This window comes from Anoplopoma fimbria, chromosome 16, assembly GCF_027596085.1.
Source record: "Anoplopoma fimbria isolate UVic2021 breed Golden Eagle Sablefish chromosome 16, Afim_UVic_2022, whole genome shotgun sequence".
NCBI classification, from domain to species: Eukaryota; Metazoa; Chordata; class Actinopteri; order Perciformes; family Anoplopomatidae; genus Anoplopoma; species Anoplopoma fimbria.
Window position 1 is genome coordinate 911,350 of NC_072464.1, and position 63,610 is coordinate 974,959.

The 63,610-nt window shown below is 40.1% G+C and overlaps 1 protein-coding gene across 1 annotated transcript; it reads right to left on the reverse strand.

The window, feature by feature from the left end:
- Nucleotides 1-8,715: 8,715 nt before the first annotated feature.
- Nucleotides 8,716-35,662, reverse strand: znf385b (zinc finger protein 385B). Its single transcript, XM_054615637.1, has 8 exons — nt 35,618-35,662; nt 16,211-16,347; nt 15,595-15,705; nt 11,875-11,924; nt 11,233-11,612; nt 10,627-10,811; nt 9,819-9,901; nt 8,716-9,019 (listed from the first exon to the last, which is right to left on the reverse strand). Exons 2-8 carry the CDS (start codon nt 16,280-16,282, stop codon nt 8,716-8,718), a joined length of 1,185 nt encoding a protein of 394 aa, XP_054471612.1. The 5' UTR covers nt 16,283-16,347; nt 35,618-35,662.
- Between the last annotated feature and the right edge of the window lie 27,948 nt (nt 35,663-63,610).

Below are 63,610 nucleotides of genomic sequence, written 5' to 3' on the forward strand. Positions count from 1 at the left end.
TCTCCTCCTCCTGGCCTCTCCTCCTCTTTTCTCCTCTGTGCTCATAGCTCAACTACTTGTTGCAACTTCTCATGTTGGGAAAAAATCTGCACTTCATATCGGAAATAGAGAGAGAGAGAGAGAGAGAGAGAGAGAGAGAGAGAGAGCAGGGCAGGGAGAAACATTGTGTCCCTTACACATGTTTTATATCCAGCCATGTTACCCGAAAGGAGAATCTGTCTTTGTTTTTTTACACCAATGAATGGCAAATAGACACAACACAAGTGATAGAGTACTCTATTCGCAAAAGATAACTGAGACTTTTGTGAGTTTTTAAGGCACTACTGACCTTTCAGTGTCATTTATAAATGCTTTGTAAAGCATAGATACTCCTCACTTTAGATAAGGTCACATAAAATACCTAACAAACAACTTGTAAATGCTTTCTAACTACCTGAATTAACCATGAATTGCAGTATTAATACTATTAACACCGCACTTAATAATTAGTGCGCGTATAAAATCATCGCAAGAACGACACAGGACAGGTAAAATAGGTGGGCGTCAGTTCTGTCGCACTTACATGTTGCACTTACATGTCGAATAGTTTTGCAGCGGGGTGTGTAGTCTTATATACTTATATATATATATACTTACTCATATGCTTAAAAAGTTTTTCTTTTATATTGTAATTTGCTGATTCTTACTTTCTATTTTATTCAATGTTTGCATATTACAGCACCTTGTAACTCTGTTTTTTAAAGGCGCTTCATTAAAAAAGTTTACTTATTTACTATATGGTTTAATTCTGTATTAAAATATCACAGCTGCAAATACCAATAGATAGTATCAGGGGGTTATAAGAGATTTATTTTTCATTCAGGGAATTTTGTGCACATTAATTAGATTTAAGGAATAGTATTGACGATTATTAAAATACTCAGATAAATATTGTTTGAATCCATTTCATGACCCCTGACTGTTTAAAAGGACTCAGTTCTTTTGGAATATTAATTAAAGAGAGATACATTTTTTGAAAGTTGTATTAAGGATCAATTACATCTTGTGAGTACAAGATCATTATAAGAATATTATAAGGCTGTTGACTTTGCTTAAAGTACTAAATATAAAATTCTCCGTTGATATTTCTGAACTTTTATGTTCCTGCTGTCAGCTGGGAAATACATGTAGATTTAAGGCCAAAGCAGACAGTGTGCTTCTCCTCTGTGACCCTGCTTAAAACACACAAATTGGGAGTTATAGATAATGTAGTGTAAAGTCAAGTTATATGTGGTCTGTCCCAAGAAAATACCAATCACAAACATGTTTTCAGATTTCCTGCTTCCAGCTGACTGCACACAACGATCGTATTGTTATGATTTACAGGCACATTACAGGTGCAAGATGGCTGAGGCCAGACCTGAAGTCCTCGTCAACTTTTAACTGGCCCGATCATTTATTTCCACAGGGCAGGAGATACTGGATTTTCTTTAAATGATACAACCAGTGTAACCAGTCCAGTCGTCTATCTCTAAGCCCTCCTTCATGTCCGATGACCTCAGTAATACCAGTTTGTTCAGGTACATCAAGACTGACTCAGAGTTTTTTTCTTTCTTTCTTTCTGCATTCAAAGACGTTTGGTGCTGAAAACTGCCACTTTAAAATTCATTTTGAGTTTCTTGGAGGCTGTACCTAAAAAAAACATTCAATGTGGTGTTTTGAAATAAGATCAAGACCAAAAACAACAACACAGGCACTATTACGGGCACAAATGATCCTCTGACTCTTCTTACCAGAAGAGGGCGGAGGATGTGAGCGATCAGTTTCCCATTAGGACTCACTGTTTTGTCAATCCAAGGCTAGGTGTGCAACATGCTTTCAACGTGACTCTGCTGTGAAAAAGTTACTGTGTATATGTCAGGGAGTTACTACTTTCTATTGAGGAGGAAAAGGTCAGAATCTGTAGTTTCTAGTTTCTTGGCTATTTTTGCCCCAGCTCTTTCCTCACATTAACCCTCCACACTGTCCATGTTTAAGAGTCAAACCAGCTAGAGAAGCAGTTTTCCTACTAATGTCATTCATCGACATGTGCCTTCACATTGTAGGAGAAAATTTGATATCTTTAAGTTGTATTGACTGTATTATTTTATATCGCCTTTGTATTCCTGCTCTTTCTGTCTGTTCACTCTCTGAACTGACAATGAATACATATCTAGTGTGCTGATTGATCCAAGGTCCTTTGTCCTTCCTGATAAATTAACACTTGTTTAACTGTTGTTTCCTGTAACCTTGTATATAATCTTGACCAGAACCTTGTAGCCAGAACCTTGTAGAATTCCACAACTTTGTTGTGGAGTTTTGTCTCCACTGTGCAGTGAATAAAGCTCATCTGAACCAGCCACAAAATGGGACCTGAAGGAAACTTTTCTTCGACAACGTTGATGTTGGTTAACTGCCCTCATGGATATGAGATAAGAATCATACTAGTAAGGAAGAAGCAGTCAGATCACTTAAAATTAGCAATTAAGTCCAGCATTCAAAACTTTACTTCAGTAAAACTATATAAGTATTAGCAAAAGTAAAAGTCCTCATTATGCAGAATGGTCCATTTCAGAATAAAGTATTATATCACTGGATTATAATTTGTGATGTATTAAAGGTGCAGTGGATTTAGGGAAATCTAGTGGTGATGTTTCAGATTGCAAACAACTGAAACTCCTTCCGTGTGCCAATTGAGTGGAAGAACTAAGGTGGCGGCCGAGAAAAATATGAAAACGTAAATGTCCCCTTCTAGAGCCAGTGTTAGGTTTATCCTTTCTGGGCTTCAGTAGAAACCTGGCAGAGGCTGTGTGAAGAGGAGCTGCTCTGTATGTAGATATGAACAACTCATACCATGGTAACAATACACAACGATTCAGCTGTATTCAGGTGATTATACGCTAAAGAAAACCTCTTTATTAATATCATATTCCATTTCTGCCAATAGATCAAAATCAAATTAGCAAATAGCTTTACATAAAAAGAATGCAGGACTCATGTACGTTCAGCATTGTTTTTAATGAAAACAAATAAAACAAAGTAACATTAATAAAATGATGAGGAGAGAGAAGTTACATAAGCTCAACCTGACAAGTTGCATTGCATATTTGCATTATAATCATCATAAAAAAACAAGCTCAGAGAATAAATACTGTACATAAAGAAGTGGATGGAGGTTCCATAAAGCAGGAAGTCACGTTTTAGCACGTATGAGTAGTTTTGAAAGCTGCTGATCTGAGCTAGATTCCAAAAGAAATATCAGTCTATTTTAAACTCTGAACGTTTTCTGGTTCTATTGCCAACATCTTTATGATTCAATTTGTTCAGCAATTCAACTGTTTGCATTCAAAATAATCTCTGAAAGGTTTAAATGGTGAAGATGGGTTGAACTGAATCTTTGACTTTTCTTTTTATTGCTTTGAGTCTCCGAAAAAATTAACCTGAAATGTCACCAGGGTTCAGTCTTATATTGATATAAATTCTGAAAAGTTTGAACTGAATAGATATTATTCGTTTTAAATATCTTTAATGAAAAGTGTCAAAAGGCAAAAAAAATTGATTTACTTTTTAAACTTTCAAAGATAAAATTGACTAACCACTGGCGCAAATAACTTTCCAACTTAAAATGTATCAGATGCGTTAAAAACAACTCCTGTATGGTTCAGAGTGGAGTCTGTAGCAGTTTGGGTGAACTGCTCCTTTAAACACTTCAATTATTCACTGTTTGCACATCCTCTTGGGTTAATATATAATGATCTTTGGAAGTAAAGAGATTCAATCGGATGTTTCATTCCAAACACGGAGAGAACACACACACGCAGTAGCTTTTCCATGACTTTAGGGACATTACATTGACTTACATTAATTTCCTGGAGGTTTACCCTAACCATAACCACTACTAGCCTAATCTGTACCCAAAGGTTAACCTTAAACTAAACCCTTCAAATATAATCATTTACGCTATGGGTGGCATGTTGTCCCCAAAAGGAAGACGAGTCCCCACAATGTGTCTGTGTGATCACATTTATGTCCCCTCAAGACAGGTAAAACATGCCCTCTCACACACACACACACACACACACACACACACACACACACACACACACACACACACACACACACACACACACACACACACACACACACACACACACACACACACACACACACACACACGCCCAATCTCAGTTTCCGGCACAAACATTACGACAGTTTGAACAAAAATGAAAAGTTTATATCATGTCAACTAGAAAACAAATCAAACAGTGCAACCCTGTTTGTTTTATTCCAGTATAACAACTCTAGTAACAAGATTCTGACCAGTATCAAGTCTTGGACCAGTATCAAGACTCGGACCAGTAACAAGTCTCTGACCGGTATCAAGTCTCGGACGAGTATCAAGTCTCGGACCAGTACCAAGACTCGGAGCAGTAACAAGTCTCGGACCAGTATCAAGACTCTGACCAGTGTCACGACTCTTAGGCCTCAGTATTGCTGGTAAGGAAGCTGAGCGAATAGAAAAGCAGCAGCTGATCTGTACATTATTGCATCATGATGACATCATCGGACAGAGGAGGAAGTTTAGTTCAGAGGTTCATTTTACAAGATTCATCACGGTTGATGTGACACTTAGTCCTCTTTTTACAGTTTGCATGTTGATGAGATTGATGAGAGTAAATGCACCACGAGACCCAAATACTGCATAGATATGTAACATACACAAACACACAAACATTGTCCTTAAACCTGTTTGTTCATCATTGGAAGACTGAGATGCTTCAAGTTGTTCAGGAGGAGGCAGGGAGACAGACAGTAAAACATGGACCATTTGAAACCATAGAAAATAACCGCCACTCAAACAGTATATTTCTGGTTGTATTATTAATAACTTTCTTTTCTTCCCTTGTACGTGGTTCATTAGCATTAATAAATACATGAAAATTTGAAAAGGTGCTATCAAATGTATCTTACTTATACATATGTTTTTGTATTTACAAAAAACAGCAGCTGTGGAATGGCTGACATATTATGTATTTGAAGTGCTTCCTTTTATGTTAAGTTCTTATGCAACACTCACATGCCCACATACACCCCGTCTTTCAATGAAAGGTCTTCCTTTTTCTATGGTTTCTCCTGGTTCTGAGAAGCCCTTTCACGACCGTCAACCAAGCATGGAAAAATGCAACTGAAAGATATGTGCTAGTGATGTTATTTGTTAACTAACTCCAATCCAACAGTGGAAAGCTGTCAGTGCCCCCTACAGGCTGCAGTGGTCATTACACCCAGAGTATATAATCTCAACTCAAAGGTCCACTCAAGTTTTTTTTTCTGAGCTTCCAGCCATGTCTACACTTCTTTAGCGACAGGAACTAGCTCAGGCTTCATGGCATGTTACATGATGTGGATGATTAAAATCTCCAAACTTAAGAACAAAACGGACAATACCAAAACCTAAACTAAACACATGATTAGGATGTTAGAGAAAGTAACTGCTTTATAGAGGAGAAAAAAAAGGAAGTGTAAGGAAATGTAGGCTAATCAAGATAACGAAACTGGCAGCAAAGACGTCATAATACAATTTTTTTTAAGTGTGGCTGTTGGCCGCAAACTGCATTTGAACTTGAGTATTTAGTTCATGCTGGAGAGGCTGTCTGAACAGACCAGTAAAGACAAAATACTAAAGAAGGCCATCTGCCTTTCCTCCTGACATTTCTAGGTCTATTATCCAATTCTGTCCAGTCGGATTCATATTGTTTTTCATTATTTTGTGTCAGTTAATGCTGTTTCATTTGGTTATAACTGTATAATACATGTACCTGGACAATTATATCTAGCTCTCCCTTTCTTCATTAACTTACGATTTAAACATTATCTTATTTGAGATAATATTCATAATTTTTTATTTTTGCTCATGACATCTCAGGGCAGGAGCAGCCACTTTGTCTCAATATTGGAGCCATACAAGCTGACAAAGTACACACAATTAAAGCCACTTAAAGGTGACATATCCTTTCTTTGAGAAACCCATTTACAACCCTCAAACTTTTCAAATTTAAAGACAGCTGGGGTCAGTGATCAGGCATCCGAGCCCTTCTAAGTCTGTAAGTGTCTGTTAGGCGGCATGCTTTTACCCCCATACAGTAGTTAGTCATTTTCTCTGCTCAGATGTCAACAGTTATAGAGTAGTTTTTAACCTATATGAATATTTATATTGAGATGGGGTGTAAACAATGCAGTTGAAAGCTCAGAATAAAGCTAGTAAGCGGATGATTATTTTGTCCCATGCAAACATGTTAATTATTAGCTGTTCTTCGAGCCTTACTAGGAGCAGAGCTATAAGGATGATGTGTATCCTGAGGGTGGCACTAGAGGAAAGGTACTGAGGCCAAATGTCTCTGGACCAAAGAGTTGGTTGGATGGACAGATCATGCTGTTGTTTGAAAGTCGTGACAAAGCTTTGGGTTAATATTTACAACATACACTGTAAAGTAACTTATCAGAGCTCAGAAAAAAACAACGGGAGAAATGTTTATATTTTCTCTTTCCTCAGGGAGAGTGATTAGCTTCATTAAGAAAAGCGTTTCTTTGTTGTTGCAGGTGAAATGTTCTAGTGATTTGTTAAAAGTCTTAAAGAGTTCCTCAAGTTCAGTAAAAGTCCATGCTCAGATGCTTTAAACCCCGGAAAAGTTCTGGTCAGATTTAGTAACAGCAGGAAGGTTGAGACTTAAGCTGACAGATCAAAGGCCTTTTTCACTGTAAAACCAGGAAGTAGCCGGATCCAGAGCGCAGAGTGGGTCTGTAACACGCCGGCAGTGGAGACGACAGCAGGTACAGGCAGTAGTGTGGACATCAGATATAAGGGGGAGGCGTCCATGTTTACTTCAACACAAACTCTGGTTCCAAACATACAGCATAGTTGAGTCTACGGGAGGCGGAAACAAACTGTCCTGAATTAACAATCCTCATGTGGCTTTCTGTTAAGGCTTGTTTAGGGGTTTGGGGGAGTTTTGAAAAAAAGGAGCGGACCTGTTCAAGCAGATTTTCACCTGGATTTTGTGTTGCCATAGATCCAAAACAGAAAGTTTATCTTATGCCTCTTATCACTGCTCCAGTAAAGGATCATTCTTATTTATTCCACCTTGGTATGGCTGTAGCCACCGCTGAGGACAGGGGATGTCCTTGGTTATATTTAGAGGATTTTGAGGAGGGGTACATGCCATAAATTACACACATAATACACATTTAAAGTATTAAAAGGGTATTTTTTTAATTCTAAATATATTTAAATTTAATTGAACTAGATTTTTATTTAAAAAAAGATAAATAAGAATCCACCTGAATTACATAGCTGGCTGGCAGTGTATAGAAACAACATGGAGACCCCAACAACTGAACTATATTCTTCAGTTTGTGGAACATTTGCTCAAAACTAATTTAGCTATTTCATAAAAATACTGAGTTGTTTTTTTTAAGCCGTTTTGAAAGATTAATGTCTTTAGTAGGAACCAGTGGGCAAAACACATTGTAGATTTCCTTTTATGGTCGTCGGAAGTGTGTGTGGGGGGGGATTTGAAAACGCCCCTGGTGTGATCCCATCCCACGATGGGCTCTGAATTATCTCTCTTTCAACCTCGCAGTTGGTTTTCTTAACATGCGGTATGTTAGGAACAAATTGAACATTAGCGCAGGGTCGACAGAAGGAGGACATCTGTGGCATCACAGTACAGTGTTTATGACTTGAAGACATCTGCAGTAGTATTTGTTCATGGTTAGCTCCTCCAGCAAGAGGAATACAAGAGATTTTTCTCCTCCGAGCTCTGAGGACCCGACCCGAACAGAGCTGAACCAGAGTTCACACTTTCTTCTCTTTGTCTTCTTCTTTGTGTCTGGTCTCAACTCATGCTGTATCTTTAGCCTGTAAATCAGAGCATTTTGTCCAGGAGCAGGTTTCAGGGATCGTTGAGATATTTTTTTAATACTTCTTGTAAATTCTGGTTCCTCACAAATCCTGGTTCTGATTCCTGTTATCTCAATCAAATCAAAATGAAAACAAGCCCCAGCTTTATTTTCAGTAGTATTCGGCTGCCACAAAGAGTCATTTGTCAAACATGACAAGGTACTTAGGCTTTCTTTTTAGGTCAAACGAAAAAGCAGGAAAAATATAAATATTCTCTATGTTTCCATGCACAAGTTGAATGTTTCACTTATTTTTCTTTGAGTTGGATGTGTTGTAAGAGCTGAATCTGGAGCATCAAAATGACTAAAGAGGATGACAAAAGAGCTGCACACTGTTTTTCCTTTCTGCTAAGGACAACTTATTGCGTTCTAGAAATTTCAGGGCAGTTCTGTAATTTTTCCAGGACTTTTACATGACTGTCTTGAAAAAATCCCTGGTTTTCTAGGATATGTGGGAACCTTTTAGTCTGTGTTCTGTTCTGGTTTGGATAAATGTCAGTCCCGAGAGGAGATCCAGACAGGTAAAGGTTCTGTCCTCTCAGGTCTTCTTTTGAAGGCTCAGTCAGGTGAGAAGGTTGCAGGTTTGAATCCCTGCAGACATGATGGCAGAGCTCCAACAAACTGGAGCTCAGATGTGAAAGGTCGCCGGGTGTCGACTCCCCATCGCCGGGTGTCGACTCCCCATCGCCGGGTGTCGACTCCCCATCGCCGGGTGTCGACTCCCCATCGCCGACGCTGCCATCAGTAGGGTGTGAAGAGGATCGATCCTTGGCTCGTTCTCATTGGTCCAGGAGCCGGGCGCAGGAAGGAGGTGGTGAAGAGGGACGAGGAGGTTGGAGGGCGATGATGGAGAGAGATGGTTGGGGTGAGGGGTGAAGAGGTGGGAGTGAGGAGGGGGGAGGAGGAGAGAGGGGTGGGAGGAAGTGAGATGGTTGAAGTGAGGGAGGAGGGCGGAGGAGCAAAGGGAGTAGAGAGGAAGGATGGAGAGAGGGAGGGCTTCACCAACTCCTTCGGGAGGCAAAGAGAAGAAACAAGGGAAGGAGAGGAGATAATGAAAGGAAAACAGCAGAGGAGAGGAGATAAAGGGAGGAGAGGAAACCAGGAAAAGAGAGGCAACAAGGAGAGGAGAAAAGTGAAGATAAGGAGAGGTAACCAGGAGAGACAACAAGGAGAGGAGAGAAGTGGAGTAGCAACATATAGAGGAGAGGAGAGGAGACAAGGAAAGTTGAGGAGATAAGGAGGGCAGAGGAAACAAGGAGAGGAGATGAGGGGAGAATAGGAGACCAGGAGAGGAGAGGAGAGGAGAGGCAACAGAAGAGGATACAAGAAGAGTTGAGGAGATAAGTAGAGCAGAGGAAACAAGGTGAGAAGATGAGATGAGATCAGGAGAGAAAAGAAGGAAAGGAGAAGAGAGGAGAGGAGAGGAGACCAGTAAAGGACAGAAAAGCATCAGAGACAAGAAGATGAGATAATAAAAGTAGAGGAGAGGGAATAAGGAGTGGAGACAAAAGGGGAGGGAACAAGAAAAAGAAACAAAGATGTGAGAGGAGAAGTAGGAAAGGAAATAAAGAGGGGGCAAGAAAAGGAGAACACCAAAGAAAAACAAGGAAAGGAGAGATTTTATTTTAAATGGAATAATAAAAAAGCAACCAGGAGCAAATAATAATGTCTTTTGAAATAATTTCTTAGAGTCCAGTAATGATTTATAGCAGCATTTATCAATTTTATTGATACATTCATTGATCTGCACTTTACTTAATTATGGTTCATGCCAATAAAAGCAAATTTGAATTTGAATTGGAGAAAGAGAGTGTGATGGAGAAACACTTACAGTGAGTGAGCTTCGCTGCTGTTTATTATAAGGACTGTATTTGGGTTTGCTGGGTTTTCCTGCCACTCTGTCCTTGTGCCTCCTGCTGGAGATGTGCTGAAACACAACAAACATGGATATTCTTCTGGGGTTCTCACCATAACTTATATCACATTGGTAAACTATGGCTGTGTCCAAAAATCCCTTCCTGCCATGTAGCGCATTATATTTACTGTGCAACCTTTTAATTGAGTGTCCACATTTTGAGTTTGTAAATGTATTCACAATATAAGTGCTCTCAAACATCTGACAATGGTAGCTCCAAAATAGAGTAGTGTCGATGAAGAAGCATGTAGCCTACTTAATGTTAACAATCCCATAATGGATTTTATAGATGCAAAAACAACAGTCAACACTGCAAAAGGACAATGACGATTTACAAAACTCCCAATGTATTTCTTCCTATAGTATTGAGTATCTGTTATAAAGGGAGTAGGTAACAATAGAGTGATGTCAGACTCAGGTTATTACTCATGCCTTTTTTCACAGCAGACATTCTGACTTGAAATAGTAGGAAAGCACAGGTGCTATGAGCAATAAAGGACCCTAAAAACTGATGTAGCTAAATTGGATTCAGCCACCATCAAACTGATTATTTACACCTGGGCTTTTCCTGCTGTTACATGTCAAAAAGTATTCTGTGAAAAAGGCATACATTATTCTATATTTCAATGTTTGTTTGTTTTCTACCTAAACTACAGAGAATGTTTGTAGATCTGGAGAGGAAGACTGAAATATTTGCTTTAATGTGAGTATACTTTGTGTGCCTGGTGTGTTTCTACCTGTTTGAGTTGGATCTCGGAGTTGACATGGACATCGCAGATCTGGCAATGGAAGGTTTTGTTCTGCAGGCCGGAGCCCTTCAGTGCAATGCCGCTAACGATCTTCAGCTTGGCTCCGGCTCGAGGGTAGGCCTTGATTGGACCAGCGCCACTCCGGGCCTCAAGCATCGTCTTGTGCTTTGAACCTGCAAACAGGACACACGGAAACCAAACTTCTATTAAACAGGAAACACGATGACAATCACAAAACCCTGTGTACTTTAAATTTTTGCTGTTCATTTTTCAAATCATCCATCAGTTTTAAGATAGATTTGTTGCCTTCCAGCCCACTAAACTGCAGAGACATGAAACTTGCTATATTGACCATCAAGTGTTGATGCATTCAAGGACGGTCCAAAAGAGATATGACAGAAGAAAAAAAATATATATATATATATATATGGCAAAGGTGAAAAATAGAGTCCATAAAAAGAAAACAGACTTGCCAATGCCAATGAATCATGACGATTATAAAGCCGTTGATGTAATTGTCACTTAAGCTTCTACTGAAGAGATAATAAATGGCGGCACATGAAACTTTCCACACATCCTTTCCCTCCTCCTCACCTGCATTATGAGCCTCCAGCTGAGAAAGAGAGTTGACGGCGACTTTACACAGAGAGCAGTAGAGCAGCTTCTTTGCCTTCTCCTCCTCTGACTCATTTACAACTGAGATAGGAGCATCCTGGGAGGAGGCCTGAGAAGGAGGAGGAGGAGGAAGAGAAGGGGATGAAGAGGAGATGACAGGAGCTGGAGGAGGGGAAAGCAGAGAGGCTTTGGAAGAAGGGGGGGAGGAGGAGGAGGTGGAGAAAAGGCCCGGGGCGGGGAGAGCGGTGGGGGGACTGGAGGGAGGAGGCTCGCTGCCCGGTCTGCTAGAGGAGGGGGAGGCGGAGGAGGAAGGGGAGGAGGGGAGGAGGAAAGGTTTGAGAGGAAAGGAGTCAGTGAGGCTCGATAAGAGATCTGGAGGAAGGAAAGGTCAGAGGAAGGAGGAGAGAAGGAAAGAGAGGAGGAAGAAATTAAAACACCTTGCGATATACAATAAGTACTCAAAATTAATAGTGTTCAGATCTATGTCATTAAAATCAACCTGTGTGCTGATTGGTGCTGCTTTTAGCTGAGACAGGAGGGGCAGGGCAAACAGGACTTGTGATGCTCCCGTTGGTCTCTCCAGTGATCGACAGCTTAGCCTTGGTCTTGTTCTCCTGAGACTTGAGTTTCTTGGCGTGACGACTGCCTCTGTAGTGGGCTTCTGCCTGAGACTGAAGCAAGACACATAAAAGAGACAGAAATGTTTTATTTTTATGTTTAGGCATTTTTCTGACATTTACAGAACTACTGATGTCACTTCTTGTACAGCCACTCTTCCCCTAGCTTCGGAGACTCTGTACAATCTTGCTTGATTTCACCAGTCTTTTTGAAAATAGCAATATGATTCAGGGATTTACTGTCCAGAAAAGAGTACTATATTTAGCATTGTGCACTATAACTTTGTTGGACTAATATATCTTAAGTATCAAAAAATATATAGCAGAGCCAGATATCATAGCATTGTGCACTATAACTTTGTTGGACTAATATATCTTAAGGAGATTGTCTTTTTTAATTCCACGCTTTCCTCTTCCTTTTGAATTCCTGGCTCCTACATTACCCACAATGCAACTCAACCATCACAGTTTGGTGGAGATTTGCGTGCCATATGCTAGCAGCTGCTAATGTGGCTTTGAGATGAGATAAGGAGCGGGCTACAGAGGTCTGGTAACCTCACTTCTTTCTAACTCCATAACTCCCTATTAATGTTTTCAATCTTGCAGTCAGACTAAGAGACGCTCGTACTGATGCTGGCAATTTATCAGTTTTTGAGCACCTCCTTCCGGAGCCACAAAAGGCTTTTATCACATGTGCACTAGTAGCCGACTCCCCAACAACTGTAAAGAGATTGAATGTGTTAATTGGTGGAGTTTCTCTTTAAGGACTCCAAAAGTTAAATCCCCATCATCTTCCGACATGACTTACCAATGTTGAACAATATTTTTTAGCATACAAAAGAAAACTACAAATCCAATTTGCAGAGTGGGTATTATAGGTAATTATAGTCAATATAAGAGATTACCTCCTGCACTCGTGTTGTGGTAGCTTTCCAACTGTAATGTCTGCTGTCTAAACAAGATTAAGAGCTAGCAGCTCTGTGAGATGTGCAGTGGTGCTTTGAACTAAATGTGAAATGTCCTCATGCTAATATACTCGCAATGCTAACATGCAAATGTTAAGTGGTTAATATTAACCAGGTTTACCATGTTAATTTAGATAGCATCCTAACATTTGCGAATTTACAGTTGCTGATAAGAATGTTATTAGTTCTTAAGTATTAAATCTGCAAATTTTGCGAGACTAATAAATTATTATCTTATCTTATCTTATCTTATCTTATCTTATATCACAAACACTACATAAATGACCTGTTTGAAATAATCTTTGTGCATTAACATATGTTTTTCCCATAAACTGTATTGATGAAGTGGACATTGCTACCGTGACTTTGCCCAAAATGTTCCAATTAACTTTCATGAACTGAAAACACTTGTAAGATTTAAAGTTCTGAGACCAACACACAAACAACTCCCAGACCGGAAAACTCTTTGGTAGCGACGTAGTGAATAACAAGGTAGCCATGCCCTAAAGCATACCCTGCTTTACGGTCTATTTAACTATAAATGAAACCATCAGACTTCTTCTTGCAACCAGAGGAGTTTCCCCCTGATGGCCATTAGAAAGAATGCAAGTCACTTTCTAATTGGCTTCACTTTTCAGACACAGAGGTTGCTGCCTAATTTTTCATTATCAAGATAAGACATACAAATACAGATAGCCTGCTAAAACTAGGTGGAGATGTCTGCGAGCGTCTGTGTTGGGATATAAATGGACTTGAAATGTGGAGCCAGATAAACATGATATCTCTACACTGTACAAAACATCATCAGTCATGTTAAGTGTAACCACGCATTGTAACAATCCCAGAGTGGCAGTGGCAGTACACTGAAACTAACCTCCAGGTTAACAGTGTCCTCATGTGACTGTCTGGAACCTCTATGATTCAGTTCTTTATTAGACCGAGTTAATGCTGCCCTTTTCCCGATCTCCTTGTCTCCTCTCCTCAACAGTGATTCCTGTTTTCATGTTCACTCATGAATAATCTCAACACCTCATAAATAAGTCATGTTTGACTGGCGTGACACCAACGATGCAGTTTGTACCTCTCAGCAGTCATTATATGAATGACATTTAAACTGCACTGTAATAATAAAGACAGCAGGGGTTACATCTGCTGATACACAACTGCTGTTTTGCAGGAACGCCTGACAGGATGATCCAGTACAAAAGAACAAAGGAGCCTCAGCTGCATCATGCACACAAAAAGGTTAGTCATTTCCTCAGGAAATCTCTTTAAAGGAACAGTCCAACATTAACTCCAGTCAGTTAATCTGTGTGCATTTAGACAAGGAGGGCCATTAGCCTAGCTTAGCAGAAACTGGTTGCAAGAGGAAACTTTTAGCCTTTAGCTCTGACAAAAGTGAATTAAGTGAGAAAATACCATGTCAATTTTGGTAATTTAGCAAACATTTACAGCTAGCTACACTAATATTAGCTAGAAAGCTTAATAATAATTTGAGAGCCCTGCTATTTGTTATATTAATTTCTTCTGTTATTAAGGTATAGTTTCAGCTTCAGTCAAAAATGCATATGGCATATTTTAAGCAACACTAATTGGTTTATACAAAGAACGTTACTAGTTTATTCTATTTGTCAGGATGGATGTTTACTCCTGGGAACCCTGATTCCTGGGATTAAACCCCAGTGTCCAGGTTTTATTTAAAGCTTAGCAAAAAGACTAGAAGCTGGTGGGAATGGTTAGCCTCTTGCTCCTTTAAAAGTGAAAACATTTGAAAATCCACTGAAAATGTAAATTTTATCATTTTAACACTCTATGAGATCCTGGTGGGACTATCACACATTATCTCTGGCTACTTGCACAATAATATTAAAAATAAACAATAAGGTTAACAAAACGTAAGATAGAAAGCTAATGTTAATTTTAGAGCACTCTATGTTCAACACTGTTTTCATGAGTAGATAAGGTTATCAGCTTGATATTTGAGCTTGCTAGCATACAAACAGTCGTAGGGAAGCCTATGGAATAATTCAATGTTTTTTGAAATCATCTTTCTATCTCTCTTTTACTAATTTGGACGAGAAGATCAGTTTCATCTCTTAGTGTCCAGTGTGAGATCCAGCATATTTAGCCTAGCTTAGCACAACTCCATTAATATAAAACAAATTCACCTTAGAACAACTTCAAAGATGTTTGATTTACTTGTAGTACGTTGTTTCATGAGCAGGTGTAGAAATAGAAATGTAGAAAGGGGACATTATAGTTTTAGCAGCAGTTAGCGTTTTTTATTTTAGCTATAATCATTTATTTGTTGACCAACAACCACTGGGCGCAGTGACTTCATCTCAAAACTCCTGTCCATATTGTGAAGCCAGGTTTGAGCAACAGCTTGTAAATCCGATACCTTTAAATTAGTCGTTTGAGGGTGTATTTTTTTGTTTAGCTCGCTTCCAGTCTTTGTGCTAAGCTAGGCTAAACAGGTCTTGGATGGACAGAACATTAATGAAGAACCTGATGTTATCTTCTGACTCTGGGGAATACAGAAACTTAGAGGATTTCCAGAAATGTCAAGACTAGTCCTTGTGTGAAGTGTGCTTCAGACATTTAGATAGCCGCATGACCAGAGTGAAGATGTGGAGTTGCAGACATGACAGGAAGATGATCATAGAAGCATACAGTAACAAAAATAACTGGAAGAGTGTGATTAATCACATTTAGTAAACAGGTTAACCACACATAGAAAAACAAACATAAACACTTACATCAGAGTTAAACCTCAGCTGGCAGACGTTGCATGAGATGACCTGTTTCTTCTTTGGTACCAAACTAACGCCAAACGTGTGGTTGATGACGGCCTTCTGCACCGGGTCCATCTGCAGGAGTTACACACAGAGGTCAGAGGTTAGCAGCCTGCTTGGCTGAACAGTGATGACAGAGTGATGCTGACAAAGTGACAGGTCTCTTTATCACAATCAGTCTGTACCGCCTTCAGCTACAGCACCCTGTCACTGTTACTGTCCCTCACACACACACACACACACACACACACACACACACACACACACACACACACACACACACACACTCACACTCACACTCACTCACTCACTCACTCACTCACTCACTCACTCACTCACTCACTCACTCACTCACACAAACAGACACACATCCCTGTACTTCAATCTCTGTGAGGACACTCATTCTTTGATGCATTCCCCAGCACCTTGCCCTAACGTCACAAACAAATGCCTTACCCTTACTGTTACCCTAACTTAAACAGAATTCTAACTTGAACCTTAAAACCAAGTCTGAGCCCTCAAACAGGCCTTTGCCAAAATGGGTCTAAAACTGAAACAGAACACACACACAATTTCATACCGTGTTGAAGTTTGGAAAAAGACCCACTGGCGACGTCGTCTCGACAGGAAACGTCAGAAATGGTTTCATCATCACAGAGGGACCAGTGGCACCAATTAGCCCTGGCAAAGCCCCACCCACTGCACCACACCCACTTCCTGAAAACAGACAGAGAGAGTCTTCGTTATTGACTTCCAATAACTGATGACACTATTATTGAATTATATGCCATTTAGTTCCTGGGGCATCACTGGAGGGGATTGGTGGTCCATTTAACGTTCAAAATGGCTAAATACATAGATGTACACAAAACATATTTATTACTGAAAGTTCTTACAGAGAGAGCCTTCTGTAAATATTAAAAAACACTTTGTGATCTTACAGATGTGTACTCTCTGGTCTAAATAGCACGATTTTTGCACAGGGCGAATCCAATATCTGAATATAGCATTCTACAGACTACAGCATTCCGTTCAAGCCTTCTTCGTTAATGGAAGGTACAGGTTATTTGGCTCGGTCTGCGGTAATATTGCATTTAAATGTAGGTTTTGCTTGAAGAAAACATTTTATCATTCCAGACAAGCTGGAGACACCTGTGAAATTCTGAAAATACCTTTAAAGACAAAACCCGTTCTGGACAATAAGTAAGACATTCAGATTTTACTATTTAAAATAAGGTATGAGTAGGAAATCACAAACAAGGCTAAATACATTTAGGCTCTGATTTTAGAAAAAGAATAACTAATTAATTACCTTTTCAAGGCAAGACAAGGCCATTCAAAGTGCTTTGCATAAAACATCAAAAGACAAAGTGCAAAAGAAACACTAAAATTAAATAAGGTCATTTAAATACAATTGAAAACAATAAAAAAGAATAAATGAAAACTTTAAAATAGAATAAGGCAGGTGTAATACAAGAATAAATGTTTCAGTGCAGTGTAAGAAAATATTTTATAGAGGGCAGCGGCAAACACAAGTCTTCAGCTGATTTAAAAGAATTCAGGGTTATACCTGACCTACTCTTTTCTCGTACATAAAACTTAACTGCTATTCCGTGCTAAAGACCTCATAACTGGACTGATGTGATCCACTTTCTTGTTTTTAAGGACTCAAGCAGCAGCGTTCTGAATCAGCAACCGTCTAATCCATTTTTAAGGAGACTAATGTAACATTAGTCAAGTCTACTGAATATAAATGCATGGACAAGTTTTTCCAAATCCTGCTGAGACATAAGTCCCTTAATCCTTGATATATTATTTTCAAGGTGATAGCAGGCCAACTTTGTGATTGTCTTAATGTGGCTGTTGAAACTCAGGTCTGAGCCATGATTTCAGGCTTGGTCTGTTTTAAGTTCAGCACTGACTTCTAAACAGTGCTCCTTTACTCCAAAAAAAGGAGCCAACTACCTCAGTTTCGTCTTTGTTTAACTGAAAAAAAAATCAGACGCATCCAGTTTTTTAGTTCAATGCACTTACTCAGTGCTTGTAGTGGACCATAGTCCCCTGGTGTTATGCAAATTTGTGTGTCATCTGCAAATTTATGGTAACTTATTTTGTTGTTTTCCATAAGCTGAGATAGTAGAAACTTATGTAGATGTTAAACAAAAGAGGCCCCAGAGTGGAGCCTTGGGGAACTCTGCATGTCATATTTGTCCACTCAGATATGTGATCATGTCTAGACACAAAGTAGCCCAGTTTTCCAGTCGGCCTAGTAATATGTTGATAAAATGTTGGATCAGTAACCATTTGTGATAACGTAAGGAGGTCAGTAAATGTACCTTTCTTGGCAAAGAAAAATAAATGATAGAAATACATCTCACACTGATATTTTTGTAATTTCAACCTGGAGACATGAGCAGCTGATTTGCTTTACGCTAACAACATTGGGAACATATTGAGCTGCAGCTGCTGGGGGCTGAGTGGGGCATTACAAAACGAGAGCAAGAAGGTGAATGTTTGGCTCATATAATGAGTCCATGTGCTCATTTGCCACAGGGCCAGTGAGAGTTCATTTACATTTAAAGAGGCAGAGGGTAGCTAAGAACATTACAATACACATTAAAGAGTCGTACACATGATTTTTGTAACATTCTTGTGTGCAGTGCTCCTTTTCAGGAAAGATAGTGCTGCCTCTGAGGTGTGAAACCAAATTTAACATGAGGAGGTGTTACATACACTCTATACATACACAGTTTACACAAATACAAAAAGTAGATGTGATTTTTCTTCTATCTGTGTATGTTTATAGTCACAGCTTGCAGAAGCCCTGCAGTGAATTATTTCATAACAACATAGTGTGGGAGGAAACACTAAGAGATACCGAATCAGCCCTGACAGAGGAGGAGGAGGAGGGGGAGGAGGAGGAGGAAGGAGAGGATAAAGAGGAGAAGTTACTGGTTTTGTCCATCTGTTCTATCCCATCTTAAATACACTATAAACCCATCCAACCAATTCTTTATTATTAATACATAATAAAGTCACCCCATTCTGTATGTCCCTTTCTAAATGCTTCCAATCCTAACCCAATCTTAATGCCTTATAAATAGGGATGGTATCTCAAGGATTGGTATAGGGGCCGATCAAAGCATTGTTTGATTGATCGGTATCGGGCTATATTGATCCAATGAATTTTACATCATCTTTCACAGAGGTTTTAACTCTCCACCTCTCCGCTGTCTGTCTCTACTCCACTCCCCTGAGCTCTTTGTGAGTGTAAGAGCAGCTAAACATTCATCATGTTATTTACCTAATTTATGTGCACTTGTTTCATTTCAGCTCAGTGTTAGACTCTTGCGTTTTGCTGTCATCTATGGTGCATTGTGGTTCTCCAAGCACAGCACAGACAGTGGTGGAGGGTGGACCAAAGACAAGCTCACAACGCTACTGTAAATGCATCAAAGGCAGCAAGAGCAAAAAGCCAATAAGAGTAATTTATTAATGAAATCCGCGCTAAGGATGTGCTGACGACGAGAATAAAATCTAAATGGAATACAGTTCATTCAAGTAACCCACCTGTTACCCACTCTAAATTACTTATAACCCATGCTAACCCAATCTTAATGCCTCATAACCCATGCATACCCAATCTAAATGCCGTATAACCCATCGTAACCCACTCTGAATGTACTTTAAGCCATACTAAATGGGAGTGTTACCCATTCTAACCCATTACAAATGCCTTATAAACCCATTATTATCCTTTATAAAGGCACTATAATCCATTGTGACATGTGTTGAATCCAGTTCTAACCCTTAAAAGTTGATCTGAATATACTGGATTGAGGGGTTTGGTCAGACCAGGCCAGGCCAGGTCAGCTGTGGGTGTGTTTTCCAACTGACATATTAAGATATCTGTGGATTAGCAGTGTGCTGTGATGCTGCTGTGTGAGTTTATCCTCATATAGCAGAGCTGTGAGTCATTGTCTGTATTTATCACTATAGCTCATTATTAAGTTACGGTTAAGTCAGAACAGCATGACACAACACATTGCTTCAATCAAATGCATGTAGCCCGACACAAAACAGCTCATGTCACAGTCACTGTGCTGTTATTAGATGGGAGATCATTTATGATTGTAAATACATATAAGTGTCTATTTAAAGACGGTGTACTGTGTCATCTTGATGGACCTGCCAAAATAAAAGCGTCACCTTCACTAATGCATTCACAATTAAGATGTAATGCTGGTAAACTTAATTAGATCTCTCGTCATTACTAAAATGCTTTTGCATTCTTTTCTGCGTTATTTGATAGTGAGAGACAGGCAGGAGGAGAGAGGGGATGACATGCAGCAAAGGGCCCTGAGGTGGACTCCAACCAAAGCCGCTGAGGTATACATTTTTATTATACCAGTACTGAGTAGTAGTTTCCAATGTCAGTTTGATTGACAGTTTGTATCATATCATGTGAGTACAAAACAGTACAGAACATGAATTCACTGAGTACTACCTACCAATATGAGTGCTCTGTCAGCATTAGTATATAGGGTGTGCCTAACAGTATATAGGGTCTCAGAAGGGGTTAGACTATGTGAACCTTTAGGTGTCTGTGGGTTTGGGGAGTTTGGGAGTATGTAGATTCTCAATAACTAAACCTTACAAATTATTTGTCAATTAGGTATGCTCCTCTCATGCTGGCAGAGGAGGTGGAGGTGACAAAAGACTAACTGTTACTACAGTTAGTCTTTTGTCACCTCCACCTCCTTTTGTCACCAACACCAAACCAGATGACATATTTTCATTCTTATCATATTGTGAGTACTTCCTCCATGTAAAGCATTGCATTGTAGGACAGAGGAACAGCTGCAACCTCCTGAAAGACGAACTGAAACAACCTCAATCATTATACCTTAAAAAAACTCCTGAAGGACTAGTCACACAAAACAAGATCTGATTCAACCCCATCAAGGACTACTGAATCCATTGCAAGACCGCCTGGAACATCCAGGAGAACCACTGCAGCTCGCTTGAGTAACCTGGGCCCTTTATCAAGAAAGACATCATCATGACTGTTGGGGCCCCCCAAATTTTGTCATTGGAAATGTGTGATGGGAAGAGGTTTCTGACCCAATCCCATTGAACAATAGTGACGCCTTTACAACCTCCTCAAGCAGCATTGAAACCAACCGAAGGACCATTTGATCAATCGTAAAAATCTTAGAAGGATATTTTAGGACATTCTAACTCAAATAACACAATAACCAACTTAATCACTGCAACCACCTCAGGATCCCCTCAAAGACCATCGGAGAGCAGTAGTCAGCAGTGGTGAATTCTTGGAACACTGGAACTACCTCAAGGGCCATTTTAACTTTCTTAAGGACCCATAGAATCTCCTCAAACACAACTTTAACCACCTCAAGGACCCCTAGAACACCCTGAAGTGACTATTGAAGCTTTCAGGACTCTGTTAGCCTTTACAAACATAACAAAAATCTGACCTTTTTATTTGGTGTCAGTTTTTAAGTGTCCATTAACACCATACTCAAATATCCCGTGATTGATATCCTGTGCTTAAATTTGTCATTTTTACAATGCGAATGAACGACATACTGAAAGAAGAGTCGTACTAAGAGTGCAGTCGGATATGTTTTCCTGTATGATCACTATGAATTGGAAATATGTGTTGGTATGTGCCTGGGTGATGAATGGTGTGGTGACAGGGTCATTTTAATTCTGTCCTCCTGTCCTCTGAGATCTGGTTACAACACACACACACACACACACACACACACACACACACACACACACACACACACACACACACACACACACACACACACACACACACACACACACACACACACACACCAGCACACACACATAGACCCTTCTGTCTTACAGTAAGTTGCTGATCTAAGAAGCTGCTATAAATACTGCTACACATCTGCTACTGCTTTTGCGTGGAGACGGCCTAAACCAAACAAAGTAACGACCAAGACAGTTTTAATTCAGGCAGTTAGCGATTGGTCAGAAGATTTGTGAAACGTGGCACCACATGTACACTGACTAACATTCTCAGTTTAGAGAGGTTTGAAACTGGAACTGATTTTAAAACTGGAACTGAGCAGTTTAGTCTGATACTAAGAAAAATAAATACTGCAAAAGTCAGGATTATACATAATTTCATTCAATAAAGAGCATCTGATGGGGGAAACAAGTTGTCAAAGCTGGCAAGCCACTTAACTCGCTAACAGGACAATTATTTGACACAATTTATTGTTCAACTTCTGTCTCCAACTGTCCATAAACTATCCCACTTTTGTGGAGCTGTTTAAAATACAGAGGAGGTCAGGGGGCTTGCACACCAGTACTTATCCTCGCTAATGCAGCGTGGGAATGCCAATAACTGCAGCTGTTCCATTGCATTGTTTATTTTGCTGCAGAATTTCACCATTTTAAGTGCATTTCTGAAACTATAAGTGTGTTTCCTGGTACAGTGTGTTCTGGCGTCAGCAGCTGATGAGATTACATGGTCTATGAATTCATAGTAAACCCTTCTGAATTCCTAGTGTCCAGTTTCCTGCAGGTCAGTCCAGTTATATCTGCTGTGGTAAGATTTATGATTGTGGCTGCAGTCAGGGCTATCTCTGGCATTCACACCTCACACACACAGACACGTTTACACACATGCACACACACACACACACACACATTATCATATGATGAAGATGTAAGAAGGAAAATCTTACACAGTGCTCGGCTGTATGGTCAGCTACAGACTGAGGCTCAATGTAACCGATCTGACCTGCAGAGCTCCGTGTCATCTGTCACAAACCACCCCCATAATTTAGCCAATGGCTGTGGTTGCTAGGAAGTGTGTCTGATATTTAATTACTCACATCCCCCCGCTGGTTTATGAATCCAAATGGGACAAACGTCACATTTATTTCCAGGAACTGGCACACCTAACATCCCTGGTGTTTCCAAGGCTAGAAAACTTATTTGCAGTGATCGAGGGTGCTGAGAGCTGCACTGATGAGCCAATATTCATCACAGCAGTTTTAAAAAAAATCCCCTACAGTCATATTTAAGAAATTTATAAAAAAGGTAAGTAGAGAGGGATAAACTTAGAAGCAAACCCCTTTTCTGTTTTGTATTAAAAACTGCACACCTCCAGCAATGAATAGACTAAGACACTGTGGTGCATTTAAATAATAGCGATACTTTTGTAGTCCAACTATATAAAATGACATCTACCTTTGAAAATAAAGTACAACAGCTGAACATTTTTCAATTTAACAGCTTAATATGTGTGAACGTAATACAGCATGGTGCTGTTGCGCGGACTGAACCTACTGTGAAAGGAAATGTAAATACGGAACGACGTCTGTCACAATGAGCTGCATGCTGGTTTGAGCTAGGAAATAATTAAGGAAAGGCAAGAAAAAGAAAACTTATTTTGGGTCACTAACACATGTAATTCAAGGCGTTATTACAATAAAACTTGTGTTTCAACTGCACTACGTACGTATTGTGTGTGTGTGTGTGTTAGAGAGGGGGGGGGCTCTGTGAAACTGTAATGCTCTAAATACATTAAAGCAGATATCAAAGTGTCTCAGTCATACGGGTTTATTTCTGAATGACAGAGATACTTTGATATCCTGCAGCAGTCATGTAGTCGTTAATCAACATGGCTCTTTTGTTGTTGTACAGACTACAGCGGATTCACTTTTAATCCATGAAAAGATTTTTGATCATTAGTAAGCCCAGGTGACAGAGCTGACCTTTGAGGGAATTATGTTCCTGAAAAACCGAAACAGAGGAACATATAGCTTATTCGCTGTGCACCATTCAGTTTGATGTAAATTGCTCCACTGAAGAGGAATGATTATGAAACAGGAGTCCATGCAACAAATACTTCCCTTGAATTTATTGTCCCCCTAGCTAATAAGCTAATTAGCTTGCTAATTTATAGTTGATTGATATTTAGAAAGCAATAACTCAAAAACTTCACCTATGAGTATAAATACCTATTGGTAAAAATACATAATGCATTAAAAAAAACAAAAAAGGATCAGGAGCAAAATCTACAGAAAGAGGACTCATTACTCTGTCAGTTTTATATTATTATGCATTTCATTTTTGGATAACTATCACTAATGCAAAAAGTATAAGCCAAATGTTAATGTGGTGTGATGGATGATAAATACATTTATTTGCGTAAAAAGTACAATGTTTTTAGTGGGGTAAAAATAACTGTTGGTCTACTATCAGTATTATTACACTGTTGGTATAAGTACATCAACCTGTTTTAAATAAAGAGCACCTGTCTAAAAACTGACTGTGTCTCGAGTATTCGGTGTGTTTCTGAAATAAGACATGAAACCTGATTGCTTTGAAACAGACTGTTCTTATTCTCACTACACTGATGAGATTAGGACACAATTATAAACTATCAAGACTTGAGAATTCAAGTCTAGATTTATTTCCTAAAAACAAAACAAAATCATCATAAATTAAAGGATGATCATATTTTATAAATGCAGTGGAGAGTGCAGAATTTAGGTTTAAAGCATGACGACAATGCATTATAAAAAAGTGCTATGATATATATATATATACAGCGGGTAGTATTGAACACGTCACCATTTTTCTCAGTAAATATATTTCTAAAGGTGCTATTGACATGACATTTTCACCAGATGTTGGTAACAACCCAAGTAATCCATACATACAAAGAAAACCAAACAAATAAATTCAGAAATTAAGTTATGTGTAATAAAATGGAATTACACAGGGAAAAAGTATTGAACACGCTTACTGAAATGTATTTAATACTTGGTACAGAAGCCTTTGTTGGTAATGACAGCTTCAAGACGCCTCCTGTATGGAGAAACTAGTGGCATGCATTGCTCAGGTGTGATTTTGGCCCATTCTTCCACACAAACAGTCTTCAGATCTTGAAGGTTCCGTGGGCCTCTTCTATGAACTCTGATCTTTAGTTCTTTCCATAGATTTTCTATTGGATTCAAGTCAGGTGATTGGCTGGGCCATTCTAGCAGCTTTATTTTCTTTCTCTGAAACCAATGGAGAGTTTCCTTGGCTGTGTGTTTGGGATCATTGTCTTGCTGAAATGTCCACCCTCGTTTCATCTTCATCATCCTGCTAGATGGCAGCAGATTTTTATCAAGAATGTCTCGGTACATTTTTCCATTCATCCTTCCTTCAATTATATGAAGTTTGCCAGTGCCATATGCTGAAAAACAGCCCCACACCATGATGTTCCACCTCCAACTTCACTGTTGGTCTGGTGTTTTTGGGGTGATGTGCAGTGCCATTTGATATCCAAACATGGTGTGTATTATGGCATCCAAAGAGTTCAATGTTGGTCTCATCTGACCAGACTATATTCTCCCAGTATTTCACAGGCATGTGAAATGTTGTGCAGCAAACTTTAAACGAGCTTCAACATGCTTTTTCTTCAGCAATGGAGTCTTGCGTGGTGAGCGTGCATACAGGCCACGGCGGTTGATGCATTACTTATTGTTTTCTTTGAAATAATTGTACCTGCTAATTCCAGGTCTTTCTGAAGCTCTCCACTAGTGGTCCTTGGCTCTTGGACAACTCTTCTGATAATTATTTTCACTCCTCTGTCAGAAATCTTGCGAGGAGCACCTGGTCGTGGCCGGTTTATGGTGAATGATGTTCTTTCCATTTCCGGATTATGGCCCCAACAGTGGTCACCGGAACATTCAGAAGTTTAGAAATCCTTCTGTAACCAATGCCATCAGTATGTTCTGCAACAATAAGGTTGTGAAGGTCTTGAGAGAGCTCTTTGCTTTTACCCATCATGAGATGTTTCTTGTGTGACACCTTGGTAATGAGACACCTTTTTATAGGCCATCAGTTGGGACTGAACCAGCTGATATTCATTTGCACTGACAAGGGGCAGGACTGCTTTCTAATTACTGATAGATTTCAGCTGGTGTCTTGGCTTTCCATGACTTTTTGCACCTCCCTTTCTTCATGTGTTCAATACTTTTTCCCTGTGTCATTCCATTTTATTACACAAAACTTAATTTCTGAACTTATTTGTTTGGTTTTCTTTGTATGTATGGATTACTTGGGTTGTAACCGACATCTGGTGAAAATGTCATGTCAATAGCACCTTTAGAAATATATTTACTGAGAAAGACGGTGACGTGTTCAATACTTATTTTACCCGCTGTAACATATATATATATCAGTATTATTTGCTTTTTCTGCAAGAAATTGATCCAAGTACTTTGAGAAGATCATAAAAACAAAAATACAAAAAATGTATCTAACATCCATACAAACAATAAATCTGGCATTTTTTCCAACTTAATTTTTCAAACACAGAATGCTTGAATCTCGTCCACCTCTTGTTTTCAAATAACTAATTTCCGAGATTGGTGAATAAAAAGTGTGAATGGTGAACTAGAGACGAGTTGTACGACGTGGTATTTTCTGTGGTATAAGTGTCAGTATATCATTATTACAGCTTCATTATCTCCTCAGCCAAGTGAGCAGAGATAAGAGAAACATCTGGTGCTGTTAATCAGACTGTGAAGTGATGTGAACGGCTGCAGTTAAAGTGAAACCGACAGCAGCGAGAGACATTTCTGACACGGACAGCAGGAAGTGATGAAGGCTGAGGCTGAGGAAGAGGAGGACGGCGCCCAAGATGATGGCATTTATTTAAAGTAAAGGTTCCTACCTGTATCAGACGTCTTTATTTCTTTATCTAGATCCAGATTAGCTTTTTCCGACCCTTTCTGACTGTATGTATTCTACTGTACTCTGCTGTCCTCGGTCTGTTTATGTTAATCTGTTCTCGTCTTCCCTTGCACACCCACAACCCAAAGTGTGTATGTGTGAGAGAGAGAGGGAGGGAGAGAGAGAAAGAGAGAGAGAGAGAGAGAGAGAGAGAGAGAGAGAGAGAGAGAGAGAAAAAGTGTATCAGGTGACTGGACTAAGAGTGGCATGTGTCATCGCTATCTGAACCCCCAAACCCTGAGCGTCAGGTGTGTGTGTGTGTTACTTCTTCTTAATCCTCTGCTGCCATTTCTTCCACAGAGAAGAAACTCTATCCTTGGGGAAAAGTGAGCAAGAGAGAGAGAGAGAGAGAGTGTGTGTGAAGAACAGAGGGGGAAAAAGAGAGAAAAGAGAGAGACATACACTGAAAGAGAGAGTTTGTGTGAGTGTTGTTGCAGTTGTTGTTGGTTCCCACCCTCTCCTGTTACACAGAGCACAAGTGTGTGTGTGAGAGAGGGAGAATTTGACTCCCAAAACCAGCTGGTTCACAATCAATACAACACACACTACAATAAATAACAAAGTGTGATATCAGCTGTTTTAGTTGTTCACTGTAACTGACTCCAGCCAACACATTTAGACGTGCAGTGAAGGGGTCAGCTATTTCAAAAGAACGCCTTCTCGGACTCCGTCTGAAGCCCCCTCCCCTCTCCACACCTTTCTTTAAAAAATTACTCCTTAAATTTTTAAAAAAAAGTCACATATTGATTATTCGACCAAGAGTTGCAGCTCTAATGATTAGTGCACTATCACAACAATGCGTTGATTCTATTGTTTTATTGTCGCTTGGGCATCTTACTGTCCTATGTTTGTAATGCACACTGTCCTTACAGAGTGCTGTAGTGCTAACAGTTTAGGGACAGGATCCCTCACTGGCTTCCCACTGCAGCTGAAATCACTGCAGCTGGAGATGAAGCCTGGAAGAACACTTGGTATTAATACACCAGTGATCCTACTGGGAGGAGAACCTGTCCCACTACCTTCATCTGCATCTTAAACATTCCTCATCCGCGGAGAGGTAGAGCGACATTGACTAAAAGTGCTCTTCTGCTGACGGCAGCATTAGGCATCACACTGCATTATTATTATGCAGAGAATCACACACATTAGCATAACAAGCCTGCATGTGTGTGTGTTTAAGTAGGTCACGTACAGATCCTTCTTCATCTGAAATAACACACACACACACAAAGACATGCACTAACGCATGCATCAGACCAGTCAGGAACATGAAAGCAGACAGGACAGCTCCAGTCTGAAACTCAGTAAGAATGAAAACCGCGGAATCATCTGATTAGAACCTCACTAACATTGTATATTAAAGTGTTGGACAGAACAAACAAAATACTGATCATTTAGCTATTGTGATTTAGCCTTAACAATAGTGGAGATAAAAATGCAGATAAAATTAGAAATTTGACCTGTGGATTATAGAATATCTCTCGCTCTAGATCGATTTTGTACTCCAATAACAAACTAAGTCCCAAGTCGAGATGGGAAAAAAAATTATTATAAATTTTGGGTAAATTAACACTTTTTGCAGATTGAAAAACATGGCTGATCCTCATTGAATCGCTCAGTTCTATTCAATCCAGTAGAAAATGTCCTTGGGCAGAAAGTCAAAAAAGCAACCGGGACATTTATTGAGAAAATTCTGCCACGATTGCCAGAATGTAGCTCAGGTGTCCCTGATTGTTACCATGGAAACATTGGACATCAGGTGTCCCTCATTGTCATAGGAAGCTTTAATTTTAGTTGATTTCAGAGAAAAACAGAAAACATTTAAAAGAAACAGTGAGGGATGATTAAGCTCCGGTGTGTGTGTGTGTGTGTGTGTGTGTGTGTGTGTGTGTGTGTGTGTGTGTGTGTGTGTGTGTGTGTGTGTGTGTGTGTGTGTGTGTGTGTGTGTGTGTGTGTGTGTGCGTGTTTGCATGTTTAATAGAGACACACAGAGGCACACTGTGTTGTGATTATGAGCAGCAGTGTGTGGGTAATCACAGCAGTCACGCTAACTATAATGAGAGGAATGTCAGACAGACAGTCAGTCAGACAGGAAGTAGTCACAGTTTTAGCGAACCAATCTTATCTTTACTCATTTTTCCTCTAATCAAATAAAGTTTCTTCCAAGAATCTTTCAAAAGTGTAAACAAGATCCATAAAGTCATTCAGCTAATGACATTCCTGGAAAACATCAGATTTCTATAATAGAGTGTGCATAAGAAGATCATCATCATCATTGAAGAGTGAGCAAATAAAGCAAGAGAAGCTGCAGAGTGTGTTGTAGGGTTTGTAGCAGTAGAGACTATCCACAGCAGCTTCATCTCCATCTGCACTCTATTGAGGTGGAAAAGTTGGAATACCGACAAAGAGAAAACAATAGCTGATGGAAACAGATTTTGGATACCAATCGTTGGTCTGTTGGTCAGTCCAACGCTTTGGTCCAGACCCCTCAAATATGTCAACAACTCTCGGATGGTGGTTGCGACAGAGACATTTGTGGTCCTCAAAGGATGAATCCTTCTGAATGTGTTGATCTTCTGACTTTTCATAGCACCACCAAAGTTCACATTTGTGTTGTTTTGTGAAATATCTCTACAACTATTGGCTGGATTGCCATTCAAAATTGGTCAGGCTGGTCTCATCCAGAATTAGTGGCTATCCCTATATATATATAGCAAAGTAATGAGTTGTTAATTGTAGATATCCCATGAAAATATTTCAGATGTTATCCAATTAATCATCAATAAGGATCGTATAAAGACAGCAAAGGCCCACACATTGGTGGATTGGTCTGATAAACACAGATCAGTCGCCAAGGAGACCACTGTTCAACTCCCCGTGTGAAATGGGAGGTCAACATTGATTTATTTGATCCGTGACGGCACTTCTGAAATGTATTTAAACTCAGGCAATAATATTATGATCTATTCCTTTACAGCGTCATTTATTTTTCTTTCTTGCTTTGATTTTTATTGTGTTCCCCTTGTGTTCCCCTAAAGATGTATTTTAATAAATTTGGTGATCCTTTAACTTTTTCATCTCATGTCACCAGCTGTTCAAATATTTGGTTTATGACCAAATGCCTGCAAAGATAAAACCTATTTTGTGTTTACTGCTGATTAGTAAATGTATGCATGCTAACATGCTAAAACATTAGTAAACATTGGTTAATATACCTGCTTAGCATCAACATCTTAGCATTGTCAATGAGAGCATGAAAAAAGGCAGCAATGTTTATGTTATCCGAAAGTTCTTTGATTACAATGATATTCTATCCTATTATCATATCTATTACAAATATCTAGTCTAGTAACATCCTCCTTTGTAGTTTTGCAGCTTCCATCATCCTTCATCTCATCTCCTCTTCATCAATAGCCCGGCTTTTACACCACAACCATGAGAAAACCCTGTTTAGGAATATTTGAGCTCCAAGCATAAGCAGATCAATAGTAATGCACTGATTGGTTGATCATATTAACTCTCAGAGCACTACAGCAAAGTACAAAATTGCGCCAAGAAAATGTGATGAGGAAATAATCATCATCAAAACAATTAAAATCCAGTTTTGATGAACAGATTATAAAGATTATGTCTGTCAGAAGATGACCGTTTTAACTTCTTGAGCAGAGAGACTGCAACCTCAGTTGAAGTTTCGAGTCCAGGTCAAGACCTACGGGTCATGTAATCCTCACCAACCCCCAGAGAACAAACCTCACACATTACAGGGTAAAAACAAAAAGACACAAACATTTAAATCCAAATGACTAAATGTGGAGCCCTGACACAAATAGAAAGAAGAATGATTTCCTACCTCGACTCAGGAAACTACTCCACATCATCGACAGGGAGACAGCTGTATCACCTCCTCCTCCTCCTCCTCCTTCTCCCTCTACTCTCTATCATCTGCTCCCCCGATAACAAAAGCAAAGAACTGAAAACCCAAACGAACAGCAGTGAATCGCCACCTGACTGTCTGTCTGTAAGTCTGTCTGTCTGTCTGTCTTTCTGTGTGAACGCAGAGGGACACTTGTGTGGCTCGAGGAGCGCGACCGACACGCTGCAAGGAAGAGACAGAGTGTACAGTGCATTTGAATCACGGAGGTGATGATATTCAGGGTGAGCGGGGATGACAGCCATTCTGTCTCAGTGGAAATCCCTCTTTCACTGTCTCTCTCTCTCTCTCTCTCTCTCTCTCTCTGCGCTGCTCGCTCGGTCGCACGCTCTCAGCCAGGTCAAGGCATTGTGAGAGGAGGAGAGGAGAGGAGGATACGAGTTATTTAGTTATTCATTGACAAGAACAAAATACAGAATGAAAACAGAAAAGAATGAAAAAACTAACAAATAACGTAATTAAAGAATCAATAGAGAACTAAAGGGAGAATGACCAACTAAATTAAAAGAGGAAAAAATAGAAGCAGAAGCAGAAGTTAACTGCCAAATGTACGATTAAAAAGCAAGAAAAATGAAACGACAAATAAACAGGACTGGAAGAGCAAACAACAGTCATCCTCCATCAGTACTCCAACCGGTTTTACTGGTACCACTGGTATTGCCAGTGCCTACTTGCCCTTGAATAGTTTTATCAATGCCTTTACAAGACCTTGACTTGTTCTATCAGTCGTCTACTAGTTTCACTAGTCTTACCAGTTTTCTAGTAGACCTTGGCCTCATACTACCAATCCATTTACCAGTCCAAGTAGTTGTCTTCTAGTCTTCTATCAATCAAATCAGTCCTCTAGTATTGTTTAGTCCTTCCAATGCCTTTACTAGATTGAGTCCTATCAGTTATCTTCTACACTTTGAATAATTCTACCAGTTGTCTATTTAACCTTGACTAGTCCTAGTCTCCAGTACTAATCCATTAACTAGATCCATTGGTATCAGTTTTTGACAAAACCTTGATTAATCCCTCTAATGTCTTCACTAGACTTTGACCTGTCCTACCAGTTCTCTGCTAGTTCTGCTAGCTCTCATTGACACATTTTGTATTACAAGTTGTGAGCTGGTGGTCACAGATAAATGAGCAGATTTGAACCTGTGATGTTGCGCCCACATGGGTCATGTGGGTCATGTGGGCCCAACATCACAGGTTCAAATCTGGTCATAAACCTCCATGCAGCCCCCACCTCCCTTCTTCCCCCTCCTGAGCCTATTGTCAGCAGTGCACAGCACTATGAGTGTGTGGATCTGTCAGCAGTGTCTATTCATAAACAGCTGAATACATCAACGCAAAACCACACATCAACACCTGCTCAGTCTCTCCATCTCTCGCACACACAAACACACACACAACAATATGTTTCTATTAATAACGTCTATTTCTCAAAACAGTGGATTGCACCCTCTGGGTTGGGAGTGAGTCACTGCCCCAAGCGAGGGAGTTCAAGTATCTCGGGATCTTATTCACGAGTGAGGGTAAAATGGAGCGGGAGATGGACAGGCGGTTCGGTGCAGCGTCAGCAGTGATGCGGGCGTTGTACCGGACCGTTTTGGTGAAGAAGGAGCTGAGCCGTAAGGCAAAGCTCTCGATTTACCAGTCCATCTACGTTCCAACCCTCACCTATGGTCATGAGCTTTGGGTAGTGACCGAAAGAATGAGATCGCGAATACAAGCGGCCGAAATGAGCTTCCTTCGTAGGGTGGCTGGGCTCAGCCTTAGAGATAGGGTGAGGAGCTCAGACATCCGGAGGGAGCTCGGAGTAGAGCCGCTGCTCCTTCGTGTCGAAAGGGGCCAGCTGAGGTGGTTCGGGCATCTGATCAGGATGCCTCCTGCTGATTTAGAGGTTTTCCAGGCACGTCCAACTGGTAAGAGGCCCCGGGGTAGACCCAGAACACGCTGGAGAGATTATATATCTCGTCTGGCCTGGGAACGCCTCGGGGTTCCCCAGGAGGAGCTGGAAAGTGTTGCTGGGGAGAAGGACGTCTGGAGGACCCTCCTTAGCTTGCTGCCCCCGCGACCCGGCCCCGGATAAGCGGAAGGAAATGGATGGATGGAATATTTCTCATTATGTATGAGATCATCAGCCGGACAGCATGCTGACCTCTACTAGCCCAGGAAAGCTAATTAGAGCTAGCATGCACAAACAAACACACACACACACACACACACACACACACACACACACACACACACACACACACACACACACACACACACTTCCAGATGAAAAGCAAAGACAGGCAAAGCACATTTGAGTTGTTGTCTTCAGTACCCAGCAGCAACTCTGCTCACCAAATACAGAAAACTAAGAGAAGAGAGGAGCTTTTATTTTGTTAATGGTATTAGTCTCATGTGACTTGATCTTTTTATTTGTACTGATGCGGATCATGGGAATTCACTTCTTTCATTAGTGACTGGATGTGTGTTTGAGTGTGTGTCTGAATGTTTGAGTAAGAGTGCATATGCTGTCGCCTAGTGGTCACTAGCTGCCACTGAGGAGAAAACACTATGAGTGTGATCGGTGAAGCACTATATAAAGCAGATCCCCACTATTTAGTATGAGTAGTAATGGTTCTCTCAGCTCCTTAGTCTGGGAAAAACATGATTTTCATTCAAGTGCTTGTTTTTTTTAATTAAGTAATTTAAAAAACATGAATTATGTAGTTGCAAATGTGTGTTTTCACTTTTGTACATTATGTAAGTGGCCTGTAGCAGTGGTGGATATTAACTAGATATGTTTACTTAAGCACTTATTTGTACTTCACTTTGTACATCTATTCCTATTCTGCCACCAGCAGTTGGTTTCAGATGAACATTCTGTTGCTAGTAGTCTTGTTGGTACATCATTTTTTGATACTCCTTTTTTACAGCTGTTATGTACATGTTGATTTTTTTAAACTTCCAATGGCACGCCTTGTGTGTAAACTTTATTGAAAGTGTTTTTTTGAATTGCGGCATACTGTAGATTTGCACCTACACACATAGTGTAGAAGAACTCCACTACATATCAGAGGAAAATATTATACTTTTTACTACTACATTTTCCATTACTAGTTAATTTACTACATTTATCAGACGGCTGTAGTGACTACTTTAAGATTTTATACACAATCAATTCATAAATGATGATGCATTGTTGTAAATTTAACTAAGGAACAGTTTATAAAGTAGTTAAAATTAGCTCCACCTTTATCGGTTAGAGCATGAAAGTGCCGCTAACACATGAAAGTATATGCAATAAGTCAGTAATATAATATATAACAAAATAACATTGACGGGACAATCGTACCCAATGAGTCCTTTTAGTTTGGATACTGTAAGTACATTTCTATGTTTGCTGGAGTATTTCTACACTGTTGTACTGATACATTATTAAGTAAAGTATCTGAGTACTCTTCCATATCTGGTAATATTGATATAAATACTACCAGTTTGTGCAAGTACTATTGTTCATGTAAGAAAAAGAAGAGAAAAAAAAGGAAATTGGAAACAGAACTTGACTTCACACAATTATAAAGACTATATTGAAAAACAGATTCCAGCAGTTTTGTAAGAACGACTGTAACCATGTTTGTATTGGCTGTGATGTCATCTGACCTAACTGCTGATAGGCTGCTAAGCCAGCCAGGTCACTGTCTCACACACATACACAGCCTGGCCTGGAGGAGCTGAGTTCAGGCCAAAGAGCTTTTCATGGTCGAGCGAGCATCACGTAATGGACAGAGAGAGGGGGAGAAAGAGTGGGGGAGAGAGAGCGAGAGAGAACGAGAGAAATATATAACCATTCAAGCTGAGTGGTGTGTGTGTGTGTGTGTGTGTGTGTGTGTGTGTGTGTGTGTGTGTGTGTGTGTGTGTGTGTGTGTGTGTGTGTGCGTGTGTGTGTGTGTGTGTGCATGTGTGTCCAGTAGAGAGAGATTTAATCTTTAATCAGTGTTATTGAAGCCTGTACACTGATATGGACACATAGTATGTAATTACAGCTGCTGCACACACACCTGTATATGTGTGTGTGTGAGATTGTGTATCGGTTTCCTGTCTCTCCTGACATCATCCTACCCATGTACTGTAATTAGTGTGTGTGTGTGTGTGTGTGTGTGTGTGTGTGTGTGTGTGTGTGTGTGTGTGTGTGTGTGTGTGTGTGTGTGTGTGTTTGTTTTTTGAGGATTTTGGAACTTATCTATCTTTTTTTACTATAATAAGAGATGTAGTCTGTTTCTAATCCAACCTGGAAGTCAGTTCCACTCAGGTCTAAAAGGACAGAAAAGATCACAAAAACAAGGACAACACACTGGAACACTGTATTTTAAGGTGATTCCCATAAAGGTGTCATCATGGCAGATTGTTGTGGAAATAAACACATTAGCACCAAAGATAATGTAATGATAAGAATCTGATGTCTTTGAGAAATGTCAGTGTGGTTGCAGAGCAGTGCTATGTCCCAGTTTAATGACCCGCTGCTGTCTGCTCCACTTTTACTGCTTTGCATCTCATAGCACATGCCCACTCTGTTGACCAGCCTGACTTTAAATACTGTGTCTGAACTGCTGGAGACGCTCTGAACTGTTCCACTTACAGCTGATCACAAAACCGAAGAGAGTCAAGCAATGTAAAAAACTTCAACTGAAATTTCAGCAGCAGAGGGCGCTAGAAGCACTTGACTTTTAAGGTCATTTTTAAACATCTCTGAGTATCACTTCATCCTCCAAACACAATAGATATAGATTTACGCATCAACTTTGAGATAAACAGTCCTTTTTAGCTACCATGGATATTTTGAACTTTAGCCACAGTTTACCAACATGACTAACAGGTGTTTGGATGGAGCTAGCAGTACCCTTACAGAGATACAACTGCAGTGATGATCTGAGTTAATGCAGGGTCAGTTAATTCTACCAGGGGTCAATCTGAGAACCAACACACACACCAGCGCCGCTCTCTGACCTCTCTCAGATGGCAGCAGCTGTCGATGATGAATGAGCCAAATTCACTCTCACTCAGCAGACAGACAACTCAGACTACTCGTTTGCTCTCATGCAGGTACACAATTTAATGCATGTCAGCTGTAGTCTTTGTGGTGTGTTCAAGTGCAACTTTTAACAGAAGACAGGGGGGCAACACAACATATTTGATGAATCAGTCATTGTCAGGGCAGTACACCAGTAGTGGTAGTAGTAGTAGTAGTAGAGGCAGTAGTAGCACTGGTCCTACCTGCAGTTGTGCTGGATGGAGCGCTGAGGCCTGGACTGAGGCCTGGGGTTGGAGTTAGTCCTGTAGGCTGGGAGCTGAGCCCTGTGGCCTGGGGAAGAGACCTAGACTGAGCCCCTGCTGGAATCAAAGACATCAAGAAACATTATATCATACAAGGAGCGGACAATATTAAACTACTGCTGCTACTACTGTAAATACTACTGCTGATGCTGCCACTGCTGCTGCTACTGATAGTACTGCTCCTGCTTATACCACTGTTGCAGCTACTGCTACTACTACTATTGCTATTACTACTCCTACTGGTGATTCTGCTACTACTTCTGCACCCAACTTGCTACTACTACCGCAGCTACAGCTATTGTGCTACTACTACAGCTACTAAACTGCATCTATCAAAACTACTACCGCTGCTTAGCACCATGTGAGATTGTCAGGTTCAGGTCGGTTTCGAAATGGTTTGGTTATTTGCAAAATTGAATTTATTACTCGTTTATCCCACCTTGCAAATCAGCTGTATCTTTGTGTCTCCTATGTTGTAAGAAGATAGGCATTGCCCAGTGGGAAGAGGGAGTGAGGTGTAGTGTAGCTCCTGTTTTAGCCAAGCAAGCTAATGATGAGCAATGGTTGAAATAAACTAAAAAATACTACTTCAGGTCTTGGGTCGAGTTAAGTTCTCAAATCTGACAGCCGCAGTCAGCAGTTAATTTAATAATGTTTATTATTGCCTCAAATGCTGATTGTTTAATACTACTCATGCATATACTTCTACTACTACATCACATGAGCGTTGTGGTTGTAGTGTACCTGCTGCCTGTTGTCCTGTCTCTCTAGCCTGAAGCTGTCTCACTCTCCGGAGGTGAGACCTGCCATTGTAGTGCAGCTGGGCCTGAGCAGCAGAAGGCAGCTGCAGGTTACACACCTCACACAGTGAGTAGGCACCGCCCTGACCTGGGAGAAAACAACATGAAGAGTCAGACTGTAGGAGAAAACAACAAGGATGTCAGACTGTAAGAAAAAACTACAACGATGAGTCAGACTGTTGGAGAACTACAAGGATGAGTGAGACTGTGAGAGAAAACAATCAGGATAGCTTGGACTGTAGGAAGAACTATACAAGGGTGAATCGAACTGTAGGAGAAAAAACACACAGTTGATTTGAACTTTAGAAGTAAACCACAAGGATAAATCAGACAGTAGGAAAACAAGGACAACTAAGACTGTGAGAGAAAACAAAAGATTGCTCAGACTGTAGTAAAAACTACAAGGATGAGTCAGACTGTGGTAGAAAAAAACAAAGATGTGTGACGGTAGGAGAAAACTACAAGGGTGAATCAGACTGTAGGAAAAAACAATAGAGATCAGTCAGACTGTGAGCTAAAACTATTAAAATGAGTAAGACAGTAGGAAAGAAACACACATTTAAATCAAACTGTAGGAGAAAACTACAAGGAGAAGACAGACAGTAGGAGAAAACTACAACAATGAGTCAGACTGTAGCAGAAAACTACGACAATGAGTCAGACTGTAGTAAAAAACTACAAGGGGGAAACCGACTGTAGGAGAAAACAATAGTGATAGTCGGACTGTAGGAGAAAACTACATGAATGAGTTAAACTGCAGGAGAAAACTACAACATGAGTAAAACTGTAGCAGAAAAGTTTGGTTTGGAAACAGCAGATAATGCTGAGCATTGTTGCTGGAACATGTCAATCACCTGCGGATGGAGTCTGCTGGACAGAGAGACTGATGGTTGTAGGTGTTGGGGGGTCCATTAGCTCTTGACACATCCCTCCAAAGGCAAATATCTGTCCCCGCTCTAGGAACTGAGAGGGGCTGAGAGGAGTCTTCATCCCTGAGGAAGAAGAGGAAATATACAAAAGTGACATGAATGATGAACATTGATGTTCTTTAATATTCATTTAGAGCTGGTATACATTATAGAATAACAGCACCCGAGATGCCCACACATAATTAAGTACTTTCAATTAAAATGAAGTGAGCCATAGTGAGTATCACTTTACTTTAAAGCTCCCTGTTTAGAAGTAAAAAGTGACTAAAGATTTGTTTAAATGGTTTATACAATGTGGTTTTAAGGACACATCAAATGTTAATAATATACAGTGTTTGTCCACAATTAAAACTTATCACCTGAGGACATATTTTATGTTATTACAATTGTTGTGTTTTACTTTATTTCATTCATCACAGTTTATACACCAGCCTCTACCTATGGATGCCCCCGGGGCGAGTTATGGTTACTGACAAATACATAAATAAATGCTTTAAAACTATTTATTACATATTTATATTGTACTTATGCTAAATATAAGGAGCTAAATGAATGTGTAATGTGTTAATGCCAAATGTTGCATTAACATATAAGAGAACAGACGATCCCTTCACGTCAGCATTAAATAGCAAAACTTTGGAGTAACAACAATTATTTTGAAATGAAGTTGAGTTGCTGCGATTATTTTTATTTTTTTTATGACAAAGTCAGTCAGCAAAATTTTTGCGTAAAGCTGTGACACAGAAATTTGGTCCATTGACTGATAGCATGCTGTCTTGACAGTGCGGACATTTGAGGGAATGGAAAAAAGAGACTTCAAAATGGAGGAAGCTATCATCACTTTCTGGCACACCATCCACTTTTATTTGATTTCCTATGTGGGAGTATAAACTGCTCTACAAAAGAGTCATGGATTTCAGAACATTATGAGATGTCTTTTAAATAAACTGTGTGAACTTATTATCCTGTTAGCTAACAACGAGGTAACTCACAATTTGCAAGCTTGTTAGCTCTGAGAGCCTTTTCTCCTTCTTTAATAACACTATAATGATAAATAAGAAGAACTGACATAAAATAAAATGAAGTCCAATCCAGAAAACAAAATGAGAGCGGGGGAGTAAAGTGCCAAGTACAGGAAAAAAATTGGAAAGAAGCTCAGAGACCTAACTGTGACTGACTATTGCCAGCATGATGCCGGATGCCTGGTGTGTTAAGGTTACCTTGCCAGCTACAGTTATGCGGATGAAATACATTTTTGTGACCAGACATGAAGAAAGACGGTCTACCATAATCAGCAGCTAAAAACAGCTCATTCAAAAATCCATGTTATGACAAAGTTTAAAACACAAAAAGGAAATTTCCTTTTGAAATTTTTCTCCAAGACATTAAGGAAGTAATATTGAGCAACATACCACCAAAACCTCTCCTAATGTAAAACAACGGTGAACGAACACCGCAGCAATGAATACAGAGCTGATACACAAAAAGTAATGACCCTGAGACTCACTCACTGCGGGACAGACAGGTGGACAGACAGACGGACAGACTGGAGTGAGGCCTGAATGACACCGGATGCAGAGTGAGAAGCATCAAACGCTCACAGGGAGAGTGATGAAGTAATGAGTAAGAGGAGAGGAGAGAGGAAGGATGACATATGCGTGTGTGTGTCCAGTTTACAGTGCGTGTGTGTGTGTGTGTGTGTGTGGGTAGGTCAGTCCATGACTGTGTCCATCTGTTCTCCTATAAGCACTGCCAAGTCACATGACCTCTGACAGGACACATGCATTCGTTTTTATTCATAGTTATCTATATTGCCATGACCTACATACATTACCACTGGATTTAAATACTCTTAAGGATTTGGATCAGAGTTGGATCAACTCATTAAGGCTGCAATGGTAGAGAAGACATTGTTACCTTACCTTAATGTTTAGTTTATAGAGCTGTATGGCAGCTGCTGGCGCCCATTAAGTCTACACTGAAGAGGAAATCAACGATTCTAGTATCAACATCCACACACCAGCTGGACCAGCCATGCTCACTGGCTAGCATTAAAACCCTCTTGGGCAAATATGTTTTTTATAAAAATAAAATTGACTTGAACTGACTTTACATTTAGCCCTTCAGGCAGCCACTGCTGTTACTCAATGACCACTGGTCTGGCTGTGGGATATACTGGGACACCGTACAGCAGCTATAGCTATGTATGCTTCCTCTCTGATTATAGTGACAAAGTGTTCTGAATATGCCAGAACGCTACAAGTCATCTTCACAGAGTTGTGAAGTGAGAGATTTTATTTCACGTCCCATTCATTTTTCCTATAGACAACGTTACATGAATCCAATAGCAATTAAACTTGTGTGGGTGAATCATCGGTATAAACAACTGCCTTGAAAAATATCTGGTCCTTTTTGATAAAAAACTGAAAGGTACAAGCTTGTGTACATAAAAACATAAAGCGAAAAGTTATCTTCAATTCCCATGGTGCATTTTGGCAAGAAATATATCCAATAAAAGAGCTTAAAATGATTCTACATGCGCTGGCAACGGCATGTGGAAGCCAAATTTACAGTGTAGAGAAAACAGATTTTAAAGCTGCAGATTTAATGAATTTACTTTGGGATTCTGTGTCGACATTGGATGAATTCAGTAACTAACGTGCCATGTTTTGAATTCGCTACTACTCTGATCCACAACTCTGACTGGCTTCTTCTTCATAGAGACCGTGGCTAAGGCTCATGGGTATTGTGGTATTTAGAGCTGTCCAACATGCCAATCTGAGGGATAAAACATGATTTCTCAGAAACAATGCGGCAAAATCCGTTGGCAAGATGGCAGTAATTGGTTAAAATGAAGCATCCATGTTTCTTTGGTTTTCAAGCACTTCCACTAAATTAAGCACCGATCTGGAAATATCAGAGCTTTCAAAATTATTTTTCTGTATGTGGTTTTTCCAGATTTTTTGATATTTGCCTTGTTACAGAAATCCCTCCCATTAACTGTATAGTCCATTGTGTCATTCTTATTGAGTGACAACTTCTAATGTAATGTCAGGTAGGAAGGTGAAATATTTGTAACTGATGGTCATAAGACAGATCTATAGCAAACTATAGACTTCACTGCTTTCACACTTCCTCTCACTCTTTTTCCCCTCTCTCTCTCTCTCTCTCTCTCTCTCTCAGCTGGTTGTTAGTAGTCGACTTTATGTTCTGCAGGCAGCTGGTTAATCTGCCACTGTGATGAATTAGCTACAAAATGCACTCACGCACACGTACACACACACACACACACACACACACACACACACACACACACACACACACACACACACACACACACACACACACATGCACAGAGCCAGCTGATGCTGACATCAGCTTTAGCAAGGGAAGGATTAAATATATCTGCTCTATTGAGCTGGGAATTACACACTACACAGACACACACACACACACACACACACACACACACACACACACACACACACACACACACACACACACACACACACACACACAGGTAAATATATACACACGCACACACCCAGTCACACACACAAGAGTAAGATGCAGAAAAAGAAAAAGCAAGTGAGTGAACTGAACATTCAGCATTAAAATGAAATGAAATATGCGTGTTTACCTTTTATCTTGTAATATGTGTGTGAGTCTAATCCAGGCTGACCAGGCAGTCAGTAATCAGAGAGGCCAGCTGTGGGTTATAATCCCAGGCAGACACACACACACAAACACACACACACACACACACACACACACACACACACACACACACACACACACACACACACACACACACACACACACACACACACACACATCTACACACACAGCAGTCAAGCAACAATATGAGGAGAAGCAGAAATATTTTCTTCAGCGTCAGTGCTTCACAACAACCTGAATTTTCTCTTCTTCTTTTTTTCAGACTTCAAAGAGACTCAGAGTTTCAGATTCATCTCCAAGTCTGTAATATCAATACGTAGTGAAATAAAACACTATCATAGATTCACTGGACAATAACCAGCATTGTGCTGCTGTTTATTGATCTTTCTGAATGAACTGGTGTCATGTTTATTTGTCAGATAGAACACATGTGATCTGTATGGGTTTTCTCAAAACAACCTCTCTTGAGGTAAATAAGGGAGTACCACAGGGTTCTGTGCTGGTTCCTTTACTATTTACACTCTACATAAAAAATATTATCACTCAAACACAAATGTATGTGATACATTTTTATGCGGATGACACAGTCTTTCATGCATATGGCTCCTCTTCAACTCAGAAGACAATCTGCCTTTAACAGTGTACAGACAATTTCATGTCTAGCTGTTTCCCAGTTTCCAGTGGTATGCTAAGGAGAGCTAACCGTCCCCTGGACCTTCATATTAAACTGACAGATATGAGAATGGAATCCTACATCTACTCTTTGCTAGAAAGGGAAAACAAGCATATTTATGTTATATAATGTGTTGAAAGGCTGCTGCATATGCATTAGGCAAAACAAAAGTGTAATCACATTTTTTACTTTTGGTAAGTGATTTTTTTTATTTGTTTAACCTCAAAGGCATATCTATTTTACAATCAGACACAATTTAACCACTGGCCGCTCCACTCACCATTTATACTATTTACTGTTGTTGGATAAAAACCTTTTTTTGTCCAAAATGTGTGTCAGCTTTACAGGAACTAAACTGCACTGTTATTGTCATTGTCATTGTTCAGTTTTTTTTTTCTTATCTGACAAAGTTGGAAATCACTAGACATGGAAATACAAGGTTTTACACCATCAGCTACTATGTCTTTTCTTGTTTTTAATGTCAGCAAGTGAACCAACGAAGGCTTGTCTGATTGGTCGAAAGCTCAGAATCCTGAATGTAAAAGATAAAGAGAGGAGGACAATAATGTATGTCCCTGTTCCCTGAAAGAGAGCGTACAGCATACACACACAGAGTAACCTGAGGGTACGCCAACGACAGGACAAAGAAACTAATGGAGATGTGAAAAGACAGAGAGAGATCTTAGAGTGGCTGTCTCTCACCCTGAGGCCAGTAGCTGGTAATGACAGTGGTCAAACACACACACACACACACACACACACACACACACACACACACACACACACACACACACACACACACACACACACACACACACACACACACACACACAAGCACACAGTCAACAGAGCAGTGGCCAGCGGCAGCAGAGATACTGAAACAAACTGCTACGTACATTTTGATGTTTGCATGTTCGTCCCTGCAGGAACCTGAGATCTTACAGTCAGAAGAAACTACAGCAAACAGCTTGTTCAGGAAAATAAAAAACCTCACAAATCCTTTCCATTTTTCTCAAACAGTAATCCCTCTAAGATCCACCCATTAAAATCCAGGTAAAATGAAATCGAACCTACAAATGCATGAATATCTATATGGGTTTTTTCAAGATGTCCACTCAGGCAGAGTTTTCTCTCAGGCTGTTTATGACCTCCAACAGGCTCCACAAGCCTCCGCAAACCGTTTCATTTCTAACAATAAAGTGGAGCAGCTCTGACCTGAAAGCACAAACTTAACACTGGATCTATGAAGCTAGCTGAAAGGTTGAATTTAGTTATTTTTCCTAGCCCACTCTCACACAACAGCTCACATTTTTCTCACAAACTACCTACGTTTTTTTTGGTTATACTGCAGAAAAACTTTGAATATATTGATATATTGTTTGTCTGTTGATTCTTCTAATTCTTCTCTAATTCTTCTAATTTGTGATGTATGCTCTCTTTGGTCTGTATGGGGAAAACAACAAAATTGTAGATTTATTCATCTCATATTGTGCCCAAACCTTTGTGGATCATAATATATCAGGCATGGAAGTAATCTGCCGATCATCCGGTTCAAAATGAGACCAAACTTTGCAACGGGTGTCAGGTTTTTAGCCACGAGGAACGCCAGAATGTGGCCTGCAACGGACAAGGAGAAGGTTTGTTTTTAGTTATTAATGAAGCAGTTGTTGAGCACATGCAACCTCTCACGGCCAGTTAAGAGGAGTGAAGAGTCAGCAGTCAATGATGGTGTAAACAGTCAATAAATACATAGGTATTCAAAAAATCCTGAGAGGTCCTAGTGCATAGAGTAATAAATGAGCACAAAAATATCAGGCTGATGGTTCCAGTAGTGTCCAAGATTAGCTGTGGACAGATGCATAGAAAAGGGGGGGGAAAAAAGTTCAAAACATAAAAATGAATAAAAAATATACTACTAGAACTACTAATACTACTTTGTTAATGTAAGAAGAGCTTTGTCTTCATGGTGACAAAAACAAAATCTTTCAAGGCTATAAAAGGCGAGAGAATAAAAAATGGCGATGAGAAACCGGCTGTTTGAAAAAGGAATCAAACAGCTGTGCTAAAGTCTGATGTTTTGCTGACCCACACCAGCCTCCTCCTTACACACAGTTTGTCGCTCTGTACCGACTCACCTGACTTCCCCTTACAGCTCCATTTCGCCGCATGTGTGTTTTTCAAACTGGAGAATGTGTTTTTTAGTTAGCTCTCTGGGCTACAGAAGGCATCTCTTTCTGTTGTATTATGAATTCTTTCACTCCCCTTTCAAGTATCCTGTTTCATATATAAAACCACACAAGCTTCACATTGACACTAACAACAACCAACCGGTCTGGTGGGAACACATTCGCTATGGTTCGGACTGCAGTGAATCTGAAGACTTGCAGGAGGCCGTAACCTGAAGACACTCCTGAGGACACATAAGGTGCCTTCCATTCAGCTAATTATGCTTCCTCCCTCCTCCAGACAACGAGATCGAAATCAATCCCGGTCCTCCATCATCGAGGAAGATCCAGAACCTTTAACGTGGCAAAGAACCATAAGTGTATAATGTGCATGTTTTTATCAGAAGGCAACACCATATCCTGTCCAAATATTTTGACAATAACAGCTGCACAGTCGTGGAAACGGTCTGCAAAGGATCAGACATTTTGTACCTGCAGCTTTTCACAAACAAAACATACATTTTATTAAGAGGATTCAAAGCAGTTCTTCTTGCTCCCTCACATCTGTTCTGTTATTTCATTAATAAACTAATTTCAATTGTCTCTTTGTGGTTATATCAGTCCCATCTCATGACATTTCATCGGAGCAGCATTTAATCAGACATAAGTTGGTCTTAAAAACTGTTACTGAATTATTTCTGCACACTTTAGGACAGTGAAGAGGGCCTTCATCATGAGTATTTGTGGTCTCCAAAAAATGACGCTGGAGGATCTAAGACACGAGAAAAAAAGACGCAGATGACAGAATGTAGGAGCCACGTTAGCTAAACAAAAAACCACAGAGTCAGACAGGTGGAACGACAGGTTTGCAGACAGTCCAGCTTCCTGTCTGTCTGTTTTCTGGTTCTCATGGAGGCGCTGTGTGGTTACACCAAAACTGGTGATGTCACTGTGGTTGGTCGACTGGGAAACTCTGACACACACACACAGACAGACAGATGAAAGGTAAACTCCAGTCTCTCTACTCTCCCTCCCCGCTCACTTTTCACCCCACATGCGGACTGAAAAGTGAGCTGGTTCTTCAGCCCCTCTGTCAGTTCAGCAGTTTGGTTGTATTATGCACTCTTTGAATCTCAGCAGGTCTTAGGCACAATATTACATCTGCAATTAACTTAAATCATTCTATATGAATATAGAAATTGGTCTAGCTCTGAATCTAGTCTCACTGTTTATTGTTCACTCTCCTACAGCCGTATCAGAGTTGTGTTGAGTTACTGTTTATACAACTGACATCTTGTTGTAAGGTTAACGCCATTCAACATACCGCAGCATGGATCTCACACACACACACACGCACACACACACACACACACACACACACACACACACACACACACAGTCATTTCACAACACACACACACACACACACACACACACACACTCACACAGTCATTTCCAACCTTGACTTCAGGACATTGTGACTTCTGTTCTTTCTTTAAATAGCCGCTCTGCTCCGTCAGGACCTGACACTTATACTGTTCAAGGAGAAAAAAGCTTTGACGCTAAAAGATCCAGCACTGAACTCATACTGCTAAATGCTACCGCTAACAAAGGTGCAGACCTGAGGGACCCCCGTCAGCTGACACCCCTCACTGGCTGCAGACCAAAGGCACACGCCTTGTTCACACTCATCAACAAATCTAGCATTTATCAGCATTAATGACGACATGAATCACAGCGGAAAAAGCAGCAGTAGCACCTTTGTAGGTTAGTTTCTTTTAAAAGCATTCCTCCATTGTTGTTGCTCTTTTTCTGAACCCTAAAGTGTGTTGTTGACTCAACCTATCTTCCTGTGAAGACAGACGTTTATTTTGAAAAGAGGGCATGCATGTAATAAACATTGACACAACATCACTGAGATGTCATAAACCCACACTGGACCGGTTGTTTGAAGCTTAAAGTGGCCCTATTATGCTTTTCCACTTTTTCCCTCTCCTTTAGTGTGTTATATTTATTTTTGTACATGTAAAATGTCCGTAGAGTGAAAAACCTGAAGTCCACGCCTAAAACGAGTTACCCTCCCCCTCAAAAACACTGCTCCTGAGCTGCCTGAAACGACTCGATTGAATTCTCTCCTTCACTTCCGTAACTTTATGAGGTCATAATGTTACAAAAGTGATGTAAAACTCCTTCAGGCTAGTTTGGCCCTCAAACAACAAAAGAGAGAGACGGAGCTGAAGCTCTGGAGGAAGAGTTTTTTGAAATGTGAAACATTGACCAATCACAACAGAGCGGGCTAGCTGACCAATCAGAGCAGACTTTACTTTCTGGAGGGAGGAGCTAGCGCTACGGAGCATTTCAGAGAGAGGCTGAGAAGAGGTGCTGCAGGACAGCCAGGATGAGAAAAACAAGGCGGATTATGAGCATTAACGCATGTAAACATGTTGTAACTGTAACTTCAGATAAAAATATGCACCCGGAAAATAGCATAACAGCGCCTGTTTAATGCCACTGACCAGGATACGTTATGTGAAATATTGGTGTGAGAATGTGTTGCTAACTAACACAATATATCTCGTTCATTTAAACCATGCAAGAACCAAAGCATGAAAAATAACTAATTTTGTTTTTTAAGAGGGTTTTATAAGCTAAGTTAAATTAACTATGGTGGTTGACTGTACCATATTTAACGACTTCCTGCAATTGTACAAAAACAAATGAACAAATGCACATTTATAACTAATTCTGTTTCCTGTCTGAACAGGAAGCCTCAGAGTCACAGAGATAAACCAGATGTTCCTCTATTACAGACTGTCAGGGATTAATGCGGGCTCACAGACACACATACACACATACACACACAAACATGTATACACGCCACTGCATGTAGGTTACCCAGCAGGCTGTGCAGGATTTGGTGGGACATGATTGGTTCAGCCAGAAGGGGATTGTGGGATCTGGATTATAATCCACAGATAAGTGTTTGTGTAGGTGTGTGTGCTTGTGTGCGTGTGTGTGTGTGTGTGTGTGTGTGTGTGTGTGTGTGTGTGTGTGTGTGTGTGTGTGTGTGTGTGTGTGTGTGTGTGTGTGTGTGTGCGCGTGTGTGCGTGTGTGTATGTGTGTCTGTTGTAGCTCAATCAGTATAATCTGTGGTCTAATAATAGAGATTACCACTCACACTCTTCTGAACATATCCTGACAGTCGTCTGATTTTGCCCCCTCCCTGCTGAAGAGTCTCTCAGGACAACAGTGAACTCCTGCGACCTCCTTGTGACTCAGTGTGTGTATGTTTATGTGTGTGTGAGACACTGAGGTGAACTTCAGCGTGCATAAGAATAAGACACACACTTGAGCATGGAAGTCTGTTGTTGACCTTTTGGGTCCAGTGTATGTGACAAAATAATCTAAAAATCAAAGGTTGACCTCATCTCAGTAAATGGAACTGGCTCTGGCGTCATCAGCTGCCTGAAGTTTACACAATTAAAACACCTGATGTGCGGCTCCTCAAAAATGTGACTACATGTCGGGCTGTGGTGGCTACAGAGAAAGAATACTGGTCGGTCAGTTTTGAATGCTTGCGTTTTCTCATTGTTACCCCAAGTTTCTGATGCCGTTTGGAATTCTTTAGAGAAAGACATCATGAAGTTAATTGGGGAAAGACTCTGTTATCATTCAATTCAATTCAATTCAGTTTATTTTGTATAGCCCAGAATCACAAATTACAAATTTGCCTCAGAGGGCTTTACAATCTGTGCACATGCGACATCCTCTGTCCTTCCCTCAAAAAGGAAGAAACCTCTGGGAGAACGACAGAGGAGGGATCCTTCTCCCAGGATGGACAGAATGCAATAGATGTCATGTGTACAGAATGAGCAGCATAACAGTTCTTAATCATCTTCTTTTCAGTAACACAGCTGTAATAAAGACATTTCCACTGCAAACCTTTGGCTCACTAATCTCAGTTTCTATTTAAATGTACCGCATATTTTTAGCAAATATACAGAAAATCCACCAAATGAAAAGTTAATTAATGTGCTAATATTGTTCTGCAAATATCAGAAGTTGGGCGCATCAGGTAAACACCTAATTCTCCAGTCGGATGCAATAAAACATGAGAAGAGGGCACAACAAGATGACTTAATCAAAAGAGCACCAGTCAAACCTCAAAGGATCTATAAAATGTGATGGAAATATGACATTTATGTTTGTTTCATGAATTACTTTATGGAAGGTTACACTATCTTCATTGCTCCACACAGATCTGATATGGGTTCCAATACCCGTACTACCATTCTATGTGGTATGCCAGAAACAGATTTAGTATGTCCCAATACATAGTGTGTCAAATGCAGTATTCCAAAAATACCAGGATGTTCCACTGAATTTGTCTTTTGCGACAAATAAGCCAGCATACCTTTCTGGCTATTCTGACCCATAATCCTCTGCGCAGTGGATATATGAGCAAAAGGGGTCAATGGGAGGGGAGGTGGATGGCTCAAACAACACAGGACTTTAATCCAGGAGACCACTTTCCGTGTCCCATGTGAGTTGTTACATCAACCATGCTCTTTTCCTAGCTAAGTGTTTTTTGTTGCCTAAACCTAACCTTACTGTGAACAAGGACATTTATTTTGAAAAGACATGCATGTAACAAACATATATTGACAGGCTTCATCAACACAGCCAAAACTGACGCTAGAGGAGTACGTAGAGTGTGATAGTTTAAAGCTCAGGAGCACTGACCAAGCTGCATTATTCGACTCGCTGATGGACAATGTGTCTTAGACACCAATTCTTACTCAGCCGAGCGTAAAAGAATGTTTTGTGCTAGTCACAAATCACAGTGGGAGCCTGTCAACTGCAGTCCTTTACAGCTCACTGTAGCCGTTTCTGTTTGTACTACTTACACCCTACCGTATTTAAAACTGATCTGTTGACCAAATAGTGCAGAATATGTGTCCATATATCCATGGTATTATCTAAGAATTTCACCCGCTCCCACTGGTTCTCCGGTGAAAAGCTCTAGGTGTGAAGCAGAAACAGCATTAAAGATTTGGTACACATTAGCAGTAATTCATCCCAAGCGAACCAACCGTATCCATATACGAGTTCTCTTTTGTATTTAGTCATCAGCAGATAAAAAAATACATTGCAGAGGTTTTATTACTGCCATGACTAACATGAAAGCTGTGAGTGTTTGGTTATATTCAAAAATTATTTGACAGTCACACTTAGAACCTGAGTACTTCCAACAGTAGACGTTTAAGACTCAAAGCTGCTGCCGGAAAACATTAACCCAGTCCGAAAGACGAGAGGACGGCCATGACATCACTTCCTTCTCCACATGATGACTCATCAAACATTCAATAGCTGCTCCACTCAACTAATGGAAGAAGAAACATGAGACACACACAAAGAAACGCACACCTTGGTGGACAGGTGGGTAAGTCAGTACACATTCATTCCTTTTAACTCTTAAAAGGTTTTAAAGACTAAAAACTGAAGTTGAATGGAGATGGAGAGGAGGATGTAGGGTAAAGTTGTGTTCCAACATAGATATAGAAAGTGTCACCTTCACATCAGGGACACTATGACTTTGTGCGTTTGACAAGATTAACTTTACTGTAATTTTCCTGCTGACACACAGAAGCGGTCTCACTAAGCCTGCTAACCCTGAAAACAAATCTTTTTGTTACTGACCCTGCATCCCCATTGAGCCGCTGCCTAAAATAACCCATGATAAATGTACTATTTCTTCCTGTTTGAGTAACATTTATGGCTGGCCTCGACCAAAGAAATTCTTAGTTGAGTAACACTCAAACTATTTTGTCAAGTGATCTGTAAAACTGACTTCCTCCACAAAGAATCGAACAAAAGCACCACTTTTATTCTGTTTACCAGAGATGTGCTCATAAGTTTCTTGGAAATAATTCACTCATAATGAAAAGAGCATAAGAAATGACTAATAAACTAAAGAAATCTTAGTCAACTAAGACCAAATTGACTGCTATGTTGACTTATTGACTAATATGGGGCATCCTTGCCTAAAACTACACAGTGTAATCAATTTTTGAGCATTTTTTAAAGATGCACATTTTCTGTAGGCACAAATCGGTTTAGGGCTGAGTGCCACAGATTGATTAGTCAAGTCAAGTGTTCTCTGTGGTCACTCATTTTAAATGTGAATAATGTCAATCGCACAATACTTTTATTGTCATTTAAGGGGAACTAGGCCAATTTTTCAGAATTTATACATGTTGTTCCTTTGTTCTACAACGCTCCAAAAATATTAGCATACATGAACAACTCCCTCCCAAGTCCCAAAAAAAGGAGGTTGCTAAACCTCAAACATATGAAATATGTTACAGGGGACACTAGATGAACTCTGAACAATACAACAGAATGAAGATCATTTAGGTATAAAAATAAAACAAACAAAATTGGTCTCTCATTCATTGCTTATGGAGCAGCTCCAGACTTGGTACTTGATATCAGATGTTTGAGAGTTGTTTCTCTGGTTTCAGGACACAAATATCGATTGAACCTTCCTAAACCATGGAAATAACATATTGGAATTCTTAATTTAGGTGGTGCATCCCTTTTGGGTCCAAAGGTTACACCAGAACAGACTTTCCAACTTGCTGATTGCAGCAATAGACATGAACCTTTCAAAGCCGTTTGAGCTTTCATCAGAATTTTACAAGTAATAGAACATGACTAGATTTTTACCTATTTTCCCACTTTAAACACTCACTACCATCACCCCAGTGCTCTCATTTAATTCCCAACAATTCAAAGACCTTCAGTCAACCCTATCATCCAGGTCAGTGGATGTAACTGGAAAAAATAGCAAGCCTGTTGGATTTGGTATCAATTTTCTAGATTAACCAAAAGACAATGAAGCAAAAGAGATCTTTCCATTTTTTCAGTGTGGACTGAGAACTTTATGAAACATTCTGGTTCAGGTGGATTAGTGAGGACGTGGTCCGGCTGTCTGTCTGTCTCAGAGGTTAAACTCCATGAAAACTTGCAAACTGTAGCCCCCCAACTGGTGACACAGTGTGTAAGTGTGTGTATGTGTGTCAGTGTGACCTTCACGTCCTCAGAGTGTGTGTGTGTGTGTGTGTGTGTGTGTGTGTGTGTGTGTGTGTGTGTGTGTGTGTGTGTGTGTGTGTGTGTGTGTGTGTGTGTGTGTGTAATAACCTTAGAGACACAAGTTACGAGGAAACACTTCATCACTGCCGTCCTATTTACACACACACTTTCTTTCACACACACACATTCAACTTTTCCTTCATACACTTTTTATACACTCTTTCCTAACCCCTCCCTCCTTCCATTTCCATCCCCCCTCTCTCTCACTCTCTCTCAGATTGCCTTGAGGCCACTAATTGCATTTTCAATGATAATCATCCAATCACATTTCATTACTGTCATCACGTCCTCTTTGTCACATGACAGGAAATTAATTAAAACTTCCCGAGACAACACGTGGAGCAGGTGCAGATACACACACACACACACACAACACACACACACACACACACACACACACGCACACACACACACACACACACACACACACACACACACACACACACACACACGCACACATAGGTTCATAAATCACAGCAGACAGAATGGGAGTAATGAGGTGGCTAGCTGTTAGCGCTCCGTAGGGTAGGCAGCATCTAGCTAGGTAAGCGCACACACACACACACACACACACACACACACACACACACACACACACACACACACACACACACACACACACACACACACACACACACACACACAGTACTCCAGTGCATGCAGTACTCTAAGTATTACTGCTACAGTGACAGAAAAAACTCTTTGAGTGGAAACACAGCTGTTACACAACACAATTAGTGTGTGTGTGGGAATGTAACCAACATCAAAAGTTCAGAGCAAGCACAAAACTACTTTGAGCCCAGATTTAACAGAAAAACTGATTTAGGAGTTCAGAACAAGTTGTTATTAAAACATTTTTTCAAGTAAAATGCTCTAAAAGGGTTATATAACTGTCTCCTGGATGTAACTTCATATTTAACATAAAGACATGAGAGTGGTATCAATCTTCTCATGTGACTGTCTGTGAGAGAGTAAATACAAATGATGAATGTAATGTTGATCTTAATTACATATTGATGCAATATTCATGTTTCTGTCACTGTTACCATGATCTCATTAAACCTGCTATCAGTACATACTCACTAACACGCAAACACACACACACTCTTGTAAAAACAGTGAGGTTAGATTTAGTACAGAAACAACAGTTTGCTTTTGTGTGTGTGTGCGTGTGTGTGTGTGTGTGTGTGTGTGTGTGTGCGTGTGCGTGCGCGTGTGTGTGCACGCTCTCTGCAGGTTTCCAAACTAATCTGTCCTGACGTAACAACATGCTGCTTCTCAATCTGCCCACTGCTGGAGTCCTGGCACACAAACAAACATACAAAAACGCAGTGTTTAGTAATGTTGTCATGTTCTATAAATAGGTAAAATTGATTTGTGTGGAGGAGAACAAGAGAGAGTGTGTTACAGTAGGATAAATGTACCTTTACTGCACTGTACAACTTGAAAATCTAAACTGTAAGGCTGTCAAAGCTACTCACAGTTCATTGGCTCATCCTAACAACCGTTTTAATAAGTTTACCAGTAGGTAAGGAAAATCTCAGTCAGTTTGCATGGCCTTACTAAGGTTATGATATTGTAACCCTAGTTCTATAGGCATGGACTCTATGGTTAATGCTCTCTTCCAATAACAAGCTCACTGAAAACTTGCATTCGCGGACTGGCCATTCAGGACGTGTCTACCCAAATACATGTCCTACATATCCTACAGTACATAAATCAGCTCAAAGTGCTGTAAACTATCCCACACCCTCTTCAGCGAGCAGTGTAGTGGCAGCAGGGTGCCCTTGGTAGAGGGAACAAGGGTTACCGGCATCCTCAACAGGGCAGCAAACCAATAACCTCCCTCCTTGTTGATGTAGCCCACCATGGTGCAGTTGTAGGTCCTCAACAACATGTGCATCCCCAGTATCAGGGGCCTGAAATGTTGGAGGGCCAAGGACACTTCCTGTAACTCAAGGTCGATGTGTCAGTCCACTGTCAGGGCCCCATCAATCTCCCCAGGCCGGTCCTTCCTTAGCCCGTCAGGGAGAAGAGAATGGTAAAAGAAAATTGCCTCTTGTGCTTCCTTGCATCCAAGCCAAGGTTTGCAAACCACCGGCAGGAGCCCCAGTGGTACCACTAGTTGGGCAGCTGCCTCAAACCCCAGCGCCTACATGAAAATACCCTTTATACCCGGCCGCAGTTGCAGTCTGCCTGCAGCTGCCACCTACACACATCGAGCATGACCCCAAGATCCTCAACCTCTTGGTGCGGCAGGAGGCTGCTCCCGTTTCAGTTGATCGTTCACCCCAACTTGGTTAGTTGTAAGGTCGACCGGTCTGTGTGAAACATAGACCATTCATGGACTCAGCCATGATGATGAGGTCTCAGAAATAAAATAAAAAACAACATTATTTGATTGTGTAGCTGAAGTGCTGTGTCCAAAACTGCTGAGGGTGTGGGGGGGCAAAGGCCTAGCTGATCGGCAGTTTGTGTACTTGGAGGCTATCCCCTGGAAGGCGAAATGCAAGAATATCCTGGGTAGCCACCTCAACCTAAAAGTATGCACCTTTACGATGTTTTGCAGGCAATGCAATGCTTGAGAAGAATTCAGCAGGCATCACAGCACTGCGTAAAATCTCTCTCACTTCCTGTGTCGAGATCGGAATATGGAAATGGACAACCAGAGAGATGAGATCCATGAACGCATCAACGGCTCGCCTGTAAACAAAGCAGCTGACGTTGTGTCACTGTGTTTCCCTTCTGTCTCCATTTGTGGAGATAGGAGTGCTGTGACACTGGGCACCCATGAGGTGTGATTTAAGCAGGTTAATACAATCAAATGGCAGGTTAATACAGAATAACAAGCAATTAATACAGCCTGACAGTCGGTTAATAGGGTCCAGTAGTAGGTTAGTAACTAGTAAGGACAAGTTGGTATAGTCTAACAATTCTGGGTTTCAGTCCTCTGATTGGATGTTGAGCTTAGTGTGAATGTGTTCCTGCTTACAGTCTGTCAGCTGTCCTCTTCTGTCTTAAACAGAATACTTTAATTAAGTGAATTAGTGTTAATTAGTCTCACAGAAGCCTGAGAAACCCTGACAGAAGGTCCAAATATCCAAACAATGAGCGGCAGGAGGAAAAACACAGAGGGGAAAACTCCTCTGCTAGGGAGGAAGGAATGAAAGGACAATATGATGGAGGTGTCGTTCATTTGATATGGGGCAACGGAGGAGTCGGCACGGCGAAATCCATTTCCAGGTCACAAAGGAAAAGTAGGAAGAAAGGTGGCATTGAAGAAAAGATGGAGGTTTAGGAGGACAATCAGCCTTCAGGTCCGTTTCTGTCCGAGCTGCAGGGGGCACTATAAAGTCCATAAGGTCAGGTGTCACTTTCAGACTGAACAGCTTCCACACACACACACACACGCGCGCACACGCACACGCACACGCACACACACACACACACACACACACACACACACACACACACACACACACACACACACAGCCTGTCATACTGTCACCTATGTGAAAATTAACAACATCTCTGTGGCAGAAAGAGAGAGAGACATGCAGGAAAACTGTGTATGACTCAGACTGTGTGTGTGTGTGTGTGTGTGTGTGTGTGTGTGTGTGTGTGTGTGTGTGTGTGTGTGGTGTGTGTGTATGTGTGTGTGGTGTGTGTAGGCTTTGTAAGGGATTATCTGACAATAATGAAGCATGTTCAATACACACAAGATTATAATGTCTGTCTGTCTGTCTGCTCTCTTCTTCACACCTCGTTTTTAAGAAATAAGTTAAAGTTTTTTATATTTGATTACAGTTTTTGAAAGTGTTTTGATGTAAATAATTAAAGACTGCAGGCCAAACCAACTCTGTTCCACCTGGAAAAAAAAAAGCAGTCAGCCACAATCTTTTAGTCTGCTGGCTGAAAACTGCTTTAAGGATGAAACGTATTTAAATTTCAATTTGGAGAAAATTACAAGAGTCATACCTGCTGTCCCCTAGACCAACTGCAGTTCATTTAATTAAAAAACAATATAAATCAATAAAATGGGGTATTTAATTTCTACAGACGAGGATAAAGACTAGAGAACGCAGTAAAGAGAGACAGAAAATACATGGTGATCGATCGTCAGATAAATTTATAAAACAACTCTTATTAAATGTCTTGGTATATCCAATCAACAATCCAAGGCACAAAAATATTAATTTACTATCATGTGCGTCAAGAAGAAGGAGGAGATCCCTTCGTTTGAGAACCTGGAACCATCTTTGACATTTTTTGCCCGAAATATTTCTTAAGAGGTTAACTGATTATCAAAATAGTTGTTGATAATTTCTAATGTTAATCAAATATTTTATTAATAAACAAATCAAAGAAGCTCTACATGTTGTATGAGTAAAAAAAAATTAAAGTAACAGAGAGAGAAAATATTGAAAGACTAAAACTGAAAAAAAACATGCAGTGGTGGAAGCACAGTTACAATCCTAAATTAAAATAAAAGCAGTAATAATACACTGTAAAAAAATACTTCATTACAGGTTAAGTCCTGCATTCAAAGTGAAAGTATTTAAGTATTACCAATAAAAGGTACTGAAGTATTAAGGGACAAAGTACTCATGCAGAATGGACAGAATGGAGAGTGTCGGTGTAGTAACTTTACTGAAATCATCATCATCACACTTATCTGACAGCTGTAGACTCATTCATTGTAATATGCTACATACAAATCAATTCATAAAACAGATTACACATCTTTACTACTTTTATTTAAATGAACTTCTCCCAACACTGAGTGAACTGTCGAGTTGTTACTTTGTTCCTTAACTTACTAGCCGATACAAAATACAGTAAATGTGACTTTTGAAGCTTGAATCAGCTCACAATTCAATCATGTTTTTTACAACTAAATACTAAAGAGAAATGCAAAACACATACAGCCTATAAAGTCATCTTAAAAAGACAAAAGAAGAAGAAGAAAAAGGACGTTTAAAGAGAAGGAAAGAGACCCAGGCATCAAAACACCGGACGAGCGGACCGACTGTCGGTCCGTTTATAACCTTCAACTAACACAGGAAACATAAAAGAAAGAAGAACAGGAGGAGGAATAAAGAGAGGAAAGAGACAGAAGAGGAGGAGGAGGAGGAGGAAGGTGACTTACCGGAGGAGGTGATGGATGCGTGAAGAAAGTAGAGGAACTCCACTCACACAGTCAATATCAGAAGATTAATCAATAATCAATCCTGATCAGCTGTGTGTGTGTGTGTGTGTGTGTGTGTGTGTGTGTGTGTGTGTGTGTGTGTGTGTGTGTGTGTGTGTGTCCTGACTGTGAGTCCATCCATCCATCAGGTATCCCGGAGACTGTCATCAACTCAGTCCCACCACTCTGCTCTGCACCGCACCAGAGCAGAGTGGTGGCACTGCGCATGCGTCACACACACACACTGACACAGAGAGAGAGAGAGAGAGAGGGAGAGAGAGAGAGAGAGAGAGAGAGAGAGAGAGAGAGGGAGAGAGAGAGAGAGAGAGAGAGAGAGAGAGAGAGAGGGAGAGAGAGAGAGAGAGAGAGAGAGAGAGAGGGAGAGAGAGAGAGAGAGAGAGAGAGAGAGAGAGGGAGAGAGAGAGAGAGAGAGAGGGAGAGAGAGAGAGAGAGAGAGAGAGAGAGAGAGAGAGAGAGAGAGAGAGAGAGAGAGAGAGAGAGAGGAGAGAGAGAGAGAGAGAGAGAGAGGAGAGAGAGAGAGAGGGAGAGAGAGGGAGAGAGAGAGAGAGAGAGAGAGAGAGAGAGAGAGAGAGAGAGAGAGAGAGAGAGAGAGAGAGAGAGAGAGAGAGAGAGAGAGAGAGGAGAGAGAGAGAGAGAGAGAGAGAGAGAGAGAGAGAGAGAGAGAGAGAGAGAGAGAGAGGGAGAGGAGGGAGAGAGAGAGAGAGAGAGAGGAGAGAGAGAGAGAGAGAGAGGAGAGAGAGAGAGAGGAGAGAGAGAGAGAGAGAGAGAGAGAGAGAGAGAGAGACAGAGAGAGGAGAGAGAGAGAGAGAGAGAGAGAGAGAGAGAGAGAGAGAGAGAGAGAGAGAGAGAGAGAGAGAGAGAGAGAGAGAGAGGATTAAAATACAAAAATTGGATGAATCTTTAAAGGAAAAATGTCTGAAACCAGTTTCTTACTTGTGTGTGTGTGTGTGTGTGTGTGTGTGTGTGTGTGTGTGTGTGTGTGTGTGTGTGTGTGTGTGTGTGTGTGCCAAAAGGCGGATCAAATCTATTCTCAAACTGTAAATACTGGCTGCAACACATGCATTGTTCTCAGCAGTGTTTGGTACTTTCTACCCGTCTCTCTGTGTCTCTCTCTCTCTCTCTCTCTCTCTCTCTCTTCTCTGTCAACTCACCTGTCTCTCTGTCTGTCATAAGGTGTCAGGTTAAAGGATCATTTCACCATTTCCTCCAGCCTGAGCGGTCAAACTGTTGCACTTAGGTGTCAGGTTGAAAACTCAGTTTTAAAACAATGTTGGAAGAAATACGCCGATTTTTTCTATTTAAGTAAAAGTAGCACACAGAGTAAAAGTACTCTGCAGGTAAAAGTCATGCATTAAACATACTATTTATCATGCAAAAACTTCCATTACAAATATACATTTTAATTACAATGCATTACTATAGTCAGCATTTTATTGTTGCAGCTAGTATGATGAAGCAAAATATATTTCCTACATACTGTTGGGTAGTTTAATCTATGATAATAGATCCTTATTTATCATTTGATCGTATTTTATGTTGATAATCTGATTAACTAGCAATCTGAAGTAACTAGTAACTAAAGTTGTCAAATAAATATAATGGAGTAAAAATGTATATCCCTCTGAAATGTAGAGGAGCGGAAGGATAAAGCATAGCTTAAAAAAGTAAAGTCCAAGTACCTCACAACGTCCTTCAGTAGGATACAGTACTTGAGTAACTGTACTTAGCTACATTCCACCACTTGTTTCAAATAGTAATAAACATTAAATACACATAACTAAAGGCAACTATCAGTCATTACTCTTTAAATGTTATTATGCTCAATAATCCAGCTCATCGACCTCATCGGGGCTGTGTGGTTGTGGTTTGATCAGATTTGATTGATGCCAATGTTGCGTTTGATAATCATATTTCCATCTTATCTGATTGTTGAAAATCACAAAGTCAATTTAAAAAAAAAAAATTATCAGATGTTTGGGGAGAAATTGTTCTTTGAGCTACCAAAACTAAATAAGTAATATTATAATTTTAACAGAAAATATTATTGTACACAAATGAAGACTGAACTGAAACTGAAGTATCATAGAAACAATTCATTGTTCATTCAAGTCATTCATTTAATTTGCAAATCATTTATGTTTTTTTAATAATAATAATTGACACGATTTTGGCAAAACACTTTCTAGATAATCATTTATTTATTTGTTGATCTTTTTTCATGTCAGAGTTTCTTTTAAAAAATGTAATATATGAATGCCATTTCCTGCATTTACATATACAGTATCAATCTCTTAAATAACATATAAGATTATATGGTTATCAAACAACAAAAACATCTAAATGAATTGTAGTCTATTAAAAAAGATTCTGCACATTGCAGTGTATTAATAAACTAACACCACTTAAGTTTTAATTTACAGATACTTTATGATGGATACATATTGCATTACTTTGGTTCTTTATTGCCTTATGTTTGACTGATGGTAAATGGTGTCTTTTTAGGAGACAGGAATGACCTGATTTCAGACAGACAGAAAAAAAAGTAACATGATGTCAGAGAGCTGAGACATTCCACACTACCGCTCTGAGAGAGACACATCTGCCTGTCTCTCTCTCTCTCTCTCTCTCTGAAGCTCAGAAATGTTGTCAACCTCCCAACCAACCCAAAGCATGATGGGAAACTGCTGAAGCGGAGCCCACTCTCTTAGAGATTAGTTTTAAGTGATCTGAAGTGAAGTTTGATGATATTATGTATAGATTAGAATATTGCCAGTCTCATCCTTTAAATTCTCAGTGAAAGTAATGTTACACCATGCTGCAAATCAAACAAAGTTTTTTGAAGCCTGCTTCATCTCCAGGAGTGTGTTTTGTGGCACCAGTAAACACACCCAACAGTGATGTCACTGAGCCATGGAGAATGCGTGTACATCACTGCAGCAAGGTGAAAATGAAACCCCTGGAAGTCAACAAAAACAATATTTTAAAGGGTTATTATGATAATCTTTAAGTTTCTTCAAACTGGGTTCAATCAATATATGCACTTTTATATTTTTAAGAGAAATGCGTTGCCCATAGCGATGACAGAGAATTATCACCCGACACTGCTAATTCCCTTTAGCCATACAGAGCATCTATCAGCGCCTTTTGGTTTGTTTTTGGTTCTTTGTACATGCGCTCACAGCATTTTCTTTTTGCTAAACGCTCTAAAAACATACTATTTCTTACCTGCTCAGCACCAAATGGCAAGTCATAGAGTTAGACAGTAGCTGGTGAACATGGCGAAGCATTTAGCAGCTAAAGAGCCAGACATTACCCTCAGTAGTGGGTAGAGACCAAATTGGAGCTAAAAGAGAGTGAATATTGGACTTACATCCAACAGTTGGACACAAACAGGACTGAATATTAATTTGACTAATAATTATAAACTGCTTAATGCGTTAATAAGCAAACATTTGCTAAAAAGTTCAAGGTTTCATCTGTATAAGGTGATAATATGTCAGTGTTGTGTTCACAGCTTGTTTTCTGCTGCCCCCAAGTGGCCCAAAAATATCAGTAACTGCAGGTTTACTAACATTTTGCAATCCTTCATTGAAGCAATAGGAGTGAAAAAGTTGAGTGAAATATTCAAACCCAAAGGTTCAAATCAAAATATTCCTTATATCTTGTATCATTTCGTAAACATTGTTTAAAATTCAGCCGTACATGTTTGATCAATTTGGGGTCTATACTAGAATTTAAAAGATCCTCTTCTCGGTAATCCTGAACAGTTCTCTGAATTTACCCTCAACCCCCCCTCTCAGGGCCTCGCTGTGGTTTCCCAGAGTTCCTTGCAGCTCACAGGTCCCAGTGGATCTGTTCCTCCATTTGCTACTACGGCAAACCAATCCAGTTCATCTGCTCCTCAGGACGTCCAGCCAATCACAGTCCACCACGGCAGCGACCCACTTTCACACTCACGTACACACACACACACACACACACACACACACACACACACACACACACCACATCTCATCCCCTCACCTTGAACATGACATCAACGTTGTACAAGGATACAGCGAGTGAGAGAGAGAGAGGGGGAGAGGTGGAAGACTCTCCAGTAAAACCAGCACAAACAGAGAAAGATGATAAAAACCAGTGGACACACACAGATTTCAGCTGATAAATTCCAGTTTGTGCAAACTTTCTGATCCACTTCCTGTGTAGCTCGTTAGTAATTACTGCTTCTTCCTTAATGAATAGTTTGACATTTTGATGATAACATGCTTTCTCTCTTTGTTGCCGGAAGTTAGATGTGAACGTTTGTTCTGTAAATATGAAACTAGAACCAGGAGACAATTATCTTAGCCTAGCCATTTTAACATGGGTCAAACAAAAGGGATAGAACATGTTAATCAGCGATTTTTAAAAGGTGCTGGGAGGTCGTTGTTTTTTTTCACTTTGACTGCAGCAGCATGTTTAACCTCAGTGATTAAAACTACTAGATTTGACTAGACTGGATTAACTAGAAGGTAGATGGATCTTCTTCTACTGGACTGAATTCAAATTAAAACGCTTATTAGTAAAGACAGGTAATTGTGGGGCGCTTAATTAGTTACCGCATGAGCTAGTAACTGAGTCCAAAGAACAAACAAATAAGCTATATAATAAAGAATAATTACAATTGTGTTGGGACAATGATGTTGGAGTCAAATCTTCAAACCAGAGCTTAGGACTGGCTGTTTATTAATGCCTTGTTGTTAGACGGAAGAGACAGTTATATACAGAAAATCAGTTGTTTACCTAGTCAGAAGTTAATGAAAAAAACTTAGATTTAGTACGATTTCGCTCACAAACCACATTGTTTTCCTTTCAAGTTAAAGGGAGAAGAATAACAGTGTAAAAAATACTTTTAAAATATGTCAAAAGTAGAGGTCAGGCCCTCAAAATCTTGCGTAAGTAAATAAGTGTTTGCATCAAATCAACTTAAATTACCAATAGGAAAAGTACTCATTATGCAGAATGATCCATTGCAGATGTATATATTACTGGATTCTAATTATTAATGGGATAATGTGCAAGCATTTTAGCTACTTTTTTTAGACTGCAGCTGTCTTGATCAAAAACATATAATAATTTATAAGTTGATTGTATCTTGTCTGAATTTAAAAAAAGTAGGAAGTAGCATAAAAATGGAACTTCTCAAGTAGAGTACAAGTATTTTAAAATTCTACTCACGTACAGTACTAAACATATAGTGTACTGTATATACAGTATACATCAAATGAAACAATAGTGAACATCTTTGCCAATTAATCAACCTATTTGTAGTCAGTGAAGGAACTAAATTATATGACGAGAAATATATATTTTTTATAGCACGTACTCACTCACATTTTGGAGATTTTATACACTTACAGGAGAAAAGGCTCATGAAAACAGGGGAGGGAGCATCCGTCAGCATCCATATAGTGGAGGTTTCCTGCTCATGGAGTGGCTGGGACGGGTGGAAAGGCAGATTGCAGAAACGCTGTTGCTCCTGTTGAGGAAATGTGTTCACTGCGGACATCATCACATTCTGAGCCGACGACAGAGACTGTTTACTGTTAACAAAAGTTCTGCCTTCAACAACCTGTACTCTTCAGTTTCCAGTGTTGAAACCTGAAACAGATGAGCCTGTATGAGCACAGACCTGTCGGCCCACAGGTTCTTTTGGTACTGGTATCATCTTGATTCCCCAAAATATTCAGACATTTTTAAAAAGCTGCTTACACTAGCGCCGCAGATTTTTTTTTTACTCTCTTAAAGCAATTGTTTTACCATTTTTGGAAAATGCTTATTTGTTAATGTAGCTTAGCATAAAGATTATAAAAACGAGGAGACACAGCTCGCCTGGCTCTGTACAAAGGAAGTCCCTGGTCCTGGTCGGGAAGTCCAGCGCTTATCTCTCCCCTCCTTTACCTGTAGATGGGTTTACAGTTTTCAGTATTTATGCTATTCTAAGCTAAGCTAAGCTAACAGGCAGCTGGTTGTAGTTTCAAATTTGACGGTCAGAAAATATCTTAACAGCAAGAAAGCTAACAAGCGACTTTCACAAAATGTGTATTCTTATAAAAAATGTTTTGGTCTAAAGCAACTTCTGTTCACATTTACATATTTAACATTGGTATTCAAAGGATTTATTTTTTTATAATAACTGGCATCTCCCCATCAGGACAAATGTCAATGATTCAAGCAAGGATCATTTTACATCGAGAACATTCCTGGATCTCTGTCCGATCCAACCACTAGATGACCTCTATCGCCAGCTGAGGTCGACACTGAACCAATCAGAGCTGCAGGAGGAAGAGCAACATTACACTCATCCTCAGTCTGTTCTTTAAAGACAGGAGCTGAAGAGCAAACAACGCAGCATTCAGCTCAGAATATAAAAAGGGTGGATGATGACCAAACAGTTTGGCTTCATATTGAGATCAGGATTAGTTAGCCCTGTTATTCATCAATCTTTGAATGAATTATAGTCCTGTTGTATTAAAAACATTGAACTTTAAATAATACAACTACAGTAGTAAATATGTGTAATAAATGTTTCATCATGGCACAAAAATGAGCTTTTCTTTGCATGAACTGAGAGTGTATAGCTTCAAAGAGCTTATAAAATGTGACTTGAAAATAACATTTTGATGATGATGATGATGATGATGATGATGATGATGATGATGATGATGATTGGCTGGATGTGCACAGATTGTAAAGCCCTCTGAGGCAAATTTGTAATTTGTGATTCTGGGCTATACAAAATAAACTGAATTGAATTGAATTGAATGATAAGTACAGCATTTTAAAAGATAGATGCTGTTGTTTTTCAGGGGAGGACTGCGACTGCACCGAGAAATACAATATTGCTCAGGGGCTGAAAACATTTGAAACTGAAACAGCTTAAAAAACATCTAAAGCATCTTTAATGTTTTTCAGTTTTTTTCCAAATTTCATCAACAACACAAATCTATGATAGAAAATACAGAGAGACAGATTAAGACAAGACAGACAGGCGAAGAGAGACAGTGACAGGTCCCAAATCCAAAACACCAGAGTGACGGGATGAGGTAAAGAAGCGAGGGATGACAGGAAGGGAAAGATGTCAGCCATCAGTCAATCACTGCTGTCTTACCTCCTCCTCCTCTCCTCTCTCTCTCTGTTCCTGTCTCTGTTCTCTTTATTCCTCTCTCTATCCCTTGGTTTCTCTTGCTCTCTCTCGCCCTCTCTCTTCTCAGTCTCTCTCTCCCTCGCCCGCTCTCTCTCTCTTTCCCTCCCTCTGTCTCTTTCACCCTCTCCATCTCCGTCT

What these genes read in the sequence shown, in the direction of transcription:
- znf385b (XM_054615637.1), bottom strand. Translation starts at nt 16,282, where the DNA reads ATGATGAAACCATTTCTGACGTTTCCTGTCGAGACGACGTCGCCAGTG. An exon ending in CGTCACGCCAAGAAACTCAA is followed by an intron (nt 11,613 to 11,874) that starts GTCTCAGGAGAA and finishes TCTCTTATCGAG; the next exon opens with CCTCACTGACTCCTTTCCTC. An exon ending in CCTTATAATAAACAGCAGCG is followed by an intron (nt 9,020 to 9,818) that starts AAGCTCACTCAC and finishes TTTCATTATCTC; the next exon opens with CTCTCCTTCCCTTGTTTCTT.